The 59622-nt window shown below is 43.1% G+C and overlaps 1 protein-coding gene across 7 annotated transcripts; it reads left to right on the top strand.

Annotated features, from left to right (window-relative positions):
• Positions 1–9253: 9253 nt before the first annotated feature.
• MRO (maestro) lies at positions 9254–53598 on the top strand. 7 transcript variants are annotated; one of them, XM_017877544.1, is made up of 9 exons: positions 9254–9377; positions 32182–32303; positions 35712–35754; positions 43689–43791; positions 45759–45905; positions 47364–47546; positions 51093–51248; positions 52571–52678; positions 53342–53598. In XM_017877544.1, exons 3-9 carry the CDS (start codon positions 35741–35743, stop codon positions 53393–53395), a joined length of 765 nt encoding a protein of 254 aa, XP_017733033.1. In that variant the 5' UTR covers positions 9254–9377; positions 32182–32303; positions 35712–35740; the 3' UTR covers positions 53396–53598. The 7 variants fall into 7 exon arrangements, with proteins under 7 accessions (XP_017733033.1, XP_017733039.1, XP_017733037.1 ...); XM_017877545.1 differs by lacking the exons at positions 9254–9377; positions 32182–32303 and adding an exon at positions 34482–34503; XM_017877550.1 differs by lacking the exons at positions 32182–32303; positions 35712–35754.
• Positions 53599–59622: the final 6024 nt, after the last annotated feature.

The following is a 59622-nucleotide window of genomic DNA, read 5'->3' as shown; positions in this document are numbered from 1 at the left end:
CCCAGGCTGGAGTGCAGTGGCCGGATCTCAGCTCACTGCAAGCTCCGCCTCCCGGGTTTACGCCATTCTCCTGCCTCAGCCTCCTGAGTAGCTGAGACTACAGGCGCCCGCCACCGCGCCCGGCTAATTTTTTGTATTTTTAGTAGAGAGATGGGGTTTCACCGTGGTCTCGATCTGCTGACCTTGTGATCCGCCCACCTCGGCCTCCCAAAGTGCTGGGATTACAGGCGTGAGCCACCGCGCCCGGCTTGGAAGGATGGTCTTGATAGGCAATATATGAGTGCTGTGACCTCTAATCCTATCAGAGACAGAAGGTCCTGCCCCAAGGCCCCTGCCGACTCAGGTCACATTTCTGTGTCAACACAGAGTCCTATGTTAGGGATGGATAGTCTGTCATCATAAACACTGGCATAGGTTTTCTTGAAGGAGAAATGATTTCACTGAACAAGATGTTCCAGATTCCTGTTGCAGGAAGGATTCTGCTCATGTGCAGTGGGGAGAGGTTTCTACTGAGCCAGCTGATTGCTCTGATGCTCTCATACAGACTATAATGACTTTCTTTTTTTTTTTTTTTGAGACGGAGTCTCGCTCTGTCGCCCAGGCTGGAGTGCAGTGGCCGGATCTCAGCTCACTGCAAGCTCCGCCTCCCGGGTTTACGCCATTCTCCTGCCTCAGCTTCCTGAGTAGCTGGGACTACAGGCGCTCGCCACCTCGCCCGGCTAGTTTTTTGTATTTTTTAGTAGAGACGGGGTTTCACCGTGTTAGCCAGGATGGTCTCGATCTCCTGACCTCGTGATCCGCCCGTCTCGGCCTCCCAAAGTGCTGGGATTACAGGCTTGAGCCACCGCGCCCGGCCCGTACTGACTTTCTAGGGAAGGAATTAACATGGCTTCTTGGCGCTTAAGTCTGACTGTGGTTGTTGCATATGCCTAGCTCAGACTTCTTTCTCTTCTTTTTTTGTTTTTGTTTTTGTTTTGAGACAGGGTCTTGCTCTGTCATCCCAGGCTGGAGTGCTGTGGCCGATCTTAGCTCACTGCAGCCTTGACCTCCCGAGCTCAAACGATCCTTCCACCTCAGCCTCCAGAGTAACTGGGACAACAGGTGTGTACCGCCACACTTGACTAATATTTTTCAAATGCCCAGGCTGGCCTCGAACTCCTGAGCTCAAGCCATCTGCCCTCCCTGGCCTCCCAAAGTGCTGGGATTGCTGAGATTACAGGCGTGAACCACTGTGCCTGATCAAGTTCTGACTTCTTTAAGGGTATCAAGTGAACCCATTCAGTAAGAGGACTTGAAAAGCAACAGGTGAGAGAAGTGAAAGCACAGGCTATGGGGCCAAGTAACACCCACCTAGATAATAGGCTCTTGGCCATCCTCTCATTCCTCTCTGCTCCTTGTTAGGTTTGACACACTCTTTTCTTAATCAGTTGACTTTTAACCCAATTTACTTTTGCCTTCTGCTTCCTCACTTTCTTTCCTTCTTCTTTTTTTTTTTTTTTTTTTAAGACAGAGTCTTGCTCTTGTCACTCAGGCTGGAGTGCAATGGCACGATTTTGGCTCACTGCAACCTCCGCCTCCTGGGTTCAAGTGATTCTCCTGCCTCAGCCTCCCTCAGCTGGGATTACAGGTGCCCGCCACCATGTTTGGCTAATTTTTGTATACTTAGTATATGAGGTTTCTTGAACTCCTGACTTCAGGTGATCTGCCTGCGTTGGCCTCCGAAAGTTGTGGGATTACAGGCGTGAGCTACCGTGCCTGGCCTGCTCCCTCACTTTCTCTTGAATATTCTCTTTAAAGAGATTTTTCCAAGCAGGGGGCCTCTCCTTTATGCAACAGAGTTTTTTCTTCTTTGCTTGCTTCATCTCTCCCTTGATTATCTTGACTATTCCCTGGATTGATCTTGATTGATTCCCTTAGTTGATCTTGATTGATTCCCTTGATTGATTTTGATTGATCTCTCCCTTGATTATCTTGAATATTTTGAATATTCCCTTTAAAGAGATTTTTCGAGCAGAGAGGCCCCTGCTTTATGCAACAGAGTTTTTTCTTCTTCACTTGCTTCATCTCTCCCTTGATTTACTGAGAACCCATTTCCTATAGTATACACTGCTAACTGTGTCTGGCTAGACATGATGTCCAAAGACATAATTCCTGTCACCAAGGACTTTACAATCTAGTAGAGGAAATAAGATTTTTACGTGTTTCACCATAACACTAAAGTGGAGGAAATTGGAAAGTATCATATGATAGGGTGAAATAATACTCAGGAAGTTCAAAAGAGGGCAGATTGCTTTTGGCTGGCAAAGTGGGGAAGGCTTCCTGGAGGAGGAGACATTTATACTGAGCATTGAAAAATGGAGACAATCTAGACATTTCAGAAACAGAACATTTCAACTGTATTACATCATCAGATGTATGCACATGTCATGTTTCTCAGTCTCATTTCAGAGTACATAAATCACTGATATGGGATTTGTAAAAGGGAAGCTGGTAAAATGTGCATGTTAAAATATAGCCGGCTATTATTGTTCCATCCTCCACCTTCAGAACCAGACAGCTCTCTGGCTATCAGGTGTCAGTGTGATAACTGTCTCATGGAGGTATAGTAGAAAGAATGCAAATATCTTTCTGATGGATTTATATTTAATAAACCTTCCAATGCTGATATTTTAGATTTTATAATATATATGGATGATAAAATGGTGAATTTCCTCATATCTCTATGTAGCAAAGGGGAAGCTGGATTTAATCCTAGGTCACACAGAGAAAAAAGTGTTGAATCAGGATGACAACAGAAAGAGCCTGTGACAAAGATTTCACTAGTCTATGGTGAAATGAGAAAAATAAGGAGCCTTCAATGAGTTTTTCATTAACTTAAAATGTATTAAACACAAGAATTATCTTTTATCCAGAGATTAAATTTCTGGTCTTAACATGGCTTATTAAAATGACATGATAGTGATGGTTTGTAGGATGGTGGGACTAGAAATAAACTCCTTCTTTTCTCAAAATAGAAGACTTTTGGCCAGGTGCAGGGGTTCACGCCTGTAATTCTAGCACTTTGGGAGGCCAAGGTGGGCGGATCACCTGAGGTCAGGAGTTCAAGACTAGCCTGGCCGACACGGTGAAACCTCGTTTCTACTAAAAATACAAAAATTAACTAGGCGTGGTGGCAGGTGCCTGTAATCCTAGCTACTTGGGAGGCTGAGGCAGGAGAATCACTTGAACCTCAGAGGTGGAGGTTGCGGTGAGCCAAGATCGTGCCATTGTTCTCCAGCCTGGGCAACAAGAGTGAAACTCTGTCTCAAAAAAAATAAAATAAAATAACAACAACAACAACAAAAATAAAAGACTTCTAACCCTCTGAAAATCCCATAGAAAAAAACTGGGGGTGAGGGAATTTTACTGGCCTATGAAGTCTTAAAACTCAACGCTTAGGCCGGGCACGGTGGCTCAAGCCTGTAATCCCAGCACTTTGGGAGGCCGAGACAAGCAGATCACGAGGTCAGGAGATCAAGACCATCCTGGCTAACCCGGTGAAACCCTGTCTCTACTAAAAAATACAAAAAACTGGCCAGGCGAGGTGGCGAGCACCTGTAGTCCCAGCTACTCGGGAGGCTGAGGCAGGAGAATGGCATAGACCCGGGAGGTGGAGCTTGCAGTGAGCTGAGATCCGGCCACTGCACTCCAGGCTGGGAGACAGAGCGAGACTCTGTCTCAAGAAAACAAAACAAAACAAAACAAAAAAAACCCTCAGCGCTCAGACTAATAAACTTGTTGATTTAAGGAGCAGAGGGGTAGTTTTTTGCATACGGAGTCAAATGATGTCAGAACTGAAGGAAACACAGAGATCATCTGGTTTGTGCCACCTCTTCATCTTAAGATGATGAATTTGCAGGGCGTGGTGGCATGTGCCTGTAGTCCCAGCTACTTGGAACGCTGAGGCAGGAGGATTGCTTGAGCCTAGGAGTTTGAGGCTGCAGTAAACTATGCACTTCACACCACCGCACTTCAGCCTGGTTTATAAAGCGATCCTGTCTCTCTCTCTAAAAAAAAGAAATGTGCGGCCCAGAAATGTTAAGTGGCTTGCCCAAAGTCATTTGTCCTTTATTTTTGTTTTCAAGTGGCCCTATTTATAGTGACTGTGATTTGTGTGTAAGCATAACTGACAAAAGAAGGTCGATGAGCTCGCATCAGGATATTTATTATAAATTCAAATTATGTATAATAAACTTTTTAAAAAGTCTCACATCACTTTCTCTAAGTCTGTGCTATTACTGATAAGTACTCATGAAATAGTTGTGTTTTCTTGTTCTGCATCTAAGAAGGATCTCAAGAACTTACAAGATCATGCAGAGCGCTGACCTGTCAAAATGCCCTTTCTGTGCTTTCTCACCTGTACAAAAGCAAAACATTCATACCACTCATTACTCTATACCAGTAATTATAATGCAATGGGAGATAGGACCTACTCCATGGGCTTCAAGGTTTCTCAATGCATTTGGCTGTAATTTACTCACTACCTACTCCGTGTTACATATTGTGCAGGCTTACAACAGCGGGTCAGCAAGACCAGTTTTGCCATCCAGAAGGAGAAAGTCTCCTGGAGGAAGCTCAATTATGAAGAAACTTGGAAAGCTGATAGTGAACTATAGACTGATATTGTAGAGGTCCCAGGGAGCCACCATGCTGGTGTTTGAGCTAAGGAATGACTCAATGGGGATGGTTTTCTAGGGATATTTGGCAAGGATGTGATGGGCAGATGGAATGCAGAGGAACCTAGAGTAAGCGATGTTATAATCAGTGTGTGGTTACTAAGGACTGCACTGACTGAGAAGGAAGGGAAGAAGAGAAAACATCACACTTTTCAAAGAAATGATGCCCAGAAGTTGATGACTAATGGGATAAGAGAGAGAAAAAAGAAGAGTGAGTCAAAAATCACTCCAAGTTTTAGAATTTTAAGCTTGGCTGATTGAGAAATTGGTGATGGCATTAGACCAAGACAGGAGAATTGGGAAGGAAGCCCCAACCTTAAGTTAAGCTGAAGAAACTGAGTCCTTGTTGATATGAATGTGTCGTGTACTTTCAGGATTCTACTTTTTTTTTTTTTTTTTTTTTTGAGATGGAGTCTCACTCTGTCATTGCCCAGGTTGGAGTGCAGTGGCGTAATCTCGGCTCACTGCAACCTCTGCCTCCCGGGTTAAGAGATTCTCCTGCCTCAGTCTTCTGAGTAGCTGGGATTACAGACACACGCCACCACCCCCCGCTAGTTTTTGTATTTTTAGTAGAGATGGGGTTTCGCCATGTTGGTCAGGCTAGTCTTAAACTCCTGACCTCGTGATCCTCCTGCTTCAGCCTCCCAAAGTTCTGGGATTACAGGCATGAGCAACCATGCCCGGCCAGGATTCTATATTTTAATGGGTTCATCTGAAAACCAATTTATGTTGTTAATGGTAGTATGATGGCTACTTGTATGTGTTAACTTCACGGGGTCATGGGATGTCTAGACAGTTCATTAAACATTATTTCTGAGTGTGTCTGTGAAGGTGTTTCTGGATGAGATTAGTATTTGAGTTGGTGAACGGATTAAAGCGGTTGTTCCTCCCCAGTGCGGGTGGACATCATTCCCCTTTGAGGGCCTGAGTAGAACAAAAAGGCAGAGGAAGGCTGAATTCACTCTCTGCCTGACCACTTGAGCTGGGACATTGATCTTTTACCTTCAGTGTTCCTGGTTCTTAGGCCTTCAGATGCAGACCTGAATGTACACCATTGACTTGCTGAGGCTGTTAAACCACATCACTGGTTTTCCTGGGTCTTTAGCTTACAAATGGCATATTGTGGGACGTCTCAGCCTCCATAATTACATGAACCAACACCTTGTAAGACAGAAAGAGAAAGAGAGACAGCGAGAGAGGAAGGAAGGATGGATGGAAAAAAAGGAAGGAAGGTGAAAAAGAAAAGGAAGGAAGGAAGGAAGGAAAGAAAGAAAAAGAAAGAAAGAAAGAAAGGAAGGAAGGAAGGAAGGAAGGAAGGAAGGAAGGAAAGAAAAGAAAGAAAGAAAGAAAGAAAGAAAGAAAGAAAGAAAGAAAGAAAGAAAGAAAGAAAGAAAGAGGGAAGCACTGGGTGCAGTGGTTCATGCCTGCAGTCCTAGCACTTTGCGAGACAGAGGTGGGCAGATCACTTGAAGTCAGGAGTTTGAGACCAGCCTGGCCAACATGGCAAAACCCTGTCTCTACTAAAAATACAAAAATTAGCTGGATGTGATGGTGCACACCTGTAATCCCAGCTACTCAGGTGGCAGAGGCACGAGAATTACTTGAACCTGGGAGGCAGAGGTTGCAAGAAAGAGTCTATCTGTCTGTCTATCTATCTATCTATCTATCTATCTATCTATCTATCTATCTATCAACTGTCCTACCAACAGAACAGTTGGTTCTGTTTCTCTGGAGAACTCTAATACAGGTAGCTTTTTAATTTTATTATTAATAGATAATTACATCATAGATAAGCAAAAAACAATCTTAATTGGCTTAGGTTATTCTTCGTAGCTGCCTATGTGAGGAAGCGACAAGGTTCGTGTTTCTGTTTTGGGAGGTGAGTGTAGCAAATAGGCAGATGCATACACCTGTGTAGCACCCACGTTTTTGTCTAGAATGACAAAGGTTCACATCTCTGGTTCTATTCTTTTTTTGAGATGGAGGCTTGCTCTGTTGCCCAGGTGGGAGTGCAGTGGCATGATCTCGGCTCACTGAAACCTCTGCCTCCCGGGCTCAAGGGATTCTTGTGCCTCGGCCTCCCGAATACCTGAGATTACAGGCGCATGCCACCACGCCTGACTAATTTTTGTATTTTTAGTAGAGACGGGGTTTCACCATGTTGCTCAGGGTGGTCTTGAACTCCTGACCTCAGGTGATCCACCTGCCTCGACCTCCCAAAGTGCTGGGATTACAGGCGTGAACCACCATGCCTGGCCGTCTGGTTCTATTATTGAACCTGAAGAGCTGGAAATTTGGGTGTGGACTGGCTTGTCAAGCTGGAAGTGGAATAAATTGGAATGGGACAAGAGCAACAACTTTGAGCAGCCTATGACTTTTGCCCCAAGAAGTAGTGGCCTGTTGCCAGATTTTAGGCCTGGAATATCCTCGCACCACAAAGCAAAGCCAGAGTGTGGCCCTAAACTGATATCACCGGTAGATATTTGATCTGGGTAATTGAGCTCTCTATTCAGCTTCCAAACCACAGGCTATTCTGGGTTTGCTATGTAATTCTGCAACCCTTTGATGTTAGGGTTGTTCTGATATAATTACGGAGAGGACAAACAATACACAGTTGTGTTTATAACAATGCAGAATATATTGTTGCTAACTTTTGAGGCCCTTAAATCCAGTAAACTAGGTTCCATCAAAAATACATTAGCCTGCTTTCTTTTTTACCAGCACCTGCCCTGTCATACAAAATTGTGAATAGCATTTTCAATCCCTTGTAATCTTTGTGTCCTACAATGCTTTCTTTGGGAAACCCCACCCAAGAACAACTTTATTTATTTGTTCTATTAAAACGGTAGTATACCGGGGTGGGTGTCTTCAAAATGTACAGTGATATTGCTTGAAAACTCTGGGGCTAGAGTTTTGTGAGTGACTGCCGAATGCTGTCCTTGAAGTCACTTTAGTAAATAAGTAACGAAAAGTCAGAGTAACCAGTAAGGATGCACATAACTAGGAAGGAAATTCTCCCCTTCTGTTTTTTTTGTGTTTTAATTAAAAAGTTACATAACCCGTTTCATAATTTACCTTGACATTTCACATTGTCCTTTTTAAATAATGCAAATAAAACTAACTGGCTTGTCTCTTCCAAGTGAGGATAATGTTGGGGCATTTCTGAACAATTAATATTATGGTTCTTTCCTGATATTCATGTTAGGAGCTAACTTTATGTATATGGGTGAAAAGCTAATGCTTTGATTTGGATAGCTCTCCACCAGCTGAGAAGGGTGATTTGTACATACAACCAAGGGGTAATAAATAGGACACTGAAGGATATGACTGTAACATGCTGATGAACCAGAGAGAAGAAGCAAATATGTAGCAGCACAAATCATACAGTTGGTATGTCTATGGGATATGCCATGGCAAAATTATACAAGTGTAATTTATATTACATAGCTGGAAAAATTCCTGGGGATGTTAATTCTTATCTTGACACTTGAAAAAACAGTACAAGCCAAACACAGTGGCTCACACCTGTAATCCCAGCACTCTGAGAGGCTGAGGTGGGCAGATCACTTCAGCCCAGGAGTTCAAGACCAGCCTGGCCAACATGACAAAACCCCATCTCTACTAAAAATACAAAAAGTTAGCCAGGTGTGGGTGTGCATACCTGTAGTCCCAGGTACTGAGGAAGCTGAGGTGGGAGAATCACCAGAGCTTGAGAAGTCAAGGCTGTAGTGAGCTCAGATCATGCCACTGTACTGCAGCCTGGGCAATAGGAATGAGACCCTGTTTCCAAAAAAAAAATAAAATAAAATAAAAAAATACAACTGAGCAAGTGACTGAGTATCTCAAATTTCCCCCTGAAGGAAGCCATGTGGTTTTCCTCTGCTGGACTCTAACTGTGTAGCCTTGGACTAATCTCCAGGCCTCAGTTTCCTCAATTATAAATAGAGCTGTGATCCTCCTTCTTCAATGTTAAAAACATTTAATTGTACAGTAAGTGTTATGGGCTGACACGGGTTCCCCAAATTCATATGTTGAAGTCCTAACACCCAGTACTTCAAAATGTGACTGTATTTGAAGATAGAGTCTTTAAAGAGTTAATTAAGTTAAATGAGGTCATTAGGCCCTAATCTAATATGACAGGCTTCTTTACAAGAAGAGAAGAAGATTAGGAAACAGACAGAGGTAAGACCATTTGAAGACACAGGGAAAAGACTCAAGCCAAAGAGAGAGGCTTCAGAAGAAACCAACCGTATGAACACCTTGATCTCCAGTATCTAGCCTCCAGAATTGTGGAAAATAAAATTCTGTTGTTTAAACCACCCTGTCTGTGGTACTTTGTTGTGGGAGTCTGTGATAATCAATTTTATCTGTCAACTTAGCTGGGTCATAGTATTTAGATATTTAGTCAAACCTTATTCTGGATGTTTCTGTGAAGGTGTTTGTTGAATGAGATTAACATTTAATCAATGGACTTTGAGTAAAGCCGATGACCCTCCAAAGTGTGGTTGAATCTTATCCAATCTGTTGAAGTCCTTAAGAAAATAAGAACCGACCTCCCCTGAATAAGAAGAAATTCTGCAGACTGCCTTTGAACTTGAACTGCAACTCTTCCCTGGGTCTCCAGCCTGTCAGCAGATTTTGAACTTGCATATACAAAATCGTGTAAGCCAATTCCTTAAAATATATATTTCTTCCTCTCTCTCTCTCTCTCTCTCAATACACATTTTCTTGGTTCTGTTTCTCTGGATAACCCTGACTAACATATGGACCTAGCTAACTAATACAGTGTGTGAATTATATCTCAAGTCTGTGTTAAAAGAAAACTTAGAAGGCTGCATCCAAAATGTTAACAGTAATTATTTGATGGTAGAATTTGTTTTAGGTTTCTTTTTTGTTTAGTTTATCTGTACTTGAGACTTTTTGTGACCATGTGTTGTTTGTGTAATGATAACATAAGAAAAGATTTCCATTCAGAGGAATATTTAGAAGCAAGATTAGCTAATACAGAGCTCAGAGGACATGGGGGTATGGTGAGATGAGATGTAACACCACTTATTATGAAGATTTGAACAGCACCCAAATCAAATTACATCTACTACAGCAAAAAAGAAAAAGAAAAAAATAAAAGAAAGAAAGAAAAAAGAAAAAAAATTCAACATGGAACACAGCTATGTTATAGCTGCTAACACTCTTCCCTAGAATATATATAATACAGGAATTTTATTTTTCCTACAAAATCTATTTTTTCTGCCATTTTCAGTTATTTTTTCATTCAGCAAGCTTTTATTGAACATATGCTGTGTCCAAGGACTGCGCTACATGCTGGGGATTGAAAACAAGCAGACTCATTTCAATTAAGAAGTGTACACTTGACCGGGCGAGGTGGCTCATGCCTATAATCCCAGCACTTTGGGAGGCAGAGGGGGGTGGATCACTTGAAGTCAGACCAGCCTGGCCAACATGGTGAAACTCTATCTCTACTAAAAATACCAAAATTAGCTTGGCATGGTGGTTCATTCCTATAGTCTCAGCTCCTTGGGAGGCTGAGGCAGGAGAATCGCTTGAACCCGGGAGGCAGAGGTTGCAGTGAGCTGAGATAGCGTCACTGCACTCCAGCCTGGGTGACAGAGCAAGACTCCGTCTCAAAAAAAAGAAGTGTACACTCTAGTGGAGGGGACAATATGGTCCAATGTGATAAGGGCTCCCATGGAGAAGGCCAAGAATGCTGTTTGTGCACATGAGAGAAGCTGCCAGCCTACAGGGGATGGAGACGGAAGGAGAGGCTTTTTAATCCTTAGGACAACCCTGCAAGCTATAATTGATATTCCCATTTTGTAGATGAGTAAACTAAGTTTCAGAGAGCTTAAAAAATTTGTCCAAATCTCTCAAGAAGTAGAAGAAAGGGATTTAAGCACAATTCTGACACTAGAGTCCATATTCTTTCCACTATACCACATTCTGTGTATCTAATGCATTGTCAAGTGGACAAGCAAACAAGTAGAATACACTGAAATAGAACCAATTTTGTTTTTACTTTGAAGTAAGAATGTAGCTTTGTAGATGCTATATGGTTTGTCTTAGTCTTAATTACCTTGTTCTGCTCTTTTCACTAATTCTTGTAATTGCCAATAATAACAGTAACAATAGTTAACATTTATTGAGTGCTTCCTGTGTGCCAGATACTATACTTGGAGCTTAACAAAGTTCTCTTAATCAATCCTCATAACAGCCTGATGAGGTAGGCTGTGGTGTTGTTCCTATTTTATAATCAGGGAGACTGAGGCTTCAAGAGTTATCTGACAAGTGGCAAAGCTGGGATTTGATACCAGATCTCATTCCAAGAGCAAGTTTTTAACCACTTTGCTGCAGTACCCCAAACCAGACAACTGGCAGCCTCAAAACTCATTGCTGCCTGCTGGATTTTTTTAATTAGAAGGAAATCCTGGAAAGTAACTGATATTTCACATCACAAGAGATGATCAAGAAGTTCTCTTCTGTCTCTGGATCTCCTTAAGAAAGTTTCAGTGATTGGGCTCTGGAACTCTAGGTTGTTCTGAGAGACAGACACTGGTGGGTGGGATGTTTGGATTTGGGACCAAGGGTAACAAAATGGAGCCCTTTGCAGATTCTGTCTGGGTAGCGGCTCTTGCGTCCCATCCTACTAAAGCTACTCACACCCTCCCCTCTCTAACTCTCCCCACAGGAATCTGGTGGCCCCTTGAAGGGCTGTACTCTGTAAACAAACCAAACAGCATCCATAATGATAAACCACTAGGGAGGGTTTGGAAGGGGTGGAAGAAAGAGCCAGTCACGCTTCCTTAGCCAGTACAGCCCTTTGCTGCCCACTGACTGTGATGCTCTTTCCTGAATCTGCAATAGGAATGAGCTCACACAAAGGGCAGGCAACAGAGACAGCCTGTCCTGTAGCCCTGGTTCCCGGGGCTCCAGGTCCTGGGGAATTTCAGACAAAAGGAAGGAGAACAAGCCCATGGCGAAGGCTTTGGTTGAGAGCAAGAGAGAGGAACACCCACAGATCCCCTAAGCTTCAGTGTCAGGTAGATCCAGTCCAGGACACAAGAAAAGATAACTTTCAGGATGTTGTTTTCTTCCTGTGGAAGTAAGTGCTCACCCTTTATCTGACTGACTCAGGCTGGACTTCCACCAGGGTAGCCCAGAGGCTATGGAGCTTAGATTACAGGACTATGTCTGACCTTTGGGAGGCAGGGACAGGGGCATGATAAGCACCTGCTTCAGAAAACACTTGAACGCTGTGGTAGAGGTAATGAACATCACAGAGCCCCAGTTCCCTGTTGATGGGGACAGGTGTATTCTCTGTTTTGGTGTAGGGAGGGTGAGGGGAGAAGAAACTTGCCCCACCTCTGATGTATCTGTGGAGCATCACACTACCAGGCTGTGAGCAGGTCAGAGGCGAGTGTTAGGCATTGGTGCATTCTTCACCTGATGCCCCTGCCCCAACGTGATTCCCCTGCCCAAGGCAGGCAGAGAACTCTGGAATCTATAGGAGGCTCTACTTCATGCAGACAAAAGAGATGAAAGAGCATTTGGTGGAGCATCTGTGGGCTTGACCTGGGTCTGGCAAGTGGTAGTCTTCCGGGCATGGTGTGAGACCCTCGGGGCCCATCTTGGGCACTGAGAACTGTGATGACTTTGGACAGTGAGGAGCTGTGCCCACCGGGGGGTGGTAAGAATGTGGCCTCCGGGGAGGGCGAAGCCTCCAGTGGCAGCCCTGCTGGCTTGGGAGGGGCCCAATGTAGTCAGAACAGGTAAGTGCTCAGCACCCAAAGCCTGAAAAAGGAACACTGGGGGCCAGGACCTGTGACATCATCTAAGCTGGGATACAGGACACTGTGCCAGCCTGCCCTGATTAAGACAGAGGGGTTTGAACTAGGACATGACTTGTGTTCCTGAGACTAATAAGGATCAGAAGGCTTTGTTTGCTGATAATCCATTGCACCTGATGCTTTTATAGCTTTCCTTTTCCTGGATACCCGTTTAGATATCTCAAAATCTATTTTATACTGCAGGTGGGGGTTAAGCTGGATTAAAAATTATGGAACAGTCCTGGTAAGTGGGATGATTTATTCCTAGAAAACATTTACTGAGTCTGACTAACTGACAGCCTGTTGGTGTCCTACATTTTCACAACATTTAAATGAGGGATTGTAATGATCAATGTTGTGTACACAGTCTTAGTAAGTATTTGTTGAGTAGATATATAAGCACACATACAAATCAGTTTAATTCAACAAATACTTGCTAGATGGCTAATAAGTGCCTTCATGGGAATTAGTGTCTGATTTTGTGGCTTAATTTTTTGACAGTGACATAGTAAGAAGTATCTTTTATGTTGTAACTCATACACACACACACACACACACGCAGACCTGCAACAAAAATTTCATGATCTAACTTTTATCTTACTAGGTGAAATGCATTCTGATATTTTTCTATTCTATTCTTTTTTCTATTTTTTTTTAAGCTGATTAAGGCCAGTGTGGTGGCTCACACCTGTAATCCCCAGCACTTTGGGATGCCGAGGTAGGCAGATCACAAGGTCAAGAGATCAGGACCATCCTGGCCAACATGGTGAAACCCCGTTTCTACTAAAAATACAAAAATTAGCTGGGCATGGTGGTGCACACCTGGAGTCCTAGCTACTCAGGAGGCTGAGGCAGGAGAATCACTTGAACCTGGAAGACGGGGGTAGGAGTGAGCCAAGATCGTACCACTGCACTCCAGCCTGGTGACAGAGCAAGACTCCATCTCAAAAAAAAAAAAAAAAAAAAAAAAAAAAAAAAAAAATGCTAATGAAGACCCACTGATTGGATTTTATGACCCATCCGTGAGTCAGAGTCTGCAGTTTGGAAGACACTGGTGATACATGAAGTTACTGAATTTCTAATCTCATCTTTACCTGGCTAAAAGTTGAGGAAATGAATACAGAAGCTGGTGATTATGGTAGATGCTCACTCACTTACCAGTGTCATATACAAATGTGTCTGTCAGTGGAGCTCAGTGACCAAGAAGGAAAAAAAATGAGTGACTTCTCATTGAGCCCAAAGGAAAGTAGGGAATCAATACCTTTTCTTTTGGCTATCTTCCCACAAACTTGAGATCAGCATGGTAGGTGATGATGAATGTCTGTGTCATCACTGAAAACAAAGAAATGCTACCCCCCGATTTATGAATCCTTAATTAAAGAGTTTAGAACATGTGTGATTGTTAACCAAGAGAAAACACATCTGAACAAACCCCTTGAAAATACGATTTCAACTCCCAACTAAACATCTCATTTGCAATATTAGGCAAAACCGGATCCTTTTTACAGTGAGAGCTGACACTGTTGGAGCAATCCAGAAGATGCTGGTTTTGGAGAAAGTCTGTGATGTTAATCAGATTTTTAGAATTCTGACTCCACTCCATCAAGGACTGACCACTCCTGCCTTGTTATTCCCCCTCACATTTATATATGTTTTAAAAGTGGTTACACCTATGAGGTGCTATTTCTTACACATTACTAGCTTACAATTTTTTCTCCCTCCCAGATTATAAACTTGCAGACAAGAAATTGTTTCTTCTGGGTCTTTATATTCCCAGTGCTAGGCACAGAGTAAGTGCTTTGTGAATGTTTGTAGAATAATTGAATGATAATTGGTTCAAATTGTTTGGAATGGTATTAATAACGAAAAGTACAGATTAGTTTACTTATGAAGGAAAATTGAGCTGCAAAAAGAGAAAGAGAACTTTCTGAAACAGAACTTGGGATTCTTACACATCATAAGTTGAATAAGGTTCAGATAAAGGCATAGTAATTGTGTTTTTACACTTATGTAAGAACACATAGGACCCTCGCCATTCTTTTTTCTGTTTTTACTTCGAGACAGGGTCTCCCTCTGTTGCTCAGGCTGGAGTGCAGTGGTGCGATCTTGGCTAACTGCAACCTCCACCTCCCAGGTTCAAGTGATTCTCCTGCCTCAGCCTCCTGATCCTTGCCATTCTTATGTTGAATTTTGCATCATAGGTCTTCGACCTGTGAGAAATCTCAATAAATCACCTAATCCAGCTTCCTGCTTTCACAGAGAGGGTTTTTTTTTTTTTTTTTTTTTTTTTTGGTTGATAAAGCAAACATATCAAAAAATTGGAGATTTATATAAGTTTAATCTCAATTGTGGAAGTGTATCTGAGATATCTATACCCGATGAAAGCTGAGGATAGCAGACCCAGGACCAAGAATGCTTTAAATTTTTCAGATGACAGATTCATTGAGCAGCAAAAATTCTTGATTTTGTTCCAGGTGGTTTCGTTGATGACTCATTTATTATTAATTTAAGCAAATTATGGCTATCCATCTTCCTTTTGCTAAATATCTGATTTCCTTTCCTCTCTTTGCAATTGGAAGGAAGTGCCCATGTGGCTAGTTGTAGCCAAAAATATGTAAGAGGAAGTGTGCTGAAGGACTTCTCATAAACACTTGGCTTTTCTGATTAAAAAATGTGGTTAGTGTTGCTCTTTCCCACTCATCCAACCTTGAATGTAGAATGATACCTGCAGACATGGTAACTATCGCAGACAAACAGAAGGCAGAAGACTTGGCATAATGATGACAGCAGAGTAAGTAAAAAGATGGAAAGAATGGAGATCTTTGATGTCACCCCTGAGCAGCCGACCAATGCTAATGACCCCCATGTTTGGGTTTCTGCGTCCTGTTAAAAAACTGAAAATATATAAAAACAAAAACAAGATTCTTCTATGAGTTAGGTATCCTGGTACTTGATTGCAGTTAAAACCTTCCTAATTGATACGGCCAGTAGGAATACATCAATGACCAGATCTCAGTCCTATCAAAAGAACTTACCAGGAACTAGGCACAGTGGTTCATACCTGTAATCCCAGCACTTTGGGAGACTGAGGCAGGTGGATCACCTGAGGTTAGGAGTACCAGACCAGCCTGGCCAACATTGTGAAACCCCATCTCTTTTAAAAGTACAAAAATTAGCTGGGCATAGGGGCAGGCTCCTATAATCCCAGCTACTCGGGAGGCTGAGGCAGGAGAATTGCTTGAACCCAGGAGGCAGAGGTTGCAGCGAGCCAAGATCGCGCCATTGCACTCCAGCCTGGGCAGCAAGAGCGAAACTCCATCTCAAAAAAAAAAAAAAAAAGAACTTACTAGGATGGAAAACAATTGGATTTATCTAAATAAAATATCAATATGGGGATTTTGGTTTTAAAAAAGTAATTAATTCATTTACTTTTCATTCAATTAAAACTGGAATACTAAAGGATCAATCTAAAGATATACATAGAACTTCCTTTGAGAATCACTGAAAAGTAGGTAAGGAAAAGAAACTGATGTTCCTTTAGTGCCTACCACTGGCTGGGCTCAATACCAGATATCTTTACACTCAGTTTTCACAAACCTCACAAGAGCTTCTCCCCATCTCACAAAAGATCACTGAGCCTTAGACACGTTACTATAACTTGCCCAAAGTCACATAGTAAATCTTAGAGCCAGAAACTGGGTCTAGAGAATTATTTTAATGACTTTCAAATGAATAGTTATGAGCCTAAAGGAAAAAAAAAAAAAACTGAGGCAAAATTAATGGAGTTCATCTGGGCCAAGGTTGAGGACCACTGCCCTGGGCACACTTGCCTTGGGGAGTCCTCTATTAACCTTTTGTCACAAGCAGGTTTTCAAAGGCCAAAAAAAGGGAGAGTTGGGGGACAAAAAGTGGACTGATAAAGTTGTTTGTCAGAAATTCTCACTGGTTTAAACAAATAACATGGATTAGATTGGCTACACATTGTTGAACTATAGGGTATGGGTATGGTGTCCTGTGTGTGGCATTGCTAGGTTAATTTATAGCTACTTGTGGCAATAGCAAGCAGTTTCAAGAGATGATTACAGGCCGGGTGCAGTGGCTCACACCTGTAATCCCAGCACTTTGGGGGACTGAAGCGGGCGGATCACTTGAGGTCAGGAGTTGAACCTTTCCCTGGCCAACATGGCGAAATCCTGTCTCTACTAAAAATACAAAAATTAGCTGGTCGTGGAGGTGTGTGCCTGTAATCCTAGCTACTTGGGAGGCTGAGGCACAAGAATCCCTTGAACCTGGGAGGTAGAAGTTGCAATGAACCGAGATCGCACCACTGCACTCCAACCTGGGTGACAGAGGGAGACTCTGTCTCAAAAGAAAAAAAGAAAAAAAAAAGAGAGATAATTACGTAGCTTGGGTGGGGGTGGGAAGAAGTAGGACATAATTGCTGTCTCATTTTAATGCGTCTCTGGGCCTGATAATTTAAAAGGGGTCCCATTCCTCAAATAAGAAGTATTCCTATATATATTCTTTTCTTTCTCAATGTCTTCTTCACTTGCACTAAATTGAAAGCAACCTGACAAAAAAGTTAAATTATTTAATATGTAAAGGAATAGCATTTTGATTACTTTGAAGTATGGACAGTATCTCAATTAAGTTAATAAAATATTTGTAGGTTACTTATGTGAATCTTACTTTCATAAACAGATAAGCTTTGTTTCTACGATCTACATGGATTTTCCTTTAGTAAATAGATAAGCTTTGTTTCTATTGGTACACCAGTTTTTTTTTTCCTAAAGGATATTCCTCAAATACTTGAAGGTGCTAAAAATTTACATCTTTTAAGACATTTAAACCTTTCCCACGTCAAGTTTGTTTGTATACCAATTACTGCTCTTTGTCAGTTGCAAAAGTCAAACTTCAAATTAACCCTTGTCTGAATTACCACATATTCAAAATTATGAGAGTCAATTAACTTTTATTACATATAAAAGATTATTATTTGGATGAAGATGAGCGTATCTAAAGTGAAGACATGGAAGCTAATTGGCTCAGACCACGACAGATCTTTGAAATTGTCTTTCATTCTCCAAAACCATTGCTTACATAAAGCCGTCTTGATCTGTACTGTTGTGGTGATGGTTTATGAACAATAACAGGAAGGCCGAGCTAAGCAGATGGTATTGGAGAGACAGGGAGACCCTGCCTTGGGGGCTGGGGAGTGGAACGTGTGCAGATGACACGGCCAGGGGAAATAAGGCTAGAAAGATAAAATGGGGGCAGAGCTTAGAAAGCTTTGAAGATCTGTATGAGGAGCCTGAACTTAAAAAGTTCTTGAGGATTCTAGGAAGATTGATTAGATGTGAAATGATGTGAAGTGCACAGAGAATAAAATCAGGAGAATTTGTTTTGATTTCTTAATTAATCTATAAACTTCTTAGGGGTAGGGTTTTATTTTTCATCTATTTGGTCTCCTTGGCCACATTATGCCCAAGATGTGCATTCAGAAAATATTCTAAAGGCTGGGCGCGGTGGCTCATGCCTGTAATCCCAGCCACTCTGTGGGTCTGAGGCGGGCGGATCACTTGAGCTCAGGAATTTGAGACCAGCCTGGCCAACGTGGCGAAACCTCATTTCTGCGAAAAATACAAAAATTGACCAGGTGCGTTGGCACACGCCTGTAATCCCAGCTACTCAGGAGGCTGAGGCAGGAGAATCGCTTGAACCCAAGAGGCAGAGCTTGCAGTGAGCCAAGAGCTCACCACTGCACTCTAGCCTGGGTGACAGAGCAAGACTCCATCTCAAAAAAAAAGTGTATATATATATATATACACACACACATATATATACACACACACACATTTACATGTACATATATTTATACATATATATATATGTGTGTGTGTCTATATATAAAATTGTTTATTGAACCCAAACCAATGAAGTGACAGGATTACCAAAAAACATATGCTCGAGGTTGAAGCCACGAGACTCTGGAATTTTCACAAATCTTCTAAGGTCTCTCTCTGTCACCCAAGCTGGAGTGCAATGGCACAATCTCAGCTCAATGCAACCTCCACCTCCTGGGCTCAAGCAATCCTCTTGTCTCAGCCTCCTGAGTAGCTGGGACTGCCGGCACGCACCATCACACCCAGCTAATTTTAACATTTTTTGTAAAGATGGGGTTTTGCCATGTTGCCCAAACTGGTCTTGAACTCCTGGACTCAAGTAATCTGCCTGCGTTTGCCTCCGAAAGCACTGGGATTACAGGCATGAACCCCTGCACCTGGCCTGAAAATCTTCTTGCTAATTGATATTCAAGATAACGTGGAAGACAGAGGGCAGGTGGGTTCTTCCTTCCCTCATTACCAGTTCAAATGAATAATGTGGCCCCAGAGCACCTGATGCTGAATAACATCGGTATACGTTCCCCTTCATTACTTTCTCTTTTGTTCAGATCTGCAGGTTGTGGAACCCAAGCCTCAAAGAACTGACTGGCTACTTTTAGAAAGCCCTAAATTCAAAACTTGAAAGCAGAAAAAATAGAAAATGATTTTTCATTTGTATTTCCTGTAAAACAACCAACTCTTATTACGTAACTTTAAAATCTCATTGATTTTACAGAGTTTCCGTCTTTATGTCATCTTTCTGGAAGCTTATTGATTAAACAGTGTGTGTTGTCTTTATTTACCCCCTGCCCACAACCTAGCCTCACTCCACAGCACATCTCCTGGGTATGCCCTGGAGCTTCCAGCGTTGGAAGCTTTCTGGTTGATAATGCCTATTTTGATTGCAGCAGTAAAGTCACCAAGGACTAGAAATCCCCTGCTCCCCACTTTAGCAACTGAAGCTCATTTTGTTTCTAATTACCAGACATCTTAGGTGGAAGAGGAATGATGGCTGGATGGGGGGAGAGGAGGGAGGAAAAACATCACAAAGGGCTCTAGCTAAGAGCTTTCCAGAAAGACAAGGGCTTTCCATTCAGTATTTGGAGTTTACTTGTCTAAAATATTTTAGCAAAATTGCTATAGCTCTAAGCTGCATTGTCAAGTGACACCATGAAGACAAACATCTCATATAGCAGGTCCTTGCAAGGAAACAGCAAAGGGAAGGGGGAAGGGTTACTCCCTACTGCCAATGACTGGTCATAGCCAAGCTTTGGCTATTAAATTAATTCCCCATCAACATCACAAATGCCCAGGGTAGGGGGGCCACTGAAATCATTATGGTAAATCAGTCCCTTTCATGACCATTAGTGCAATTCTGCAAAGGCTCCCAGGCCACTAACTCTTTCAGCACACCATCTCATGAAGTATCCTGACTATACCCTTAGATGACCATTTGGGGTACATGTTTGGGGGGGGAGTTGGAAATAATTTCCTGCATCGATGATGTGTGCCTTGGTGATGGGTAAGGCCATATTTTCATCATCAGTAAAGAGATCATGCTAACATTAGGAGCTGCCTGACTGGAAGAGTGTCGCCACTATAATTCTTTATTAACTATAACTCATTGAATAGTGGTGTTAACCCCAATAAATTGCTGTGGGGACCCCCACCCAATGAGTGACCATCTTTTGCACCACAGAGAAAGCCTATTGTCATAAACAAGTTAACATCTTACCACACATAAATTATAGTAGTACTGAACAAAATGTCTCTTTACTTAAGCTACTATTACATTTAATTAGTTGCTGGGAAATAAGAAATGCATTTTCTAACAAGCTAACTCATTATAATTCCTGTCTTCCTTCTGTAGAATCAAATTCAAGTGTTATGAAGGCCTCAAACAAAAGTTTGCTTCCATGAAAGTGAAAAGAAACACTAAAAATGTGATAAGGATTTTAAAGACTCAGATAAATGAAGGAATAGTTCGCTAAAAGCCTATCATGTGTCAAGTACTGTGCTGGGGGCCATAGGTTTGGAGTCAGATCCCCCAAAAGCTGAAACACAGGCCTTGCTTTACACAGGCTCACAGACCAGGGGCAGGAGATTCCCACGTGGTAATTTGAATACAAATTGGTTAGTGGTAAAGGCCTTCTCAGAATTGCAGAGGGCGTGGGGAGAGATTGATCAGGCTGTAAGATCTAGGGAGGACGCTCCTTGTGGGGTTTAAACAAGGCCTGGAAAAAATGCTTAAATGGGGTGCAGTAGGGGAGCAATAGAGAGGGTCGCATAGTCCTAGACATGAAAATAGACAAGAGGCTGGGTGCGGTGGCTCACGCCTGCAATCCCAGCACTTTGGGATGCCAAGATGGGTGGATCCTGAGGTCAGGAATTCGAGACCAGCCTGGCCAACATGGGGAAACCCCGTCTCTACTAAAAATACAAAAATTAGCTGTGTGTGGTGGTGGGGGCCTGTAAACCCAGCTACTCGGGAGGCTGAGGCAGGAGAATTGCCGGCGGCCAGGAGGTGGAGGTTGCAGTGAGCTGAGATCGCGTCACTGCACTCCAGCCTGGGCGAAAGAGCAAGACTCCATCTGAAAAAAAAAAAAAAAAGAAAAGAAAATAGACATGAAATGTAGACATTTTCGAGGAAGTGAAAGGAGCTGACTGTGATGAAAGTGAGTCTGTGATATCCCTGAGCTAGGAGGACAGCAGAAGGGAAGCGGATATGATGTGGGGCAGCCATGTGGCTGGGTTAGGATACTGGCAGCCCTGCACAACCCCGAGAGCATACACCTCCTAAAATTCTCCTAGGACATATGTCTTTCTGGTCTCACCTTAGTCCTGCCCCTGATTGTATAGAACAAACATCATGATGAACACTGGACAGAAGAGCCCAGCTTGCAACTTCTTCAAGGGCAGGGAGAACCATATCGTTTTTTCAAAAAAAAGTTGTTTTTTTTTTTAGACAGAGTCTCCCTCTGTTGTCCAGGCTGGGGTGCAGTGGTGGGATCTTGGTTTACTGCAACCTCTGCTTTTTGGTTCAAGTGATTCTCCTGCTTCAGCCTCCCGAGTAGCTGGGATTACCGGCCCCTGCCACCACGCCTGGATAATTTTTCTATTTTTAGTAGAGATGGGGTTTCCCCACGTTGGCCAGACCGGTCTCCAACTCCCTACCTCAGGTGATCCACCTACCTCAGCCTCCCAAAGTGCTGGGATTACAGGCTTGAGCCACTGTGTCTGGCATTTTTCGATTGTATATTTATCTGTCTATTCCCCGTGCTCTAGTGCTGGGCAGAGAGACTGAGACCCAGAATATTCTCAATAAATGTTTATTGAATGAATAAATATTTGTTTAATGACACAGTCAGGGTAACCAAGGCAAATGCGGTAAACAAATGAATAGTGGAGTTCTAAATAATCAGTCTCCAAATAGAAATTCAGCAATAAAAACGTATTTGTTGTGTTAATGTGTCAAGAGAAGACCTTGGCCTGGAATGGGTTCAGTATTTAAAAGCCATTTTCCAAGGGGTAGAAGAATGGAATGTGTATAACTTTGGATCAAAATGTGTATAAGTTGTAATCAAACTCAAGGTCTGATGCCTTGACATTGGGGCAAATACATGATTCAAAAGGCAAAACTGCAAAGCAGAAAAATGTTTTGTAAGATTTGTAACAGTTAAAGTGCTCTCCTCTGACATCCTTTACTGAAGGGAATATTTAAAAAGTCATTTAATACAAATACTACATCTTAAAAATAAACATATAAATGTCACTCTTTTCTTAGGTTTGAGGTTGCTATGTTACTTAATTACATTAAATGTAATTTCTGCTAATCAAAAGAAAATCTTTTTTTTTTTGCCCAGTTTTTGTGGAATAATGTGTGTGTAGTCTAAGTAAATACTCATTTGAGGCCGGGTGCAGTGGCTCACACCTGTAATCCTAGCACTTTGAGAGACTGAGGCTGGAAGATCACTTTAGCCCTGGAGTTTAAGACCAGCCTGGGCAACATGGTAAGACCCGGTCTCTACAAAAAAATTAAAAAATAGCTGGGCACGGTGGTGCATGCCTGTAGTCCCAGCTACTAGGGAGGCTGAGGTAGGAGGGTCGCTTGAGCCTGGAAGGTCAAGGCTGCAGTGAGCCATGATTGCACCACTGCACTCCAGCCTGAGTGTAGAGTGAGAACTGGTCTCAAGAAAGAAAAAAAAATCATTTGAGAGAATATATTCTTAGCATAAAATTTATAATAATGAATTCAGCTTTACTTTATCGTAATGGTGGTTTACATTTCAGAAACAAACAGAAAGCCAGAATTCTCCTTTATCTGGGGACCGACATCAAAATGAGAAAGGCAGCAAATGTCATTCTTCTACAACTACTTAGTATGGTAGAATCAAGGAAGGACAGTAGGTTTCTAACAGCCCCTGGGTTTTTAAGTGATGGGCAGCTCTGCCTGCACTGTATTCATACTCCACTAGGACCGAATTAATAAAAAAAAAAAAGTGAGCTTAATAATATTTTTTTCTATGATTAAATATATTCACTGTTCAATAGATACATGAATATAGTGTCTGTTTGTTTAAAGAAGCAAGAATTGTAAGGTAGAAATGCCCCTAGAGAACAGAGGTGCAGAGTGGGTCTGTCTCCTGGGTCAGCACCCAGCCTTCACCACCTGCCTCCCGCCTCCCTCCCTTCCTTGGCCCATTGCTACATCAAAAACCCCTGCAGTCTATTTTTTCATGTATTCTGTTGGGGGCATGTGCACAGAAATTAAAAAAAAAAACACCTCTTAGACTTGTTTTTATTTTTTTGTTTTGTTTTGCTTTTTTGAGACACCTGTAATCCCAGCACTTTGGGAGGCCGAGGTGGGCGGATCACCTGAGATCAGGAGTACGATACAAGCTTGGCCGACACGGTGGAACCCCATCTCTACTAATAACAGAAAAATTAGCCGGGCATGGTGGCACATGCCTGTAATCCCAGTTACTCGGAAGGCTGAGGCAGGAGAATTGCTTGAACCCAGAGGTTGCAGTGAGCTGAGATCACTCCAGCCTAGGCGACAAGAGTAAAACTCCATCTCAAAAAAAAAAAAAAAAAAAATGAAAGTAATAAATGCTTTCAGTGAGAAAATTCAAATAATATAGAAAGGTAAACATTTGAACTAAAATCTTCCTTCCTCACCCAATTACTCTCTTCCTAGAAGGTTCCTGTTAATAATTTCTTAAGTGTCTTTTCAGAAAAAAGGGCTATGTACCAGCACATTTTTCTTTTTGAAATGTACAAACATTGAATTATAATATATTTTATTTTAAACCTTGCTCGTTTCATTTAACAAACTTTGAACATGTTTTCATTACCAGTATGTACAGTATAGATCTTCCCATATTCTTTTTGTAACGCTTCCTAGTATTCTATTGTATAAAGGTATTCTAATCTATTTATGTACACTGTGCCCTGCTGGTGGACATTTGTGATAATTTATTTTGCTGTTACAAAGAATACCTTTCAATGGATACTCTTTTACATATAACTCGATATCATCTTTTGTATGAATTCACGAGGTCACTGGGCCGTTACGTACAGGACATAAGTTGTACATTGCATAAAGTGCCTTTTCTATGAGGGCACCATTCGGTTTGTAGACCTCATAAATTTAAATAGTTATTATGATACTTTTCTGGCAGATAGACATAAAATCTCTTGACAAGGAGATACTTTATTCTAATTTGAACAAAATCACCATGGCCCTGGGTAAATCAATATTAACAGAACAACCGAGTCAAAGGGCATATGCGGCCAGGCATGGTGGCTCACGCCTGTACTTTGGGAGGCCGAGGCATGTGGCTCATCTGAGGTCAGGAGTTTGAGATGAAACTCAAACTCAGGAGTTTGGCAAAAGCCTGTCTCTAGTAAAAATATAAAAATTAGCCAGGCGTGGTGGCGCATGCCTGTAATCCTAGCTGCTCAGGAGCTGCCTTTAAAAAAAAAAGAAGGCATATGAGGCATATGCACATGCACTTTTGATAAAATATTGTCAACTTTCTCTCCAAAATGGTTGTACCAAGAGAGATTGATTTTTAACAGACAATAGGGCTTGACTTCTAAGATCTAAAGCACACCGTGTTGTTTTAAGTCACGGTCAACTTTTATTTGCCTGAGGTTGTAAGAAAGAATGAGAACAGGAATAGCCAAAAGCTACCTCCCCAAAAATTCCCAATGAGAAAATCAGGTAATTTGCTGTTACCTGTTTTCCTTTCCTTTCTAGGGATGATCTAATGCACAGTTCCTTGAAGGATTGGACGCCAGCAGGAGAGAAAATAATCTGCTCTAGTTGCAGGGCACCTGAAACCTGCATAGTTGGTTCCTGAACATATATATGTTGATAAAAATGTTTACTTTTTTTCTTATTTTTTTTTTTCCTAGACAGAGTCTCGCTCTGTTGTCCAGGCTGGAGTGCAGTGGCATGATCTTGGCTCACTGCAACCTCCTTCTACTGGGTTCAAGTGATTCTCTCATGTTCAAGTGATTCTCCCACCTCAGCCTCCCCAGGAGCTGGGACAACAGGCGCATGCCACCACGCCTGGCTCATTTTTGCATTTTTAGTAGAGATGAGCTTTTGCCACGTTGGCCAGGCTGGTCTCGAACTCTTGACCTCAGGTGACCAGCCCCCCTCCCCCGCCGCCGCCTCCCAAATTGTTGGGATTACAGGTGTGACCCCCTGTGCCTGGCTGTTCTTTTGTTCTTTACTGGAGAAATTAAATGAACAATAATGGGAAAGGTACAGTAATGCTGTGATGGAGTTGTGGTGGGAAGCTGGTATTATAGGATCAAAGACAGGATTGTTGTAATGTGTCTGTTGTGGGGTATATAAAAAAACGGTTCTACTCTTAGAGTCTTCTCCAATCTCTCAAAGAAGAGTCAACAGTTCCAGTAATAGACTGGATCTTTACGACAGCAGCAGGCATGGTAAAGCACTGTTGGGCATATATTTATTGTTTTATTGGTCACATTGTGCCTGACATCACTCCTAGTCTCATCAAAAAATGACCGCTCATGATTCTCATCATAAATGCCTACATGTTTGTCGCTTTGTGGGATTTGACTGGATTCTACTGTAAGTGTAAAATTGAAGGATAAGCGGTGGAATGTTAAGACTATGGTTAGTTCAAGAGGAAGGAATATGTTAAGCAATGCTCAAAACAAACTTAAAATAGAAACAAGGCAGGTGGGGGGGGCAGAGAAGAAAACAAGTTGAGAAAAGATTTTTTAAAAAGTGGCAGGAAGGAAGCCCATGGGAATAAGAATTCTGCCTTTAGAGGTGAAAGGCAGAATCCATAGAATGACTCTGGCTGGACAAAGCTCAAGAGGAAGCCAAACATTTAGATCCTAACCCTTTCACCTAGCTTTGAGACTTTGGGGGAAGTTCCCCACTCACTCTTCCCCACTCCCCCAAGTTTCCCTGTATGTCAAAGAAGCACAAGAATGACCCCCTTTCCAAGGTTGAGAGGAGAAAATGACAAATAGCCTAAGAACACTTTGAGGTGTTAAGAGTAGGATTGTCTGCTCTTAACAGTTGTCTGCAGGATTGGTTTGACGTCTCATGGTGCTGTTTACTGATTCTGTTCTCTTCCACAATAAAGCATGTATAGCTTTCTCACTGGGCCCTTGCACAAATAGGAAATGTAACGTAAGAATCTTAGAAGCTTGCAAAACGTAAGAACCTTAGAAGCTTGCAAAACTGCATCATTTAGAATGTATCATTAGCAATTATCAGGGGCAGATAGCAGAGGCCTTATTATGTATTTCTCTCTTGTGATAAAACTCTAATCTGGCCTATGTTTCATCCTCAAGGACAAAATGTGGTTTATTGTTCACTGCAAGCTTGTTTAAAGGACAGAGATGTTTCTAGGCTGATTCATATTCACCCTTCATCAGGATGAGCACAGAGCGAGAAGCTAGCCACGCTGTGCTCCTCATTGCCTAGCTCAGGTAAGACAGCACAAAACAGTCTCAGGATTCAACTGATTCTGCTAGACACTGTAGTTCAACACAGTTGATTGATTGCTAAAGACTTAACCAGTTCCACTGAAAAATGTTTACAGAAGTTCACTATTACCTTTTGGAAGTGGGGTGTTGGTGATGGTATGGGAGTAATTAATATCTCAGGTAGGAAAGGCATTTAAACTTGAACTTATTTTTTAAATTTTCATTTAATTTAATTTTTATTTATTTGTTTTTTATTTTTTGAGATGGAGTCTCACTCTTGCGGCCCAGGCTGGAGTGGAGTGCAGTGGTGTGATCTTGGCTCACTGCGACCTCTGCCTCCCAGGTTCAAGTGATTCTCCTGCCTCAGCCTCCAAAGTAACTGGGATAACAGGCATGCACCATCACACCTGGCTAATTTTTGTATTTTTTAGCAGAGATGGGGTTTCACCACGTTGGCCAGGCTGATCTTGAACTCCTGACCTCAGGTGATCCTCCTGTGTCGGCCTCCCAAAGTGTGGGGATTATAGGCATGAGCCGCTACTCCTGGCCTTTTTTTTTTTTTTTTTTAACTTTGTTTTTAAAAGACAGTGTCTTGGCTGAATGTGGTGGCTCACGCCTGTAATCCCAGCACTTTGGTAGGCCAAGGTGGGCGGATCACAAGTTTAGGAGATCGAGACCAGCCTGGTCAACATGGTGAAACCCCATCTCTACTAAAAATACAAAAAATTAGCCGAGCATGGTGGCACGCACCTGTAGTCCCAGCTACTCGGGAGGCTAAGGCAGGAGAATTGCTTGAACCTGGGAGGCAGAGGTTACAGTGAGCCGACAGCATACCACTGCACTCCAGCCTGGGTGACAGAGCAAGACTCTGTCTCAAAAAAAAAAAAAAAAGAAAAGAAAAAAAGAAAAGTAAAGGCAGTGTCTTGTTCTATCACCCAGGCTTGAGTGCAGTGACACAATCATGGTTCACTTTAGCCTTGACCTCCTGAGCTCAAGCAATCCTCCCGCCTTAGCCTCCTAAGTGGCTAAGGACCACACGTACATGCCACATTGGCTGGGTAATTAAAATTTTTTTTTTAACTATAGAGATGGGGGTGTCCCTATGCTGCCTAGGCTGGTCTCAAACTCCTAGGCTCAAGTGATCTTCCCGCCTCAGTCTCCCAAAGTGTTTGGATTACAGGCATGAGCCACCATGCCTGGCTAAACTATTATTTGCAATTATCTTATACTGAATGTATTCCTAGGCTGTGTCGTTTCTTCAGTTTCTTGTGGGATGCCTTTTTCTTATGTGTAAGTATCTCTTTTGGTTTAGAAACAATTTGTTCCTTTTTAGCAAAGATCATCTCCATGCAGCAGAGGGATCTCTCATATGGGTTAATCTGACCATGAACTCTGTAAATACGGTGTACATCTTGGCTTTGTTCAACTGAATGTGCTCGATGATCCAAGAATGTACATCTAAACTCTGAAGTTCAGCATTGCTCTCTGCATTTTTAAGCACATGCAGCAAAAATTCGACACCTTTTTTGGGCACCAAGCCTGCATCCTGCTCCATTGTTTGGCCTGGGCACACATGCCAGCTCCACCTTTGTAATGATGGAAAGGCACACAGTGCCTCTGAAAAGTGACATCTTTCAGGTACTTGGTGTTTTTTGGGGTATGCATACCTTGATGGCCTGCACAGTTACATGGGTGTTCTTAAAGGTAACATAAAGATTTGAACCCCTTGGTTTGCATGATTTTGTGGAGTTTTCTGGGTCAAGGGATAGGCAAATCATTTTCAGAGATTACCCCAGGCCAAGAGGCTACAGAAAGAGCTTGAATTTTTTCTCGCATTCTGGCACCAATAGTAACTATCAAGTAATAAAATAGAGAAAACGGAAGGCATAACAGCCAGATGGAGGGTTGGATGAGACAGCTTACTGTTTACAGAGTTTGGAGAACTGCATCTGGGCGTGAGGAGACCTGGGCCATGGGGCACTCCTGTCTCCATGTGCTGGAGGGTATTTGAAGCCGAGGGATATAAACCCCAATGCTTCTTCCTGCAGCATCTATTTCATTCAAAGACTAGCAGCCAAAATACCTTTGTTTTTAGATTATGACACATAGGTAGAGGAATGGGAAGCAAATGTGGCATGAAGTTTGGGAAGAGTCTCCCAAGGCTTTCCACCGGGAGGCGAGTGGATTGTGGAGGAGTCAGGTTAGGTGGCTCATCCGGGTGGCTAGCTGGCGTGCTTTCATGGCCTCGTGTTCTCACTGAGCCTGCCTCCTGGGAGGCGTTTCTCGTCTCGGTCTAACTGGTTTCACTAAGCACAGGAGTGGATGCTCCATCCTCTACGAAGGGTTTTCCCTAGTGACTGCTCTTTGACTCATTATCACCTCCTCTCCTTGGCTCTTATCAATTCCTACCTTGCGCTGTGGGCACATAAGCCCCAGTCCCAAGTCCGCTGCTGGTCGATTCTCCTCCAGAGCGCAGTCTGAGTATTGGTCCCACCTGCCGAGCACTCTGCCTGCATGGAAGCAGGATCTTGGTAAACACTGGAAGAAAGAAAGAAAGAATGAGAAGCTGGTAATCACAACCTGTGGCTAAGGAGGTGGCTGATTTTATTTCTTTTTAGAAGTGAAAATCAAGAGAGGGTTTCGCTTAGCTGGAGGGCGGGGTGCGGGGGATGTATTTCCTGAAAGAAGATGAGAGGGAGGAAACTTAAATCTCTCCCTTTAAGATAAATGTCCTGGAAGAGCGCGGTGGCTCATGCCTGTAATCCTGGAGGCGGGCAGATCACCTAAGGTCAGGAGTTGGAGACCAGTCTGGCCAACATGGTGAAACCCCGTCTCTTCAAAAATACAAAAATTAGCCGGGGTGGTGGCAGGCGCCTGTAGTCCCAGCTACTCGGTAGGCTGAGGCGTGAGAATCACTTGAACCTGGGAGGAGGAGGTTGCAGTGAGCCAAGATCCCCCCACTGCACTCCAGCCTGGGTGACAGAGTGAGACTCTGTCTCATTTAAAAAAAAAGAAATGAAATAAAAAAGATAAATTTCCTGATTACACATTGTGCACGCACAGACACAGGGAAGTGCTTCTAAAAGTCCTGAAACTGAAGATAAACCATTTTGATTGGTGACTCTCTTTTGTCCTTATCTCCGTCTAAACAGAAGGTGAATTGTGGATTGCTTTAGCTTTGCCTGTTGCCCTTTTCATCAGTAATGCAGGCTAAATAATTACCCTCTTTGCTTTTTCCAGTTGTGTCAGCCCCAGTGTACTTCTGGCAATAAGGAAATGTTAATTGAGAATGAAAATAGAGTCATTAAACCCTTACATTAAATAATTATGGTGTGTTCTTTTAAAGACATCGTGTTATCGGTATACAAATATGTTGCAATCAAGTTATCAAACTTGCCCTCTAATTTCCAGAGAACTGCACTGTGACCAGGGCCACATAAGGAGAATCTTAGACTCCTGTGGGCATCATGAGTTGATTTTGATGCTTCCCATGTTTGTGCTGTGTCTGGGATTCTCTAGGGGCAGTTAGCTGCATCCAGGCCCTTTATGAGAATTGTTTAGCAGAGCTGAAGGCAGCACTGTGCAAGTATCAGAGAGGTTCCTGGATATCAATTCCAGTTCTGGCCCTGATTTTCTTTGTAGTTTTAAGCCAAACAGGAAAATTTATCTGCATATTAGTTCTCTTATTTAGCAGTAGAGAAGATACTATTTCTCTGTCCAATGTCTTAAAACTTGAATACAAAGAAACTTTAGACACAAGGGATTATTAATAGTGTGCCTGTTATGTTTCTGTTCGGGGGGGAGGAGGGGATGTAAATTTCAGTTCTGATTCACAAAGGAGATTCTGCAGAGAATCTTTACAGTCATACTTCGGACTTCCCTTCTCCAGTCTCCTCTGTTCTTTGGATAATCTTATTACCTTTTTGGTCATTCTAAGCACTACATGGATTAGTTCAGTATATAGATTATGGCCATATAAATCTCATTCTCACTCTTGGCCGATAACCTCACTCTGGTTTTACTGAAAAGATTAAAGCTATTTTGGAAGAATTGAACTCGCCCATTCCTCTCAGTTTCATGTTGATGTATCTTCATCTCTGTGGCTGTCTCCCAGTTGCAGACAGAGGCAGCCACCTTTCTTCCTCCTTCAGAGCTAACCCTTTCCTTTGTGCCCTTGATGCCCCCCTCCACCTCTTCCTATTACCACTACTCAGCACCACCCACATATTAGGGCTCCCTTGCAACCACTTTCAAACAAGGCCAGGCTTTATTCCATTTTAAAAAGCACACAAGAAAACCAAAATGCTTTTGCCTGACTTTGCTGTCTCTTCTAGTCTATTTATTGCTTTCCTTTTGCAGCAAGACATCTCAATTTCCTCTTTCCTCATAGCCCCTTAGTTTTGCAGCCTAGCTTCCTTTCTCTATCACTCTATTGAAATTGTGTCCTCAAATGTCACAGTGGTGCCCTTGTAACTTAATCTGAAAAGGGTGGTGTTTTAGCCTCATTCTTCTTATTTTCTCAGCAGCATCAATTTTCTTTCTTTCTGCCTTTTTTCTTTCATATTCCACTCTGACATATTTCTCTGGTTTATATTTTTCTGCTTATCTCCTCATTGGGTTTTCTAGACCAGTCCACTGCATAGCATCATGGCTGAGTCCAAGCTCTCACATTAGCCTGCCTGTGGCTGAATTTTAACTCTGCCATGAATTAACTGCATGAGCTTTGTCAAGGTAATCTCCCTGTGCCTCAGTTTTTCCAGCCTTAAAATGGAGACTGTAGTAGGAGTATTAACTTTCGGTTTGATGTAACAATTGAATGAGATAGTCTATGTAATATTTATCCCAACATTTGGCACATAGAAGTTTTCATTGAATGTTATCTATTAGCATAACAATAAGCTCCTCCATCTTCGAAAATATAACTGTTCTTTTTTTCTTTTAGGACATATTTTCCGTATGACAGAAAGGCATACGGAAAGGCAGAGCGAGACGATAACTAATTATTGATAAATAGATTTATGCACGTGGTTGAAGAGTCCGGGGAAGGTGGGATGATGAGGGAGAGAGGCTCCTAAATTCTGCAGGTGCTGTAGTTCCCTGATTTTAATTTTGCTTTGCTTTTTACCAATAAATCATTTTGAGAGCTTAAATCGCTCCTTTCAGGACATGTGGTGTTTCTTGAGCAGGAAGGGACGTCAGCGGTTAAAGCTCTTGTTGCTGGTGCAACAATCAGTCACGATGAGTCTGCCTGGCATGGAACACAGTGTCCCATCCTTAGATTAAATGCGCTCTAACAGGATTATGTAAGGAAGGAGGCAGCCATGGCGGCATCTCTGTGCAGAGGCCTCCTGGAACCCGTCCATTGAGTCATGCCGCCATCTCGCGGCCGCAGGGGGAACGGGCCTTGACAGGGCCATTTTGTTTGGTGCAGAGGGAAGGTCCCCAGAATTGCCGTCTACAGAATTTCTGCAGAAAGTGTCGGTCAGGCTGACGTGAGGGAAGAATGAGGGGGGATATCACAGCAAGGAGAAGGAAAAACACCTCAGCATGGCGTGGGGAAGCAAAGGGCGCAAGTGATGCTTGTGCCAGCCCACAGTATTCATGTCGGTTTCATTCCAGAACAATTCCCACTCCCGCCCCAATACTCTGTAAACTTTGACTTTCCCCTCTTATTTGATTCTCACTTTCCATCACTCTGTGCCGACCCGTTGTCCTGAACAGACCCTGCGTCACCTCCTAATTTCCCTTCTTGTATGTTAGGAATTCAGGGCTGGGAAAATTTAGCCGAGTCATCACATTTGGCTACTACCCGGGAAAGCAGCCCTCCCGAGTCCGGAACGGGCTCCGGTTCATCACGTGGCAGCCGCCTGCAGGAGCCGCAGGTAAGGGACACTGTTGGCCGGGGCAGCCCAGATGCAGCTGGAGGTGTCCTGGCTGCACTTGGGTTCCCAAAACCTTTCTGGAATGTCACTCTGGTCACCGGTATCAGAGGGAGTTCAACCTCTAGGGGATAGCTGTTTGGTAATGTTCTCTTTGTAAAACTGAAGTGGGCAATGTTGACCAGGAAGCTGATTTTGTTTGCTTTTCACAAACTATGTTAATTGATCAACAGATGAGTTATAGATCATTCTACTGTCAGCAATATAATAGAATGACAGAGACACAGGGAAGATATTGACACTTTAAACTGAAATGTCTATGCGGTCTGTCTTCCCTGGTTCAGCACACAGGACATTGCCAGGGAGCTGAACCTAGGCTTCTAGTACAGTGACTGAAAGGATAGCTTTCAGAGTCCTGAAATCTGCTCTGCCACTACTATTTGACTTTGAGTTAATTGTTCAACATTACTTTAAGCCCCAGTTTCTTCTTTTCTTAAATGAAGACGATTTATTTTTATTTTTATTTTTTGAGACAGGATCTTGTTCTGTGCCCAAGCAGTGGCACAATCTCGGCTCACTGCAACCTCTGACTCCTGGGTTCAAGTGATTCTCCTGCCTCAGCCTCCTGAGTAGCTGGGACTACAGGTGTGCACTACCTTGTCTGGCTAACTTTTGTATTTTTAGTAGAGCCAGGGTTTCACCATGTTGCCTAGGCTGGTCTTGATCTCCTGATCTCAAGCAATCTGCCTGCCTCGGCCTCTCAAAATGCTGGGATTTATAGGCGTGAGTCGCCACACTCAGCCTACTATTGTGATTTATAAGTTCAGTGTTGGAAGGATTTTTAAGCAATCTAACAGTTTCTTCTGCTCATTTTACAGATAAGGAGATAAAATCAAAGTGTTTTATAATTTTGGCCTTCATAATATACCTTTTGGCTTCAATAAATAAAAGGATTATTGACGAAAAATCTAATATTTTGAGTCAGAATGATTCAAGTTTGCAAAAGCAGATTGGAGTCAGTGTAAAGCATAAAACAGTCTTCTAAGTTACCCCAAATCCACGTATCTTCAGTGAGATCAGGTATAAGCACAACATGGCAGTGAACACAAGTCCCAGCTGGGGTCGTGGGGTTGGTGAAAACCAGGGGGTCTGCACATAGCTCACTCAGGAGTATGTTCTAGAGAAAGAATTGGTTGAAGAATGTGTACAGAGATGAGTAAAACTAGAAGCAGAGCTAGCTGTGTCTTTGGCTTGCAAATGGCGAGGTGACCTCCTGGTCTTGGTTATACAAGATTAGGCACGTGTGGTGACCATAGAAACCCACCAGAAAATGTAATTCTCCTAGGAAAGAATGCCTGTCGTGTACGGGTGAGTGGGCTTGGAGGAGGAGTTAGAACACCCTAAGAAGTCTTGGAATCTGTATACTACCTTAATTCACAGTGTGTTTAAAACGATCCTCTCTGAGATCCTGTGTTGCAACAGATGAGAATGATCCTTTTGTTTTTGTTGGATTGGGTGTAAAGGACTTAATGTTTTAGAAAGGAGGGAGGCACTGCAGGCAAGAAGGAGGGCGTGGGGGTGGGGGGAGTCCTTTAAGAAGCTGCGAGTACAGGAAACACAAGGCTCTGGCGAGGGGCCTTGTGACCTTGATTTAACTCCTAATTTGTTTTATTTTTTAAGGAAACTTTTAACTGAAGAATAGCATCTTGGAAAAGTTGCATAAATCATAGACAAACAGCTGCTGTGATTTTAATTTTATTTTTAAAGTGAAATTCAAAGTGCTTCACAAACATATGGTATCAATTTCTTGTTCTCTGCATAGACACTGACCTCCTTCCCCTTCTCATCCCTCGGCCCCAGCTCCCTCCCTGACTTCCATGGTTTCTACTACTGCATGGACTCAGCCTAGCGGAGTTTATTTAATTTCCAGGATAGAGGTTCTTCTATATCAGCATGCGTGTAGCATTGCTAGGCACCATATACAAAAAGTGCAATGCTCAGGCCCAACACTCCCTGAGATTCGGATCCAATTGTTCTGGGGCACGCCTGGAGTTTATTATTATTATTATTTATTTTTATTTTTTAGAGACAGGATCTTGGTCTGTCAACCCAGCTGGAGTGCAGTGGCGCAATCGTGGCTTACGGCAGCCTCGGACTCCTGGGCTCAAGGGATGCTCAGCCTCCCAAAGTGCTGGGATTACAGGTGTGAGCCACTGCACCCACCTCTGGCTTGGAATTTATAACACGTACCCCGGGGAATTCTGATATAGAAGGCGCAGCCAACACTGAGAAATGCTTTACTTTTCCCACACCCAAGATTGAGATGATCCCTGACAACTGTGAGATTAAACGACATCACAGTTTTTTTCTTGTGTTGGGGAGGCAGGGTTTGCTAGAAGAAGTAGTGAGCTCAAGATAGAACTCTGTATGAGTTTCTCTAACCACAGATCGAATCTTCCAGGCGGAGCCACTCAGTTCTCATTTACTTTGCCCCGAACGGGAGCATGACCTTGAGTTCTACCTACGCCTATGAAGGCGAGGCTGGCTGCTTGATTTCTGAAGCCTGGGGAAGCTGCCTTGGCTGGCTAAAGCCCTTAGCTGTTATGCTAATCTTGGAAGAGAAGTCAAGCAGAAAGAACAGGGGAGCAGGTTTGTTTTCCTTCCCAATGGAAAGGAGCTTCAGGCATGATTTTCTTATGCCTTGGAACAGAGATACCAGCTGCTTTATAATGAGGCCCGTGCCCTCCTTGGTGAGTGGGCCCTCAGCTTCAGGGAGTTTTGCTTCTTTTATTTTGATTTTGAAATTTGAGATTTTTTCATTTGAAGGTAATCTTAATGCTATTAAATTCATAAATATGCTACTTTAAATACCCAATCCTATTTATCTAAAACAGACATTGCAAGCATACAAATATCTATTCTCTCCACATGTCAGCACCCATTCAGATCATGGTTTGGAAATGGGGAGAATAGAATTCCCTTAAACTGCAAGTCAGCTGGTGTTTCTTTACAGTTAACGTTAGCAAAATTTATGCAAAATAGTAATTCACAATGGTCTTCTTTATTTGTTAACTCACAAGGAAACACCCTCAAAACTGTATTTTGTTAAAGTGTTCAGAAATGTGGAAAAACTGAACTATATAAATATTGAAAAGTTAAAAATTCCTTAATTTTTTGTTCTTGGAACCACTACCACAATTTACAGGACAATATACCTGATGTAATGAAAGGAAAAGAAAAAATTACAGCAGATAAAAGACCATAGGGATGTGCATCTAGCCAATGCTACATTGCATTATCAATAGCTGTACTTTTTGCAAACTGTGACTATGACAGTCCTGAACAAGAAGGGTTTTCTGTTTAAGCTACAGTAAGTTTTCTAACTATGTATCATTGTTCCTTCCATGGCAGATTTTTACAGTTCCTCTAATGCGTTTGGGATGACTATTTCAAGGTAACTCGCTGCTTTCCCAAAACTTCTCATCCTTTCTCCTGCTAAGAACTGTAGCCCTTTACTACTGTTTTTATTTTTTATTTTTTTGGAGACAGAGTCTCGCTCTATCCCCCAGGCTAGAGTGCAGAGGCATGATCTCGGCTCACTGCAACCTCTGCCTCCCGGGTTCAAGCGATTATCATGCCTCAGCTTCCCGAGTAGCTGAGATTACAGGCACCCGCCACCATGCCCAGCCGATTTTTGTACTTTTAGTAGAGATGGGGTTTCACTATGTTGACCAGACTGGTCTCGAACTCCTGACCTCAGGTGATCCACTCACCTCGGCTTCCCAAAGTGCTGGGATTACAGTTGTGAGCCACCGTGCCCAGCCTCCTTTTCTGCTGTTTTTAGAACCTTCTGCTACCATATCTACTGTTTCCACTACCAGATCCATAACCATCACCATAGGGACTGCCTGAGCTTCTTCCACCAAAACTGCCCCATTTCATGGGTTCACAATTTGATTGCTGTTTCCAAGATCATTATAGTTCCCACCACCACCATAGTTACCACCACCAAAATTTCCTCCTTCATTGTAACCATCATATCATCCACCACTGCCATCATATGGACTACCTTGGTTTTCATATCCTGGTCCACCACCACCATGGTCCCCTCTACTATTATGACCAGGATCACCACCCATAGTGGCTACCGTCACCTCCAAATCCATTCTATCCACCGTCCTCTCCTGCATAACTGTCTCTGCTGCCATCACCTTCATCACCATAGCCTCCTTTCCACCAAAGTTCCCACCACGGCCAAAATTACCTTCACCACCTCCAAAGTTTCCTCCACGACCAGCCAAGTTGCCAGATCCACTTCCGTGACCTCTTTATGATCCAGTAGACTCCATCTCATTTAGAAAGGACCCTTTTTACTTCACAATTATGCCCATTAATAGCATAGTCTATCTGAACAACAATTTTATCAATTGTTTCATGATCATCAAAAGTTATAAGAGCAAATCCTGTTTTCCACTCTGCCTGGCTTCCCTAACTTTTTTATTTATTATTATTATTTTTTGAGATGGAGTCTCGCTCTGTTACCCAGGTGTACAGCGGCATGATCTTAGCTCACTGCAACCTCTGCCTCCTGGGTTCAAGCAATTCTCCTGCCTTAACCTCCTGAGTAACTGGGATTACAGGCATGCACCACCATGCCCAGCTAACTTTTGTATTTGTAGTAGAGACAGAGTTTCACCACATTGGTCAGGCTGGTCTCGAACTCCTGAGCTCAAGTCATCTGCCTGCCTCAGCCTCCCAAAATGCTGAAGTTACAGGCGTGAGCCACTGTGCCTGGTTCATAACTTCTATGGTTTCAATCTTGTCACACTTTTCAAAGGAGTCTCTCAAATTATATTCTTCTGTCTCTTCCTTATTACTCTCAACAAATATTTTCTTTTTTTTTTTTGAGATGGAGTCTTGCTCTGTCGCCCAGGCTGGAGTGCAGTGGCGCGATCTCAGCTCACTGCAAGCTCTGCCTCCCGGGTTCACGCCATTCTCCTACCTCAGCCTCCCGGGTAGCCGGGACTACAGGCGCCCACCACCATGCCCGGCTAATTTTTTTGTATTTTTAGTAGAGATGGGGTTTCACCGTATTAGCCAGGATGGTTTTGATCTCCTGACCTCGTGATCCGCCCACTTCGGCCTCCCAAAGTGCTGGGATTACAGGCGTGAGCCACCGTGCCCAGCAAACATTGTCTGTACTGTTGGATGGGCACCAGGCTTTACAGAACCCTCTCTAGAAACAGCTGTCTCTGGTTTCGCTACATGCCCACCAACCTTGTGTGATTGAGCACACTTTGCTGCACCAGCGTAAGTCACAAAACCAAGGCCCCCGAGATGTTTTGTTTGGGAGTTTCTCATTATCACACAATCTGTGGGTGTGCCCCATTCCTCAAAATGGTCTCTTAAACTGGCCTTTGTAGTTTCAAAGCTCAGGCCACCAAGAACCAGTTTTCTCAACCGCCCTGATTCCCATGGGTCTTGCTCCTGTCACTGGCTGCAGGGGCAGATGGTGATGGCCCGAGTCAGGCTGGGGGCAACTGGGTCACAGCTTTACCTCCACTTTGAGCTGTTTTTTTTTTTTTGAAGGTAATCTTAATGCTATTCAAATTCACAAATATGCTAATATAAATCACCAGTCCTATTTGTCTAAAGTAAGATTGTGTTCAACCCCTCCTTCAACATGGGACAGGAGTTTTGCTTCTTTTAGGCTCCCTGTACCCATTGTCAGGCACCTGTTGGCTCTGATCCGGAGCATCTGACCTGAGAATCTTTAGGTTCTATTGAAACATAAAGTTGTTAAAAGGAAAGCCCCAGAAAGAAACAACCAAGCGTGTTTTTTGGCTCTATGTGAGCCAAATTATAATTTTTTTTTTATTATACTTTAAGTTCTAGGGTACATGTGCACAACATGTGGGTTTGTTACATATGTATACATGTGCCATGTTAGTGTGCTGCACCCATTAACTCGTCATTTACATTAGATATATCTCCTAATGCTACCCCTCCCTGCTTCCTCCCTCCCCACAATAGGCCCTGGTGTGTGATGATCCCCTTCCTGTGTCCAAGTGATCTCATTGTTCAATTCCCACCTATGAGTGAGAACATGCGGTGTTTGGTTTTCTGTTCTTGCGATAGTTTGCTGAGAATGATGGTTTCCAGCTGCATCCATGTCCCTACAAAGGACACGAACTCATCCTTTTTTATGGCTGCATAGTATTCCATGGTGTATATGTGCCACATTTTCTTAACTCAGTCTGTCACTGATGGACATTTGGGTTGATTCCAAGTCTTTGCTATTGTGAATAGTGCCGCAATAAACATACGTGTGCATGTGTCTTTATAGCAGCATGACTTATAATCCTTTGGGTATATCCCCAGTAATGGGATGGCTGGGTCAAATGGTATTTCTAGTTCTAGATCCTTGAGGAATCGCCATACTGTTTTCCACAATGGTTGAACTAGTTTACAGTCCCACCAACAGTGTAAAAGTGTTCCTATTTCTCCACATCCTCTCCAGCACCAAATTTAAAATTTTAAAATTTTATTTTAGTTTCAGGGGTACATGTGTGGGTTTGTTGTAAAGGTAAATTGTGTCTTGCAGGGGTTTGAAGTATGGGTTGTTTTGTCACTCAGGTAGTAAGCATGGTACCCGACAGGTAGTTTTTCACTCTTCACCCTCCTCCTGCCCTCCACCCTTGTGTCTGTTGCCTTTTGTGTGTTCACGGGCACTCAACGTGTGGCTCCCACTTACAAGTGAGAACATGTGGTACTTGGTTTTCTCCTCCTGTGTTAGTTTGCTTAGAATAATGACCTCCAGCTCCATCCTCAATGTGAATTTTAAAATCCCTTTATTCTGGAGAGAAGCAACACTGTACTGCTGTGGTTTCTTTCTGTTAATGCAGTGGTTCTCCAAGTGTGGTCACCAAACCAGTCACATCCCAGTGTCACCTGGGAGCTTGTTAGAAATAGAAATTAGTAGGCCCTGCTGCCGATGCCCAAAATGAGAAACTCTGGGGCCTGGGCCTGGGAATCTCGGCTCACTGCAACCTCTGCCTCCCGGGTTCAAGCGATTGTCATGCCTCAGCCTCCCAAGTAGCTGGGATTACAGGCGCCCGCCACCATGCCCAGCTAATTTTTGTATTTTTAGTAGAGATGGGGTTTCACTATGTTGACCAGACTGGTCTCGAACTCCTGACCTCAGGTGATCCACTCACCTCGGCTTCCCAAAGTGCTGGGATTAAGGGTGTGAGCCCAGCCTCCTTTTCTGCTGTTTTTAGAACCTTCTGCTACCATATCTACTGTTTCCACTACCAGATCTATAACCATCACCATAGGGACTGCCTGAGCTTCTTCCACCAAAACTGCCCCGTTTCATGGGTTCATCATTTGATTGCTGTTTCAACAATCAAAATGTTTTAACAAGTCTGCTGGGTGATTCTGATGCACACTGAAGTGTGAGAGCCACTGGTTTAGTGAGGAAGCCTGTGGGAATACCTTGAAGCAAACAGAGAATCTCGTCAGCCAGGTAACTGATGGAAAGAGAAACTCGCTAATTGGTGGGGATGCAATTTTTCTGGGGTTTTATTTTGGTTCCCCCTTGCAGTGGTGAGAAGATTCCTGTTGGCCAGATAGGAAGGAGATATAGGTCCTGGAAGTTATGGGGTGAGGGAGTGTTTTCATGGACCTCTCCGGAATGGAGCAAATCCACCTAGGATTTCATGGACCAAATCTACCTGGGGGGCAAGGACGGCAGAGAAATCAAGTCCCCGTGCACCTCCAGATCAAGGAAGTCAAATGTTCCAAAGTACAGCTGTTGAAAAGGGTCAGGTTGTATCAGAGAAGAGTGTGTCTTGGTTTGGCCAGGACTTTTCCAGCTTTAGGACTGAAAGTCCCATGTCCCTGGAAGCTCCCCAGCCCTGGGAAAACCAAGACAGTTGGTCACTGGTCACTGTAGTTCAGTGACTGCCTGCTGGAATTACTTGGTGGGCTTTAAAAAATACTGATGCCTGGGCCCCTCTCTGGAGATAATGGTAGACTTGGTCTGGATGTTTAGAAGTTCCCTAGGTGATCCTAAGGTAGGCGGGGTTAAGAATGGCTGCAGCTGCTTGCCTGCCATTTCTCCTATTAAAAAAAGGAAAACACAAAACGTATACAAGTCAATGGTTCTAATGAGGTTGAACCCCTACCACATATTATATATGAAAATTAGCTCAAAATGGATCAATGACCTAAATAGAAAAGCTAAAACTATGTAAAACGCTTAAAAGAACATAAAGGGGTAAATCTTCATGACCTTAGATGTGGCAATAGATTCATAGATACTAAAAGCATGAGTAAGAACAATAAAAATAGACAAATTGGACTTCATCAAAACTTTTGTGCACAAAGGACATTATCCAGAAAGTGAAAAGACAGCCCACAGAATGGGCTAGAATATTTGTAAACCATATATCTGATAATGGTCTAGTATTCAGAATATATAAAGAATTCTTACAACTCAGAAAAAGACAACCCAATGGAAAATGAGCAAAGGATATGAATAGAAATTTCTCCAAAGAAGATATAAATCACCAACAAGCACACAAAAAGATGCTTAGCCCCATTAGTCATTAGGGGAATGCAAATAAAAACCACAAAGGACAGACCACTTCATACCTACTAAGATGGATCTAATAATAAATAACAATAATAATGGAAAATAAAAGTTGGTAAGGATGTGGAGAAATTGGAACCCTCACACATTGCTGGTGAGAATGTAAAATGGTGTAACCAACAGTTTGGTGGTTCTTCAAAAAGTTAAACATAGAATTACCATAGGATGGCTGGGCTTGGTGACTCACGCCTGTAATCCTGACACTTTGGGAGGCTGAGGTAAGGGATCACTTGAGGTCAGGAGTTGAATACCAGCCTGGCCAACATGGCAAAGTCCTGTGTCTACTAAAAATACAAAAATTAGCCAGGCATGGTGGCGTGCGCCTGTAATCCCAGCAACTAGGGAGGCTGAGGCAAGAGAATCCCTTGAACCCAGGAGGCAGAGGTTGCAGTGAGTCACTGCACTCCAGCCTAGGAGACAGAGTAAGACTCTGTCTCAAAAAAAGAAAAAAAAGAAAAGAAAAAGAATTACCATATGACTCAGCAATTCTACTCCTAAGTATATACCCCAAATAACTGAAAGCAGATACCCAGATAGTTGTGCACAGATACTCATAGTAGCATTATTCAAAATAGCCAAAACAGGGAAACAGCCCAAGTGCCTATCAACAGGTGAATGCATAAACAAATTGTGGTATAACCATACAATGGAATATTATTCGGCCATAAAAAATGACAAAATATTGATACATACTACAACATGGATGAACCTCAAAAACAATATACTAAGAAAAAGAAACCAGTTATAAATGATCACAATAATGTATGATTCCATATATGTGAAATATTCAGAATAGGTAAATCTATTGAGACAGAAGGCAGATTAACATGCCCAGGGCTGGGGGAGGATGGGATAGTGAATGGATGCCTAATGCGTGCAGGGTTTTCTTTCGGGGTGATGAAAAAGTTTTGCTATTAGACAGAGGTGGTAGTTGCAGAACATTGTTTAAATGGCTAATTGTATGTTACATGGATTTCACCTAAATTAAAAGAAAATCATCAGGGTACTCATATCTACAAAGTACATTTGAAATCAAGCTCTTTAGAAGTCAGAGTCTTCCACAGCTGGCCTTTAACTAGCCCCTGTAGCCTATGTTCTACCTCTCTCCTACTATTTTAATCATTACTGCTACCATCACCATGATATTGCATGGGATCCCGTTGAATCCCAAAGTGTCATATATGCTCTGCCTCTGCTTCCAAGCTCACCAGTGTGCTTTGGGAAGTCTTCACCAGCTGTTCCAGCCCATGGTCCTCTCTCGGCTCCAATGGCTCTTAACTTTATACCCTTGCCACTCAAAACATAGTACCTGCTTGGCATCCCCTGGGAGCTTGGAAGAAAGGCGGAATCTCGAGTTCCCGCTGCAGACACACTGAACAAGATCTTCAAATTATTTTAGTGCACATTAAAGTTTGAGAAGTGCTGGTTTGTACTAGTTGGCCCCAAGTCAGGCTGTGGATCAGAATCACTTGGTAAGCTATGTTTATGTATATTATACTCTTTCAATAACACATGCAGATGGTAAAATTACAAGCCGTACATATACAAAAAAGGGTGAAAAAAGTAAGTTTCCCTCCAATTTCAATTCCTCGGATTTCCAGCCCAGAAGTCATCTCTCTTAATGTTTCTTGGGTATTTTTCCTCCTTCTATGCATATGCAAGCATATATGTACATATGTATTTCCTGCCCTCATTTTGATTTTACACAAGTGGTAAAGTACTGTACACATGGATTCGCACTTTTCACTCAAAATTATATCATGGAGATTATGTTAGCACATGTTGATCTGCCCAATATTCTTCTTAGTGATTGCATAGCAGTTTTTGTAAAGTTGTATAGTTGTAATATATGTAATTTATTTATTTTCAAACCATTGGCTGGGCACAGTGGCTCAAGCCTATAATCTCAACACTTTGGGAGACTGAGGCAGAAGGATTGCACGAGCCCAGGAGTTTGAGACAAGACTGGACAACGTAAAAAAAAAAAAAAAAATTAATTTGGTGTGGTGGCATGCACCTGTGGCCCCAGCAACTCAGAGGCTGAGGCAGGGGGATTGCTTGAGCCTGGGAGGTTGAAGCTGCAGTGAGCTGTGTTCCTGCCACTGCCCTCCACCCTGGGAGACAGAGTAAAACCCTATCTCAAACCCCTGCCCCACTCCCCCTTCCCCTGCCCAAACCATTAAAGAACACCATATTGTTTATTACGGTGCTATGGTGGCTATCCTTTGTGTATATCTTTGAGCATATGATGTGCTAATTTCTATAGGATTAAAGAATTGCCAATTATGTGTGCTTTAAAGTGCTAAGAGACAGTGCCGAATCCTCTCTAAAAAGAGGTACCAATTTACATTCTTGAAGAACTTTTAAAAACACATTTGAGGCTACTCTGTATTTCAATTCATGAGAACTCTGTGGCAGAGCCTGGGAATCTGCATTTTACTTCTTTGGTGATAGTGATAAAAGAAATCTGCAAAATGGAGTGGGGAACCAGAGGGCAGATCTCCCTTGACCCCCAAGCTGCTATTCCTCTTGGGCTGCCTTGGGTTGCTATTTATCTATGTGACTGTTCTATCTCCTCACCACGGTGGAAGGTTCCTAAAGACAGGCCTCAGGATTGCTGCCTCTTTATATTCTTACCCCAGCACAATGCATTGTACAACAATGTTTGTTGATGTTAAGTGTCTGTGGCTCATGTGATTTTTTTTTTTTTTTTTTTTTTTTTTTTTTTTTAGTTCCATGGACCAAAGACAGAGGAGAATCCTGGGCCAGCCCCTTTCCATCCCTACTTCCCAGCCCAAGCAGAAAAGGACATCAATGATATCTTTCTTTTCCAAGGTCTGACACAAAATACTATGAACACATTTCTCCTCCCAGCAGCTGTTTTGTAAGATGTATGTTTGCTTGGTCTGTGGTTACTTAGTCCTGCTCCCCTAAAGTTCCTTCTGAAAAAACTTTGATAACAGTTCTTTTAACATGGATAGGATGTTTACAGGATGACAAAAAGATTAGTTGAGAATAACTTGCTGCTAACTCAATAATACAAATATGGTGTGGTGGCTCACGCCTGTAATCCCAGCACTTTGGGAAGCTGAGGCAGGCGGATCACTTGAGCTCAGGAGTTCTAAACCAGCCTGGGCAACATGGCAAAACCCTGTCTCTACCAAAAATACAAAAATTAGCTGGGCATGGTGGCATGTACCTGTAGTCCCAGCTACTCAGGGCTGAGGTGGGAGGATCGCTTGAGCCCGGGAGGCAGGGGTTGCAGTGAGTTGAGATTGTGCCACTGCACTGCAGCCTGGGCAACAGAGTGAGACGCTGTCTTGAAAAAAAAAAAAAAATGTTAGATAAAAAAGGAATGAACTGTAATGAAAATCCAGGAATACTAATGAAGCTTGGAAATCACCAAATCTCATCCATAGCACTACTGAGATAGCTGAATCTCAAGCCAGTCTCCCGCTCTAGGCCCCTCTCTAAGGATGGTGGGGAGGTGGCTTTTGTCTTCTTTGATCTTGTCTGGATCTTTCAACATCTTGATTCTGACTCTAGTACATGTTGCTGTGTTTTGGGTCCTGCTGCACACCAGGGTCTTCCTGCATGAGAGCTCACAGGCTTACTACAAAGGCTCAGAGACTAGCCTATCTCTTGCCCCATCCCTGGCCCTGCAATTACTTCGAGTTCAGTGTTTTTGTTTGTTTGTTTTTGCGACGGAGTCTTGCTCTGTTGTCCAGGCTGGAGTGCAATGGTGTGATCTCAGCTCACTGCAACTTCCGCCTCCCAGGTTCAAGCAATTCTCCCTGCCTCAGCCTTCCAAGTAGCTGGGATTACAGGCATCCACCACCACGCCCAGCTAATTTTTTGTATTTTTATAGAGATGGGATTTCGGGGTTTTGCTTTGTTGGCCAGGCTTGTCTCGAACTCCTGACCTCAGGCGATCCGCCTTCCTCGGCCTCCCAAAGTGCTGGCATTACAGGAGTGATAGAGTTTAGTTCTTAAAGTACAGGTTTCTGCATCAGACAGTGTTCCCCAATTTGCATTATTCATGAATTTCTCTTCCTGCTCTTAATTGCATGTTCAGATGCATGCATTCTGGAGTTGGGACATCCTTTAAGTGCCCTGAAATGTTTGTAGATGTGCACTAGATCAGTCCTGAAATGTTTGTAGATGTGCACTAGATGTTTGCAGATATGCTTTGCTAATTGTGTCAAGTGCTATTGAGAGGTTGAGTAACATGACTACTGAGAACTGACCCTTGGAATTAGCCATATGGCAGGGTAGGGGTGAGGGGACATTAGCCTGATTGCAGAGAGTTCAAGAGGCAATGGGAGGAGACAAATGGGAGAAAACAAGTATAGAAGTCTTTCAAGGCATTTGGCTACAAAGGAGAGCAGAAAAATGGGAAAGAGCTGGAAAAGAAGGGGTAAAGAGAGCTCTTTGAGGAGTAACGGCACTCCTTTCCCTGTGAAACGGATCCCTATTCCCAGGTCACATCAACACTGATCAAGTCTTCTTTCTTTCAACTTCTATCACACCCATAGCTGCTCTAGAGCCTCTCCCCATAATCTTCCTAACCTACCTCAACACCAGCCTGCATTATCTTTATTGCCCTCTTTCTCCATCAATTTATTCATTGTGTAGACCAAATGAGTACATTTCCAACAAAACCCAGGCATTTTTAGTAGGAGAATGAAGGGGTAAAATTGAGCAGGCCATCGCGGGATTTTCTTTAGAGGGAGGGATTGGGGTTGGGATTGGGTATGACTCTGAACACTCCCAAATTAATACATTTTTGACCCATCACCCAGGTCTCTTGGAAACTGAAGTTCCAGAAGCGGGAGCCTCTGAAGAATGTGTTTTTCGTCTTGGCAGAAAGAGCTCGGGACCCCAATGCTAAAAAGCGTCACATGGCAATGAGAGGCCTGGGAACCATGGCCTGTGAAGCCCCTGACAAGGTAGGGAAGGAGAGTGGGGCTCAGCCAGCCGCCTATGCCTCTCCAACCCTCTTGGTGTGGAGACTCCAGGGCTGGAGTATGGTCTCTGAGGTATTAGTTATCTATCACCCCAGAACAAACCACCGCACACACTTAGCAGCTTACAGCAACACATGTTGATTATCTCGGTTTTCGATGGTCAGGAGTCCAGGTGTAGCTCAGCTGGGTCCTCTGCTCAGGATCTCACCAGGCTGCAATCAAGTGTCTGCCAGACTGCATTCCTTCCTGGAGCTTAGGGTTCGCTTACATAGTTGTTGGCAGAATTCAGTTGCTTCCCATTGCGGGACAGAGGTTTCTGTTTTTTTGACTGCTGTATGCCAGGGGCCACTTTCAATGCCTGGAAGCCACTCTCTCACAGCATTATGTAGACCAAATGAGATGTCTGTAGCTGTGTACTAGATCTTTGTTTGTAGCTGTGTACTAGATCTTTGTTTGTAGATGTGTACTCGATGTTTGTAGACGTGTAGATGGGTACTCGCTTCCTCCAGGCCAGCAGGAAGGTGTTGCCTCCTCCTGTCTGCTAAGATAGAGTGTTATGGGCTGGGCTGCGGTGCCTCACGCCTGCAGTCCCAGCACTTTGGGAGGCCAAGGCGGGTGAACCACTTGAGGTCAGGAGTTCAAGACCAGCCTGGCCAACATGATGAAACCCCATCTCTTTTGTATTTTTGTAAAAATACAAAAAATTAGCCAGGCATGCCTGCAATCTCAGCTACTCGGGAGGCTGAGGTATGAGCAGAGATCACACCAGGTACTCCAGCCTGAGCAACAGAGCGAGACTCCATTTCAAAAAAAAAAAAAAGAATCTTATGCAATATAAAGTCATGTCCGTAGGCTGGAAGCGAGTCACAGTTTCCTTCTGCACTCAAGGGGAGGAGACTTATTCAAGGTGTCACCCATTCAGGGTCATCTTAGGCTCATGTCACCTCAGCAATATCAGTTGTGGGAGACAGAGCTGCAGGAAGGATAAACTCACAGCTGTTACCCGTCCTGATGAATTTAAGTGATTTTTTTCTAGTAATTTATGTTTGTTTCGTAAAAGATGTTTTTTCCACCTCCTGTTTTACCATCCGCCAACTTCAGTGCCCATTTTGTCTCCTCCCCACTATAAAGGTACCTAGTTCTCCCCAGGCCCTGAGATCACCCAGGTCTGCCACCCTATTTGAAGAGCCCTACCCAGCCTCACCCACCCACATGCCACACTCCAGATCACTCTTTCTGTTTTCCTTCCTAGGCTGAGCTGGGCTCTTGGGTTGGGCTAATGGAGCTTTTCTATTTTAATGAGAGTTGTGCAGATCTTGAAAAAAATCCTTGGTCTCTTAATTCAAGTCCTAGGTTATTAGTAGCCTAGATGTGGGGTTGCTTTTCAACCCATGGGGAGCAATTCCTGTGCTATTAATGCTTTTCAAACCTTGGTGACAGGTGAGAAAGCATAAGAAAATTGTCCTCGACCTGCTGGTGTACGGATTGTATGATCCTGTGAGTTTGGAAGTCATCCATGAGAGTATGAAGACTCTGACCGTCGTTCTGGGCAAGATCCAGGGGAAAGGTTTGGGTTCCTTCTTCATAGACATCACACTTCAGACCAGGACTTTATTAGATGATGTAAGTAAATTAGAGAAATTCTGCTTTATTGAAATCAAAGTGGGATTAGAAATGTGACTGTGGGGCCAGGCGTGGTGGCTCATGCCTGTAATCCCAACACTTTGGAGGCCAAGGTGGGCAGATCACGAGGTCAGGAGACAGAGACCATCCTGGCCAACATGGCAAAACCCTGTCTTTACTACAATACAATTAGCTGGGCCTGGTGGTACACGCCTGTAGTCCCAGCTACTCGGGAGGCTGAGGCAGGAGCATCACTTGAACTTGGGAGGCAGAGGTTGCAGTGAGCCAAGATCGCACCACTGCACTGCGGCCTGGCAATAGAGCAAGATTCCATCTCAAAAAAAAAAAAAAAAAAAAAAAAAATGTGAGCTGTGGATGGTTTGTTGCTGGGGAACAAGGTCTCTATTATTCACTTATTTATTAACACATCTTGTTGAGAGACTAGTGCTGTGCTAGGGTTGGGAGGACATATAAAGATGCATAGAATTTTATCTCTACCCCTCAAGGGTTTTTTTGTTTGTTTGAGACAGGGTCTCACTCTGTCGCCCAGGCTGGAGTGCCATGGCGTGATCTTGGCTCACTGCAACCTCCGCCTTTTGGGCTCAAGTGATCCTCCCACCTCAGCCTCCCAAGTAACTGGGACTACAGGCACATGTTACCATGCCTGGCTAATTTTTGTATTTTTGGTAAAGATGGGTTTTCACTATATTGCCCAGGCTAGTCTCAAACTCCTGGGCTCTAGTGACCCACCTGCCTCGGCCTCCCAAAGTGTTGGGATAACAGGTGTGAGCCACTGCGCCTGGCGAGTATTCATCTTAACAGAGAAGTGGGTATATGTACACTGATGATGATGTACACTGATTGACTAACATGTAGTCAATGCTGTCTTATAAATGTGGCAATAGCAATGATTAGCATTTAGTGAGCCCTCACTGTGTGCCAGGCACAGTGCTAGGCAGTTTACATGAATCATCTCATATAATCTTCACAATAACCCTGTCATGAGATGGGCACTGAAATTATCTTCACTTTGTAGACAAGGAAACCAAGGCACAGAAAGGTTAAAACTTGCCCAAGTTCACAGAGCCAGGAAGTAGCCATGCCACCAGCTCCTCTGACTATAGGGCTGCACTCTTAACTCTCAGATGACAAGTCAGGCTAAGCAAAAAGTGCACCGGCACATTGTTCAGTCCGAAACTGAGAAGAGTCAGAGACCCTGACTGCAAGCTAACAAGTTAGCCTGCCAGTTATTCTGTCCCTGAAAGACAAGACCTACAGAACAGCGAACAGATCTTTTATTTACTCCCAGAGAGATTTGCAGCATGTCCCCAAGCCCTAATTCTCTCTGGAGCCACATGGTGAGAGCCAGATGTGTCAGCAGCACAGGAGGGGAGAAGAGGCCTTGACCTTATGTAACTTGGAGCTCATATAGGAGCTGGGCACATGTGTCCCACCTGCTCCAGAGACACAGAGGGATTTTTGCTCTTGAATGTAAGCCGGTCCTCTCTGGGGAGGGAGTGAAGAAAGGTCCCTACTTACCACATTGGAGTGTAAGCAGATGTCTCTGGGGAAATGGCTCTAAATCTCTTGGAGGTGCCATCTGAACTTCCAGAACTTGTTTGTCGTTCAACCACTTTTTTTTTTTTTTTTGAGACAGGGTCTCGCTATATTGCCCAGGCTGGAGTGCAGTGGCCTAGGAACACAGCTTACTACAGCCTCAACCTCCCAGGCTCAAGTGATCCTCCCACCTCAGCCTCCTGAGTGACTGGGACCACAAGTGCATGCCACTATGCCTGGCTAATTTTTGTAGTTTTTGTAGAGATGGGGTCTTGCTATGTTGCCCAGGCTGGTCTCTAACTGGGCTTAAGCAATTCTCCTGTCTCAGCCTCCCAAAGGGCTGGGATTTCAGGCATGAGACATGTGCCTGGCCTTCAACCATTTTTAAAAACCCTGGTTGCCTGGAATTTTTGAGCAGAAGTCCCTGGCCACGTAGAAACACAGAAATTCTTATGCAGAGCTGTTTGCTGATAGTTTACATCTCGATTACAGATAGCACTCTTCACTATCTGAGGCCCATCCCTAGGAGGACGGGCATCTGTTTTACGTGTCTATACATATTATAGCATTAGGGTATGGCTTTGGATGGGGTACATTCTCCATTAAAATTAGTTAAACACACACACACACGCGCGCGCGCACACACACACCCTCACTGATAGAGCAGTGAAGATAATACAACCCTAAGCCAGGCGTGGTGGTGTGTGCCTGTAATCCCAGCTACTCAGGAGGCTGAGGCAGGAGGGTCACTTGAGCCCAGGAGTTGGAGGCCAGCTTGGGCAATGTAGCAAGATGCTGTGTCTAAAAAAAAATAAAATAAAATGCAATCCTAAGGCAATTTCGGTATGCATCATGTGCTAAATTTTTAAAATATATTTCACGATACCATTAGTGGTCCTCAGTCTTGCTGGGTCTCTGTGACCCCCAGTTCTTGGTGCTCCTTCCCCCCTGTGAAGGCCCATCCCAGCCCTCCTCCCTTTGGTTTACCTGGAGGAGGACTTAGACTACAAAACCCGTGCACCAGGAGTCAGGTGTTTGGGTTACTATACTGGCTCTGTTACCTGACAGTGTGATTTTGGGCAAGTTCCTTAAGTGCCTTGGGCCTTGTTCTCCTCACCTGGAAAGGTGATACTTGGACCAAACAGCTCACCTTGGAAAGAAAGAGAGGGTGGAGTCCACTGAAATGCACTCAGGGACAAACCAACCAATCAGACTGGAATCAGGGAGAGGTGGGAGGGTGTTGGGGGAAGAAACATGATTATTATATCTACTGCAGATAGGAGAAACTCAGACCAAAAGCAAAGAAAAGAGACTTGGCAAAAATGCTGGAGTAATAAACAGGGAACTGGTTGAATGAAGTTTCGTGCAGAAAAGAAAAAGAGAAAAAAGAAAAGAAAAGAAAATGAAAACTCCTTTGTTTATTGACATAGAAAGAGCTCTCAGACTGATGAACACTCAAACTGCATAACAACAGTGGCATGTGCTTCCATTTATGTAGAGAAGAGGGAAAGGATCACATGATATACATCTTTCTTCTTTATTTTCGGGAGAGATACACACAAAACATAACTTTATTAGCTTGTGGGGAGGAAAATTTGGTGGCCGATGGAGAGGAGTAGGAAATAGATCTACTTTTTCTATAAAGCTTTTTGGTTATTTTGAATTTTGGGAACTTTACAAATGTATTCTATCTCCACAACATGAAATAATGAACAAAAAATCTGGGAAGGTGGGAGTAGCACTAGTGATTTCCCAGGCTAGTCCTCTCATCTGCTGGAGAAGAGGTTCACTGAAGCCTTTAGGCCCTCTTCAAGCCATCCCTACCCACCCAGCTAAGTACTTTAGACCAGATCTCACCACCCACCCTGTAATGTACAGACAAGAGTGACGGCTGTGATGTGTTCTGATTGATGGCTGTGATGTGTTCAGATGCAATTGCCTTTTGGTAATGATCTGGCTTTCTTATTGTTTTGTCGATGGGGACCACAGGAGAACGACAGTCTGAGATACTCGGCCTTTGTTTTGTTTGGGCAATTGGCTGCCTTTGCCGGGAGGAAATGGAAAAAATTTTTCACCGGTCAGGTTAAGCAGACACGAGATTCCCTCCTGATCCATTTACAGGACAGAAACCCCCAGGTTGCCAAGGTAAGACCTTGACTCTGCAAACAACAGAGTGACATCTCCATGCTATTCATAAAGGGAGTTGCGAGTTGAGACGCCAGACCCTGGGGTTCCTGCTAGCACTGCTGTAGATACTTAGCAGCATTGCTGTATGCATCCTAGACAAGGTGCCTCTTCAGTGTGTAATCTCTCTTTGAGCAAGAGTGTTATTTTCCATCTGCCCCACCTGCCCAAGCCCAGTACTTGTCAATGCTAGATAAGCTCAGGGTAATGGGGTTGGGGGCAGAGAGGCACAGATTTAATCAATGGTGCAGCAGCCCACATAATGAGGATATTTATTCATGCCCAATTAGCTTTTGTCATTGTGCTTGGTATAGATTTCCCACCTATAGCTGCTTTTCTTTTCTTTCTTTTCTTTCCTTCCTTTCTTCTCTTTTTCTTTTCTTTTCTTTTCTTTTCTTTTCTTTTCTTTTCTTTCTTTCTTTCTTTCTTTCTTTCTTTCTTTCTTTCTTTCTCTCTCTCTCTCTTTCTTTCTCTCTCTTTCTCCTTCCTTCCTTCCTTCCTTCCTTCCTTCCCTTTCTTTCTTTGTTCTTTTTTTTTTTTTGAGACAGAATTTTGCTCTTGATGTCCAAGCTGGAGTGCAATGGTGGGATCTCAGCTCACTGCAACTTCAGCCTCTGGGGTTCAAGTGATTCTCCTGCCTAAACCTGCTGAGTAGCTGGGATTACAGGTGCCCGCCACCATGCCCTGCTAATTTTTTATATTTTTAGTAGAAATGGGATTTCACCATGTTGGCCAGGCTGGTCTCGAACTCCTGACCTCAGGTGATCCACCTGCCTCAGCCTCCCAAAGTGTTCGGATTACAGGCGTGAGCCACCTCGCCTGGCTCCACCCATGACTTATTAATTTCTTCTGGTAGTTTTGTTTTATTCTTGGAGAAAATGTGTCCTAACAAGGTTGGATCAACTTCAGGCCTGCTTTGGAGTGGGACTTGGTGAACGTTTCAAACCAATTGGGAGCAAAGCTTTCTACCAAACCACTTGCCTTCTTTAAGTTACTGAGACAGAAATTAAATTTCGGAATCCAGTACTACTTTTGATGAGATAATAACAAGGGCTGTGCTAAACTATAAAGCTTTGCCCTTCCCACCAGTCCCCAAATTATAGACATGGCCATCTTATAAGTATACATCCTTTAAGATTCAAATGTTGAAACTACCTGGAAGTTACTTTCACACTTTCAGCGGCCCCCTGACCACAGATTGGGTGCGATCCTCTGGGATACTTTTCCTTGCTTGGGATTATAGAATGCTCTAATAAATAAAATAGTAACATTATTTTTCTCAGGCTTGCAAAACAACATTTCGAGCCTGTTCTCCATATCTGAAACTAAGGAAGGAATACAGCTTCCAGAGTGAAGAAGATCAAAGGAACACTAAGCTCTACCGGCAGCTGGTGAGTGAGCCAGGATAGGAGAGAATTCTCTTCCGGTCCCTGCCCTCCTGGTGGTTAACACGGAAGGTGGCCAAGCACAAGAAAGAGATACCCTCCATAAAATGACTCAGGCCAACTATGTTTTTTTTCTTTCTTTTTTTTTTCTGGACAGAGTCTTGCTCTGTTACCCAGAGCAAGTGCAGTGACACCATCTCGGCTCACTGCAGACTTCACCTCCCAGGTTCAAGCGATTCTCATGCCTCAGCTTCCTGAGTAGCTGAGATTACAGGCGTGTGCCACCACACCCGGCTAACGTTTGTATTTTTAGCAGAGATGGGATTTCACCATGTTGCCCAGGCTGGTCTCGAACTCCTGATCTCGAGTGATCTGCCTGCCTCGGCCTCCCAAAGTGCTGGAATTACAGGTGTGAGCCAGCATGCCCGGCCAGGCCAACTATGTTTTGATTGTAATTGACCCATCATACAACATAAATGACAAAACGCCTAGAGGATCAAGCACAAGATATATTGGCAGTTCCAGTTCAGGTCACTAGCTGGATGCAGGTGATGCCTCCACCTCTCCTGCTTATCCACGTGCTCTGCACTGACCACTGCCTACTAGTTATATAGTCAAGGAAGTTTGCTGAATCCCGCCCTCATGCATACCTTTGCTAATTTCTTTCAGAGCCATTATCATCCAGAGATCCTGCAGTTCTTCTATGCAAATAAAATTCTGTAAGCGCAGAGCAGCAAGGAAATGGTTCTATGTGAGTGCATTGCTGAGCCATCGTGTTCCCCTGTTTTATCTCACTGGATGCCTCTTCTGCTTGCCTCTTGGGATTGTAATGGAAAAGAGGGTGCTGGGAGAGCAATCAAAGGCAAAAATAATACATGGAATTGTATGATTATATCTAAAGTAAAATTCTAGACTGCTTTCACTTATTTCATTTCCTCCCCATACAAATTTGATGAGCAGGTACACACTTTCTTTAAAACATTCCAAGTGTATATAGATTCAGTGCTTATTTCTCAGCGTTTTCTTTCTTAGGTTCATCTCTGTCACCTAGCTTTTATTTTTAATACTCAATTTCTGAGGCTTAGGAGAATACTTGTTACCTTAAGGGTTTTGTTTTTGTTTCTGTTTTTTTTTTTCTGGTTTTGTTTTGTTTTGGTGTATTTGCTATTGATACCTTTTCTTGCCAAGATTTATTTAAAGTTGGCCAAGATACCAAGAAGGTGGCTTGCAGGTGTATCTTTAGCATCTCATAATTGTAAACAGTCATTGCTTTCAAGATCATCCGAAACAAGAATTAATAGAGAGAAAAAAATACATAAAGCGTGTGTTGAAAATCCTCATGCTCATGATATCTTAAGGGATAACAATAGTAGGTAACACTTACTGAGTGCTTACAATTTAGTGGACGCGGTCAAAGTGCTTTTTGTAAGTTCTATTTAATACTTGCGACAACCCTATGAGGTAGTAAGTACTACTATTGTTCTCATTTTATAGATAGAAAGCTAAGACACAGGGAAATTAGGTAACTTGCCCCAGATAACTCAGTAAACAGTGGAGCTGGAATTCAAATGCGTACGGTCTGATTTCTTGAGCCCATACTCAATAACCATGGCATCCTGCCTGTCCGTGGAATAACTGATGGATGGTTAGAAATGTTAAAAACAAAACAAATGCAAATGTCTCTGCTTCTGCTCCTCTACTAAGCCCAGCTAACTTTTGCTTTTATATGTACTAAGTATACATTTTCGTTATGTGAGCTGAGTGTATGTTTTTATTAATTACTTTTTGGCTATTAATGCCAATTATTTTGGTGATCAATTCTAGTTATCTGAGGAGTCACATCACTCATAAAAATCACAAAAAAGATCTCTTAGTCCTGCTCACCCTCCCTCCAACCAGATTGCATCCCAAGCTTCTATAGAAACTCTGGTACCACCCCTGAACTCAGTATCCAGGCCACACCCAGAGTGTTTTGTTCAAGACAATTTAAAACACGAGAGATTATAAAAACTACAGCGGGATCTTAAACGGCATTCTGAAAACCAGGAACTCAATTTTCTGCTGTAGCTCCCAGGGACAGGGTGGTGTGACACAGATGTGGGGGTGAGGAGAGGCCTAGGCGAGATGAGGATGTGGGAGATGGCAGACGGAGTGGCAAGTGCCAGGCAGGAATGGATTTTCTTCCTTCCTGTTTTGAATCTGAAGAACATGACAGCAAGAGATTTTAGGAGGGACACAGGCTCAAGAGGGTGTGGGTGGTTCTGAGCTGTAAGCCCCCTGCCCCTCCCAGCACCTGCTCCCCGGATGTTGGCCTCTTTGATTTTGTTGCAAGGTTGGTTTAAACTTGATGCAGTTCCATTAAGTGATCAGTGAGTGGTCTGAGAAATGACTGCATGTGGCTGGCATTCAAAAAGGTGGGGATAAGGTGAGATGGGTGGGGCTACGTGGTATAGAGTAGAAAAACCTATGCAGTTAATGTCACTGTATTGGTTAAAATTGTGGAAGATGTGGTTGAATTATTTGACTTTAAGATTTCACAGTAACCTTTTATTTTGGTGGCCCCCAATGAGTCATGCCTGCTGATACTCATGTCCTTATTTAGTCCCTTCGGTTTGAATCTGGGCTGCCTTTGTGACTTGCTTTAATCAGGAGATTGTGATAAATGGCACTATGCTGGGCCTAGAACTCTGGCAGTTTCCTCGTTTGAATTGTGGGGGAAGCCAGTTGCCACATAAGAAGTTGAACTACCAGGAACAAAGGAGAGTGCCTGAGATCACCATGTGAAGGAGAATGGAGACACCCAACCCACAGCAGAGTCTAAAGCCCAGACACATGACACAAGTTGTCCCTTCCAGCCAGACCCTAGCCGTTGAAGCTACTCCAGTTGGTACCATATGGAAAAGAGACAAGCATCTCTGTCAAGCCCATCTCAATTGCAGAAGCATGAACAAGGAATCAAATGATTGTTGTTTTAAGTCATTAAACTTTGGGATAATTTGTCACACAGCAATAAGTAACCAAAGAAGATTCCTTATTATTAACTGTTATCTTGGCTAATTTTGTTTTGCTCTTCATAAGTTCCCTTTGAATTTAAATTCTATTTCCAGAAATTTATGTTATCATGAAATTTGGTGGCAAGAGCAAGGGACCATGTTGTTTTGGTTTGTTTATTTTGTTTTTTTCTGTTTCTCACCATACCTATCACAGGGCCTGGCCACGTGATTAAGGAACATTTGCTCAATGACTAAATGATTCCAATTTGCAGAGGGAATAAAGTCCAACATTCAGTCTGCCATTTCAGGCTTTCAACCTTCCTTTTCTTCTGTTACTCTCTTTGCTTCAGCCAAGTTTGGGTCTTTTCTCTTCTCTCAATATGTCTTGGTCTCCTACACCCCCTCACCTTGGCTCATTCTGCTATTTCTGTGTTGAGTCCCCTCACCTGTGCACACCCACCTAGACTCACATGCACACACACACACACACACACACACACACATTTCATATGTATATCTTATCTGTACTCCAACGCCTAGGTGGAAGTCCTGATCCCCCCAGTTGGGGAGAGCTCGAGTCTCTGAATTCCCAGAACATTCTAGCGATATTATACCACTTATATCTTATCTGAAAGGTTTTTTTTTTGTTTCCCTATATGTCTTTTTATGGTTTTTTTTTTTCCTGTTAAGATTGAAACTACGGAAGAAGGCAGGGCTCTATCTTGTACATCATTTGTATCTCCCCGGTGACTGCAAAAGTACTCTGTAAATGAATGTTGATAAGGGGGAAAAATGTCAGAAAGTCATCTGAAGCTGTCACTCCTTCCTGGGAGGAGCCCATTTTGACAAGTAAGAGTCATCGATTTCATTCCTTATAACCAATGTACAAGTTACTTTTATGCTTGTGCATTTCAAGTTTCCCCTTCCCCGTGTTTATTTGAATGCCAACCCAAAGGTAATGTTTTGACATTTCTTAATTTTGAATATTAATTTTGAACCTTATTGAGCAGTTGAATGAAAGATAGAAAAAAGGAATGTTCAAGTGCCCCACCCCCATGCTAAGTGCTCAGGGTAGACCTATGCTTGGTCCCCTGTGTCTCTGGCACTCATGAGATGGGTCTTTCTTTCTTTATTTTTATTTTTGAGATGGAGCCACACTCTGTCACCCAGGCTGGAGTGCAATGGCACGATCTCGGCTCACTGCAACCTCCACCTCCCAGGTTCAAGCGATTCTCCTGTCTCAGGCTCCTGAATAGCTAAGATTACAGGTGCCTGCCACCATGCCCAGCTAATTTTTGTATTTTTAGTAGAGACGGGGTTTCACCATGTTGGCCAGGCTGGTCTTGAACTCCTGACCTCAAGTGATCTGCCCACCTTGGTTTCCCAAAGTGCTGGAATTACAGGCATGAGCCACTGCATCAGGCTGAGATAGGTCTTTCTTAAAGGGGAGAGGGTAGTGGTGGAGAGATAGGAGAGAAAATGACAAAGGAGGTGGCTGAGAATCTAACAGGTGTGACCAATTCTGCTAATCAATGAGAGCAGAAGCCTGTGAACTTCCAGTCAATAGACTACTTAATTGGGGGAACGCTTTACACGTTATAAAAAAGCACTGGAGTGTTTTGAAAACGAGAAACAACAGCTATGTAGGGTAGGTAGCAGTTAGTGTTGCATGGAAGACAGATATTTGTGCATTTCTGCATTTTCTAAGTTTGCTGCAATGAGCATGTATTACTTTTATAGTTATAAAACACGTGCAAAAGTGCCCTTTTAAAATGAAAAAAAGTCCATGAGTGTAAGTGATATATATGCTTTGGAAAGCCTGGGATGGTCATTGTTTACTCTCGCTAGTATGTGTTTGCCTTTGTCCTTTTGAGACATTTCGTTTTAATCTGTTGATGACAATAACCTGTTGATAATATAACTTGATGACAAATAAAGTGACTTATGATTGATTATCATTTTATTTATGTTACTGAACTTACATTAATTCTGTCTGACCACAGTAGAGTAAATCTTTTGTTCCTTTATTTACATGTTAAATGGTTTCAGAAAAACCCTGGGTTCTAGATAAATCCAACACATCCTAATTTACTGAGGAGAGATGATTTGATATGCAAAGACATCTATTTACCAAGTTAAGCACAGACTCCCAAGCCAGACTTCTAAGATTCCTTATAATAAACACCAACCTAGAATTTCCCATGATGCTTCCTCATTTCCTACTGTCTGGAATACTTTCCAGTTCCTTGTTTCTATCAGCCATTCCCTGGACTGATTCCAAATGCCCTTTTCTTCAGAGGTAGAGCAGAGCTGCTAGGAGGATGCAGCCTGGCTCTGCCATTTAGCCAGGTGTGAGCAAATCAGCGCATCAAGCCTCAGTGTGCTGATCTGTGAAATGGAGATGATAACCCAATGCATAGAATTGCTGGGCTGCAAAGATTCAATTAAGTCACACTGAGCACTCTTGGTACATAGAAGGTGCTCAGGAAATGTTAATTATTTTTGTTCCTCATTCCTAACACACTCTCCAGACAGTATTTCTGCTCTTCTTGAAGCTGCCCAGGTCTTCAGACAGGTCCATTGGTATTTGAGCGTTACCCTGATCCACCAGTCCTGGAAATAGCCTCCATGTCCTTTATTAGTTCTCCAAGAATGTGGCTTTGAGCCTTGCCTGACATGGGTGTTCAGTAAAGATTGGTTGAATTCATCGAGTTGCAAATGCTGACTTTTGACCAAGTAGGAATCTGTCACCTGATAGGTTTTGGAATTTTTATGAAGATAAGAATCATAACAATGAGAATAGCAAGTGGTTCTTTCCCACTCCACCCTTTCAGGTGCTGAGATTGCTCAGAGCGGGAGCAGTGCCTTTTTACACTCTTGAGATGGTTTCAATAGATCCTGTTCATTCCATCCTAATATTCCCAACAGCTCTGTTAAGAATTCCGTATTGTATCTTTTAAGCAAGCTCTTGTTAATAATTAACACCTCACCTTCTGTTTCTGAGGGTGATGCTATTAATCATGTTCCTTTCAAGCAGATGACTTTCCTACAGCAGTTTGCAAATGTTAGCTAGGTAATGCCCAAATGTCTCCCTGCAAGAAGAAAATGTTTTTCAGAAATGCAGATCAGAGAGTTAAAAATGTCATTTCCTAAGTGACACTGCTAGAGGCACATGCCTTTGCCACAGCAAAAATGCGATCAGAAATCCAAAGTTTTCAACATGCCGGCCTGACTGCATCAGCAGATATAACCAGCCGCTGGAAGAGGAGAGAAGCTCAATTCTCAAATGTGACATCATGCCAGACAAAAGGACACTACATTTGGTATTAGAAGACCTGGCTTTACACTCTAACTCTATCATTTACTAGCTGGTTATCTTGAGCAAGTCACATAACCTTTCAGAGCCTTGGGGTCTTCATTTGTCAAGTGGAGGTAAAACCCACAGCACAACAGACTGATGATCAGATGAAACAGCCTGTGTAAACTGTGGAACATTATTCCCAAATGCAGTGTTCCTGTTTGCATGGTAGCCACTCATGATTGGAGCCTATTTATACAAGGTGAAGTGTGGAGAGAATGAAATAAGATGTTAACACAGATCTTATTTTATTTATTTAATTGAGACAGAGTCTTGCTCTGTTGCCCAGGCTGGAGTTCAGTGGCGCCATCTCTGCTCACTGCAAACTCCATCTCCTCAGTCCAAGCAATTCTCCTTCCTCAGCCTCCCAAGTGGCTGGGATTACAGGCACAAGCCACCACGCCTGCTAATTTTTGTATTTTTAGTAGAGACGGGGTGTTGGTCAGGCTGGTCTTGAACTCCTGACCTCAAGCTATCTGCCTGCCTCAGCCTCCCAAAGTACTGGAATGACAGGTGTGAGCCACTGTGCCCAGCCTACTTGTGGCCAGGTGCCACAGATTTTAATTTAAAATAAATAATAAAATAAATAATAATAAAAT

Source organism: Rhinopithecus bieti, unplaced genomic scaffold (assembly GCF_001698545.2).
Source record: "Rhinopithecus bieti isolate Rb0 unplaced genomic scaffold, ASM169854v2 scaffold_9976, whole genome shotgun sequence".
In the NCBI taxonomy this organism is placed as follows: domain Eukaryota; kingdom Metazoa; phylum Chordata; class Mammalia; order Primates; family Cercopithecidae; genus Rhinopithecus; species Rhinopithecus bieti.
The sequence above is the reverse complement of the archived record's forward strand: the minus strand, read 5'-3'. Positions and strand labels throughout refer to the sequence as shown.

Excerpts from the sequence above, each read along its gene's own strand:
- MRO (XM_017877551.1), top strand. The coding sequence starts at position 32,175 with ATGTTAGGAATTCAGGGCTGGGAAAATTTAGCCGAGTCATCACATTTG. Across the intron at positions 32,304-45,758 it reads GCCGCCTGCAGGAGCCGCAG|GTCTCTTGGAAACTGAAGTT; the intron begins GTAAGGGACACT and ends CCCATCACCCAG. Across the intron at positions 52,679-53,341 it reads CTAAGCTCTACCGGCAGCTG|AGCCATTATCATCCAGAGAT; the intron begins GTGAGTGAGCCA and ends AATTTCTTTCAG.